General features: G+C 38.3%; 2 protein-coding genes across 4 annotated transcripts; both read left to right on the forward strand.

Moving 5' to 3' along the window:
* The first annotated feature begins 266 nt into the window (after window positions 1-266).
* Window positions 267-7,282, forward strand: LOC148861791 (uncharacterized). Of its 2 annotated transcripts, none has more exons than XM_088986159.1 (6): window positions 267-660; window positions 747-956; window positions 2,537-2,836; window positions 3,379-3,540; window positions 6,418-6,501; window positions 6,597-7,282. In XM_088986159.1, exons 1-6 carry the CDS (start codon window positions 631-633, stop codon window positions 6,702-6,704), a joined length of 894 nt encoding a protein of 297 aa, XP_088842285.1. In that variant the 5' UTR covers window positions 267-630; the 3' UTR covers window positions 6,705-7,282. The 2 variants fall into 2 exon arrangements, with proteins under 2 accessions (XP_088842285.1, XP_088842286.1); XM_088986160.1 differs by having other exon boundaries at window positions 267-655.
* A 9,985-nt stretch (window positions 7,283-17,267) lies between these two features.
* Window positions 17,268-48,376, forward strand: LOC148861792 (putative E3 ubiquitin-protein ligase LUL4). Of its 2 annotated transcripts, XM_088941701.1 has the most exons (4): window positions 17,268-17,680; window positions 17,780-18,137; window positions 46,638-47,139; window positions 47,961-48,376. In XM_088941701.1, the coding sequence occupies exons 1-4, from the start codon at window positions 17,518-17,520 to the stop codon at window positions 48,072-48,074; spliced, it is 1,137 nt and encodes a 378-aa protein (XP_088797827.1). In that variant the 5' UTR covers window positions 17,268-17,517; the 3' UTR covers window positions 48,075-48,376. The 2 variants fall into 2 exon arrangements, with proteins under 2 accessions (XP_088797827.1, XP_088797828.1); XM_088941702.1 differs by having other exon boundaries at window positions 17,323-18,137.
* The last annotated feature ends 11,444 nt before the right edge of the window (window positions 48,377-59,820 follow it).

The raw sequence follows: 59,820 nt of genomic DNA on the forward strand, positions 1-59,820 counted from the left end.
TCCGTCATCCAAAGCATCATCTGCCACAGAAGCAATGTAGTATTTAGTAGTGGAGCACTCTTTTTGAGATCTTCGAATGATAAATATAGGAAAATTTTCATAGGGTTATTATGGTCCCTAAATTTTAAAATACGATAATTCATCATCCAAACTTTTAAAACATGTTAATTCAGTATCTGTCGTAAATTGATACGTAAAGGACATTAATGCCCTTTGTGTATCATCTATTTTTTCTTATTTACCACCCACATAAATCTCATTAGATCATTGAAAAGGTTTCTGTTCGTTGGGGCACCCGGCCAGGCTCTACGCTTGAAAGGTTCAAGCAGGAGCAGCTCCCATTTTTTGACTAGTACTAGTTTGACTAGTAAGCTCTGAAATTCCAGTAAAAAACACTAAACCCGGCCAGGTCCTACGCTGGAAAGGTTCATTAGGCGCTTAGATGGGATTTGGTAGGTCTTGCAGCTTGAACTTCTGAGCTCTGACTGAGCCCCCATCATCTTCTACAAGCAACTCGGTGTATATTTGAGGAATTTCTTGGGAAGCTAGGAGTTCCGTCTATCCCCGACCAAAAAGAGAGAGTGAGACAAAGAAACAATCGCAGTGCATCTCTTCAGCCCGTCTTCAGAAATGGTGAAAAAGCCAGTAAGATACTGTATGGTAATCTCTCTCTCTCTCTCTCTCTCTCTCTGTGTGTGTAGTGCATGGTTTGACTTCATTTCTAAATCCATGGAGTTTTCAACTAGGTTGACGCGTTTACCGACTCAGCGTTCAAAGGAAACCCCGCCGCGGTTTGTCTGTTGGAAGAAGAGAGAGACGAGGAGTGGATGCAAGCTGTTGCAAGGGAATTTAACATCTCGCAGACATGTTTCTTGACTCGGATTACTGATACCAGGTCGGAAGGTAATGAGTTGAACTCGAGATTCCGTCTCAGATGGTTCACTCCTGTTGCAGAGGTTAGTTCGCTTCACGTTCTCCTCTCACTTTCATCTTTAACTTCTGTATATGTATTATTTTCGTTTGCATTAATTTAGCTTCAAGAAATTTTCGCTTTTGGGTGTTTTAGATCTTTTCTTGTTTGAGTTGTTTCAGAAAATTTAGGTAGTTCACAACGTTATTGACCATGTAAATTAGCTGTTGTGTGCAAAAATTGGGAACAAATGACTGAACTTCTCTACCGGATATTACATATACGAGTATATGACTGCAACTCGGCCGGGCTCAACCTGAGCTTTTTTGCACGGGTTGAGCTTGGATTTTCTGGTTCTAGTCTAGGCCTGGCGTGGAAACTTGGGCTGCAGACCAACATGTATTGGGATTGGGTTCAGACTTCGAGCAACCCAAGCTTGGACTAACCCAACCCAGTAGTCAGCTTCTCACACACTCTGAACCTGCATTCTCATGCTTGTCAGCCTGAGCAGTAACCCCTATATGAACCCCATGAATATGTATTTATTTATATATTTATGATGAGTAACCCCATGTATATGTAATGATGTTACTTTTGTTTGAAATTTTAGAATTAGGGGGTGGATTGGGTATGTGTGTGTGTGTCCAAATTGAACCATATTGTACCAACCAGACCAGACTGCCATGAGAACCAAGGTACTATGATCTCGGGAAAGACTACATCTTGATGCAACACTTAGTGGACTTCATCTATGAAGCCATTCCCTTGTCTTGACTGAACACCTGCTGCGTGGAAGTGGCTGCCAACAATTTCCTGGCTAAAGATGGATTGGCATAAACTGGATCATATATATGTATTATCTAATGGTATTTACATGGAAGATTCGTCTATTCTATTTCTAAATTTGACTTTATGGCCCAAAGTAAAGTTAAAAATGCAAAACATGAATAAGAAGACCTTGTAACTCGCCCAAAACCACCCAGGCCTGAGCCTCGTCTGAGTTGCAATAGGATTTAGCTCAGACTTCAACCCAGATTGGCCCTAAGTCTGTCCCGGCCTGCCCAAGCTGCACCCCTACCAGATATATTATTTATGTTGTGTTGACAGTTGTTTATGTATTCAGGTTTAGTACCATAAGGGTACTGTTGTAACTTCTCTCCTCTGTTTATATTGTTCGACTGTACTAGTATAAATAATAAAATCATTCTTTCACCCCCAAGGTTCTGGAGGGCTTTCAAAAAAAATGATTTTATTATTTATACTAGTACAGTCGAACAATATAAACAGAGGAGAAATTACAACAGTACCCTTATGGTACTAAACCTGAATACATAATAAACAACTGTCAACATGTTGCCTTTAGATCCTCACTTTCTTTCCACTGCTAGAAAGTGGAATAAATCTATTGATTAGGATCATCTGTTATTTGGTGCTAATCTGTCTGTTGTTTGTATTGATCCTTCCTCTTCATGGAAGTGTCCCACAGTTTAAGGTTAATTGGCTTATCTACAGGCACCTTTAACTTCCTCTTCTAGCCAGGTCCTCTGATGTACATTCTTTATCTGTTCATTTGTATTTTTCATATCCATAGAAATGCTGAATCTCATGATTGATTTCTGTTTATAGGTCAACCTCTGTGGTCATGCAACTTTAGCAGCTGCATATGTTATCTTTACATCCGGTTTGGTAAAAACCAATTTAGTTGAGTTCCTCACACTGTCTGGAATTCTGACTGCCAAAAAGGTTTATAAAGTTGGATTGGAATTCTCAAATGGTGAAGAACAAGAGCATTTCTCTATTGAATTGGATTTCCCTGCAGTTCCAATCATTGAATGTGATTCCAAAGAGATCCCATCAATTTCTCAAACTCTGAAAGGTGCTTCCATGATCAACATAATGAAGACAGCTACCGCTGGTGACCTCATTGTACACTTTCCATCCGATATATCCCTTAATAGTTCATTGTACAGATATAGCATGTATACTTGCATGAGGGTTGGAGTACTGCCTTGCTTTGCAACATGCATTAAGTGGTGCAGTACAGGGGGTTAGAAGCTCTGAATCGCATGGATCCCAGCTAGGAGGCATTCCATGTCAAAATTGACCAAACTTGTTTTTTTGTTAGTAACTATGAACTTTAGATAGTATAAAAGAATGGATTATATACAAAAACAGGCCAAGCACCTCTTTATTTGGGCTGACATCTGCTACCTAATTCACCCCTGAAATTGACGAAACTTCACAACTTTATTAGTGTCTTGCTCCATTTTTCTTACCAAATGAATGCAAGAAAACAGATTTGTTGCTTGATCAATATCATCTGTTCTGACTTTTTAGGTCTGCAAGGTGTAACCTATTGAATAAATGTCAGATTTATACCCTGCATGAGTGCTCATATAGTCAGGAAAATATGTCCTTAGCATTTATGCCCTCTATACTCAGAAAGGCAATCTTTTTGGTTTTGATAGGTTGAGCTTCCGTCAGGAAAGACTGTTGCAGATTTACAACCACAGTTTGATGAGATACAAAAATGTGCTGGAAGAGGGGTCATTGTAACAGGACTAGCTCCACATGGATCTGGCTTTGATTTCTTCACTCGCTTCTTTTGTCCAAAATTGGGTATAAATGAGGTAAAGTGTTGCCATTGAGGATAAAATCGTGTTATTTTATTTGTACAGGTGATTCTTTTTTTCCAAAGTTCCTATCATTGGTTGTGCATGAAGAAAATGTCAGAAAATATCACTGGTTTAGCCACAACTGATATTTGATCAAACTTACTAATGTTGACTTTTTAGAATGCCCCATTTTTGTTCTCAATTCAACAAAGCCTTACCCTGTTTATTTGGGCTCAACTACATAAATCCTGTTGCACAATTGCACTCCCTCAAGAGTCATGTCCTCAGTCAAATTGATTGCATTTTTCCTTTCTTCTAAGTTCTAATCTTTTTAGTTTATGAAAGCCCCTAGTGCCAACTTATTTTGACTTTAATTGTACTACTTTAGGTTGGTATTTTATGCTTTGACTTGTTAGATTACTTTTATTGCATCATAAAAGACTATTGGGGTTCTGGTCCTGAAGATATTTCTACATAGTCTGTTCTATATTACCTGGACACTGATGGATGCAGCCTTCTTGTCTGACACCTCAGGTTTTTAACGTAAATTCCATCCTGTTGTTGGTTGTCCATGTGTTTCCCTTGCAGTGTTTCTATGGTTTATATATTGTTCAGATGTAACCTATTGCCATATTTCTTTTTTATCACCTTGAGTCAAATCCTGTTCAATCATTTCCACTCTATTTAGAACTGAAATATAAACTATAAAGAGTTCAGAGAAAATTGGAAAGGGTTGCAATGGAGTTCTTTTTGGAGAGAAAGCAGGTTATCATTGGAAGGGTCAAAGTGCTAGATTAGAACCTTTCAATAGGATTCATAGCATACATCAGATTTCACAGTTAATTTTTTCACTTTTGCAAGAAAACGTTGGATGGGGGTCTCTATTATCAATTCATGGGGGCTACAATGGTTTGGCTGTACAGCTCATTGACTCCTAACAATCCTCAAGAATTGAAGTTAGATGTGACACTTTTTCCCTGGGAGAACAGGCCATATTGTGTCCTAAGAGGACATATCCATGGTTGACTCAGAAAATATTAGCTTGATAGAAGTATAGAACCAAAATTACTATTGCCATATCAATATGTCAAGTTGCATGCTTGTATTCTACTTATATTTTCTTTCCTTATTGGTTTCCAAAATAGAAAGTTGAGTCCTATGTCTAATTGCTGTGGACATTGTCTATCCTAAGTGGTTGATAACATCTCAATTTGACTTTATCTCACGCTCTGTTATTTATACATTAGTATATCATCCATGTATGTTGTATGTGGCATATAATCTTCCTCCAAGTTGCATGCTTGTTTTCTACTTCTTTCTTTCCTTCTTGGATTCCAAAATATAAAGTTGAATCTTATGTCTAATTGCTGTCAACATTGTTCATCCTAAGTGGTTGACAAAATAGAAAGTTGAGTCCTATGTCTAATTGCTGTGGACATTGTCTATCCTAAGTGGTTGATAACATCTCAATTTGACATTATCTCACACTCTGTTATTTATACATTAGTATATCATCCATGTATGTTGTATGTGGCATATAATCTTCCTCCAAGTTGCATGCTTGTTTTCTACTTCTTTCTTTCCTTCTTGGATTCCAAAATATAAAGTTGAATCTTATGTCTAATTGCTGTCAACATTGTTCATCCTAAGTGGTTGACAAAATATCGGCTTGACATTAGCTCGCACTCTGTTATTTATACATTATTATATCATCCATGCATACAATCTTCCTCCTTTCTCTCTTTATATGGATGAGTTTTAATTTCCCTATAGTGTTTAAATATCGTATCCTCTATTGATTCTTTCTCTGGAGGTTAGGAGAGATAAGGATTGATTTAGGAATGAAGTTGACTCTTCTTGATGAACAACTGGCCAAAATGGGATGTGTTGTGAAGAAATGGTAAGAAAATTTAAGGCTCTAACTTATATTTAGCCTGCATATCTTTAGGCTATTGTGACAGTGAAAGTAAACACTTGCATTAGAAGCTGGAACTGAGATTGCGTAGAACATTAGATAATTGATAAAAACAAATCCCTATTGCTGTACATTAAATAATCTTTTCCTACATGAGGTAATTATCCTAGACACAAGTGTCTTTCTTCTTAAGCAGGGTATAAATTTTTTTTATTTATTTTTATCAATAAGCAGGGTATAAATTTATTTATTTATTTTTATCAATAAGCAGGGTATAGTTATCAATACTGGTTCTTGCTGAATAAAAAGGTCATTACCCAATGTTGGTCTATCTGGAGTCTTGGGAGAGTAGACTAAATTCCATCCTAATCTTTTGGCATTTTTTTATGTAGTGGTCGCCCTCAGACTCAATCTGCATTCTCATGTTTGCCCACCCAAGATTTTACCTTTACACCAAGCAATGGCCCCTGGTTCTTGTTAAGTGTGGTACCGTGGTAATCATATTGAGGCTTGGAAGGTAGAATTGGGTAGCAGAGCCTGATCCACATTTTGGTATGCTTAGAGACCTCAACTCACCTGTTCTCACATATTGTATCATCAACACAACCAAGACCAGTAAAATTACCAAGAACAGCTTCTAAACAAAGGCACAAGAGGGTGGTCTGTTGAGACCTATCCCATTAAGGGTCAAATAGATTGTGATTCATAGAGGTAGTGGGATGGTAACATAGTTCCAGTTGTGTTGTGATCATAGTTTTTCTACTCTCAGTTAATTGGCAAATGGCAAAGGTTATTACTTGGTTTCTCATTTAGTCCAATATAAGTTTCTTTTGTGCTCGGGGAAAAATGGTACAACCCATATTGAAGCATGAAATATGCCAAGATTAAAAAATTCTCTTTCTAGGTGCAATCTTAAATACGCAATACTCTTGATGAATCTCTCTTTTATTCATTTGGAATGCCATGTGTTTTTTCAGGATCCTGTTTGTGGAAGTGCACACTGTGCCTTGGCAATTTACTGGAGCCAAAAGTTGGGAAAATGTGACCTACTTGCATACCAGGTCTCTCTCTCTCTCTCTCTCACACACACACACACAATTATAATCTTGTGTGTAGTTTGTGGCTTTCTCTGAGTTGCATTATTTATTTGAACCAGGCATCTCCAAGGGGTGGAGCACTAGACTTGCATTTAGATGAACAAACCCAGAGGGTACTGATACGAGGCAAAGCTGTTACTGTTATGGAAGGTTCTCTTTTAGCATAGTGTGGGAGAAGATATCATCTTGCTTGTAGTTATCCTAGAGCGTACTCATACAAGGCAAAGTTACTGTTGTGGAAAGCAAGGTTCAAAATATCGATACGGTGAATCGATACTCCTTTTGGTGGTTTTTTTTTTTCGCCAACTGGTTCAAGGGAGTCGGTTTAGGTCTTCGCCACACCCTGAACCAGCCAGACGACCAATACACCCACTATAGGGGCGTATTGGTGGGGTGCCGGAACGATACGTATCGGCCTATACGTGTTGATACTTTGAACCTTGGTGGAAAGTTCTACTTACAGAGATTGGAAGAAGATTCCATAGAGGTCGTTACTTGGTGAAATGATAAAATCTCAGCCTGACCAATGTGAGAACATGGGTTTGAGTAATAGCCTTTTAGGGAGAATTTCCTGTTGCTAGTAGGTTACCAACTAAAGCATAATGGATGTAGTCCCGTAGAATATTTCTGTTTACATATATTTGACTTCTAAATGTGGTTTTCATACTTGTATTGTTAGCGATCTTCATTTTAAACATTGAATCACAGATTCCAAATTTAAGGGTTACACTCTTTCGTTCGTACATATGGGGCTGGTCAAATGAATACTATTCCTCTGTTCATTGCCATATTGTCGTGAGCCCTTAAATCATTTCTCACTATTTCAACCCCATTTCCTCTTTGGTCCGCCTCTATCTCTTTTCGAACTTTCTACTTATAACATATCACATCCTTTCACTTGTGTCACAGATGGTTTTATTAGCATGGGACCAAACAATCTTAGCTTACTTTTCCCCTCATTTCTCCAATTTTTACCCCCCCCCCCGCAAAAAAAAGAAAAAAAGAAAAAAAAAAAGAAAACTGGTGCCTTTCATTTTCTCCATAGGTTCAATTATGACACTATCAACTGGTATCATAAAAGTGATAATTAATCAGGTGGTTTTTATCAAATTCATGAAAGTTTGGATTGGTCAAAGTCCTTCCGGTACCATGTCTTTTTGGCAACGTAGATTATTCTTTTCTAAAATAAAATGTTGAAATTAGGACTGCAAATTGGGTTGCCCGATTTAAAGAATTTCAAATACATTGGGTTCAAATTAGAGTTTGGGTCCATTGAAAAAATAACAAATTCCCAACCCAATTTGTACCCTATTTGGTGGTGCAAATCTCCCATGGAAAGTCTTAAAGTTAATGTAGATATTGTCAAAGTCTACTAGTTCTTTGGTGGAAATTGTAGCCCAAGACCATAATGATTTTGTTTTTTATTGCTCGTGCCTAGGGGTGATGGTATTTGAAATTTTGATTTTGAATTTGAGATTCAGCATAGTTAAATTCAGATAATTCAAATATCATAATCGGTCAAATTCGGATATCTTATTTGTATCGTTCAAGTAATTGAATCGAATTTATATATAACTTGATATTCAATAAATATTTGAATTCGAGCGATTATTTAATTGTTATATATAATATATAAAATGTTTAAATAATTTATATATTTATATACTTTATTTAAATAAAATATTAATTTTATGTATTTGTTAATTACCTAAAATAGTTCATCAATCAAATTCTTATTGATTTGAATATTCAAATATTTAATCGAATTCAGACATTGACTTTTAATATCCATCGAATATTAGATCGAATTCGAATATCAAGCTTTTTAATCAAATTTGAATTTGCCTTCCTTGAAGGTATTCGACTGGCTTGTAATATGAAGTTTATCGATGTTCTCATTGAAGGTAATGCTCAACAGATTACTAACCTTCTGTTGTAGGATGGTCTTAACCCACTGTGGTGGCTTAGATCTCTTATTGCCAAATATTCACTCACCTTCCTTCCTACTACATGAGTCATGTTAATAGATTAGCTAGTTGGGTTGTATATATAGTAGCATGTAAGGTTCAGTTTGGAAAGAGTACAAATATAAATATGTAATTATGTACTATGCAAATATAGGTTTCTTTTCCAAGAAAAGAGCTTCAACACATTCAGTAAACTTTACATGTACTTTTTTTTTTCAAATTCGGTTTAGGGGGGCCGATTTAAGGTTCCTTCACCCCCTGAACCGGTCAAACCCCGATAAACCCTCTGTAGGGGCATATCAGGTTGCTCCCGATATGATATATATTGGCCGTATGTAACGATTTTTTGAACCTTACAATATAAGCAAAAACATGAACATCCAGATTGAAGTTTCTATTCACAAAGAAAAAAAAATATTTGATGAAAATTCCGTAACAGTTCATGGATCTTCATTTGGTGCAAGCGCTCTATCCACATAGCCTTAACTTGATTTTGCATGAACGATATTAACTTCTGACAGCCACTATATACAATGATTTTGCCCATGTTTTGTGTTGAAGCTTCTTGGAGACCAGGCATTAAAGCCCTTAGTTCTGCATCATATGAATTGATGACTCTACTGGGTTTTCCTTCACAAATGGTTTGGCTGCCTTGCGTTCGTTGGAGGATGAATGTGCATCCTGAGTTTCCTGTAGAAGGGTCATAAGATCCGTCAATTTGCAATGAAATAAAATCATTTGATGCACTTCTCATTGTTTCCAGCACTACAGGAACATTCCATTACTGAGGTGCATCGCTAGGTGAGTAGGCTCTCCATTTAGCAATGACATCCATGGGAGTAATATCCTTTTGTTCATGAAACTCCAGGCTTCTAGCTTCCCATATGAAATATGAAATATGAAATAAAATAACATAATTCCTTTCCCAAATGTGTTAAGTGCTTCCTGTATGAGAAGATGTAACCAAGGTTCAAAATATTGATACTGGGTGATATGTTGGTAGGACATATTGTCTGTATCAGTTCTATTTTTTGTGTTTTTTTTTCGAAATTGGTTCAGAGAAGTTGGTTTAAAGTTGGTCTATCCTCTGAACCACTCACCGAGCCAAGACACCCCTTGTAGGGGCATATTGGGAAGGCTCTGATATGATACATTTCGGATGATACGTGACAAAATTTTTATCCTTGGCTGTAACTTTAGTCGCTGAACCCAGTTGATAAGAATCTGATGAAGAGGTTGGAGGTTGATTTTCCCTGGGTTGAGTCCTATTTGCCCTCGAACCATATTGCTCTTGAAAAGGAGCATGTGAAGAACAGATGATGCATAATCTCTTCTTCATTATTGCAAAAAATGCATGACAGTTCTGTGTGTGGTAGCCACTTCCTACACTATTTTTCGTGAGAAGCCCATCCCACATTAATTTCCAGATAAAAACAAATGAAACCTGTAGGGGTCCATAATAACTTCCAGTTAAAGAATGGCTCTAAAGTTGCGGGTAACCTATTAGAGAAAAGATGATAGGCTGAACTGACTGTGTTTATCCAAAGTTGTTTCTTTCAAGATTGGGATATCAGCATTTAGGCCCGTCCGTCAGTAAGTTATTTATCTAGGTAAATGCAATTACCTAGGTAAGTTTTTCTTGGGAAACACTTACGCATGTAAGTGCATTTACCAATGTTATTTTATTTTTCAAGTAAATAAGGCAATGACCATTTTAACCATAGAAATCCATTATTAAAATGGGTATTTTTGTTCCATTCAAGTGTTGGCAACTTTCCCCTTATGTGAGAAGGTTATTTACCCACCTAGATGATGGGTATTACTTTCTTGAATAAATGATACCCAAAAAAATAAACTTTCCCGGGTTCTCACAATAAGCTGAAAAAAAAAAACATGGGATTCTTGGTCAATGGAAACTAAAATCCCATTGACCAACTTCCCCCTCTCCAAATCCAAAAAAAGAACACTCCCTTAATTCCCTATTTAGAGTGAGCTCAAGAACATGAGGTATTACACTTGGGTCCAGGAATTGTTGCAACTTGTCCATAGGACCATAGCCCATGAGCCATTTGGTCCCAATAGTTCACTGACTTTGATATCAGCTGACTGAACCCGATTGTTGGCTTGTTGCTTGGAGCTGGAATTCCTCCACTTAGCGTTGGAATCCATGGGTTTCTAAAGACTGAGATGTTGGTACCCTCTTTTAATAGCCATAAGATACTTGGTTCCATTTCACGTAAAAGTTTTTTTGACTTGTCTCCACCAAGGAGATATGTTCCCATTCCCAGCTTTCTTAGCAGCAAACATGCTAGTCCTTGGGAAGTATTTTAACTTCATTTGTGTGCTTCATAGACTGCTGGGGAAGGCCAGTAACCTCCAGATTTGCTTACTAAAAAGAACTTTTGTTCATAAGCTCATTATTACGGAGACCTAAGCCTCTACACGCTTTACGCAAGCAAAATCTTTCCCATGAGATGGTGTGCCTCGAACTTTTTTTGAAGGATTGCCACCACAAGTCCCTCACATTTTTGTCCATGAAGAGGAGTGTACTTTTTGGTAAAACTTTTGACATTTGATACCATGGTTTTTAAAACTAGACCGGACTGAACATTTGGACTGGAAAAATTGGGAACCGGTCAGGTGATCGATTCCGTTTTACCCTAGAACCGTTATTTTGCCAAAAACTGTTGATTTGGTTAGCAAATCATTAACCTGGGTGGTCAAACCATTCGAACTGTCCAACAGTTTTGATTGTTTTTTATTTTTGTTAGAACAGACCACCCATTCGGTTCAAATGGTTGGATCATTCGAACCAAGAACCAAACCCCAGCTGACTGGTTTGTTGTCTAGTTTGGTTTTAAAAACCTTAGTTGATACACCAGGATGAACTGAGCTATTTGCCGTCAGCTTGTGAGAGAGGAGACTAGAACTCCATACCTTGAGCCTGCTAATTATTTTATCTTTCAGTTCTTTTTGGGATTCCACACTTTTTCCTTCAAGCCAATTATGATTCCCAACTCCCAAGTATCTTGTGCCCCCACAAGGCTGCTTCACTTTTACTAGTTGGGTAATAAACTTCCTATGATGCTGGGGAACATTGGCACTAAAGCGAATATAGGATTTGTGCCTGGAGAAAATGGTTTGTTAAGGCTTGCAAATCAGAGAGCTTAACAACCAGTTACTCCAGCTTGGAGCAAATGGGTAATAAACTCCTACTTCACTTTCTTGTGAGCTTTATACCCTGGAGCAAATGGTTGGCTGAGGCTTGCAAGAGTAACTGGGAGAATACCTCCATCCCAATTATGAAGATATGTGGGGAGAGAGGATCCCCTTGTCTTAACCCTTTTTTAAGTTGGAAGTATCCATGCACTTCTCCTCCAATCTTCACTGAGAAAGCTGCAATAGTGATACATTGTAGTATTAAATTGCACCACTTGGCTGGAAAGTTCATGTTTTTCAATACCTCATAAAGAAAACTCCACCCCATACGGTCAGAAGTTTTAGACATGTCCAGTTTCAAAACTATGTACCCTTTCCCTCTTTTTTGTGTTTTCATCTGCTGTAGGATTTCTTTCACTAATAGGATGTTATCTGTGATCTGCCTATCTTTAAGAAAACCTGGCTGAAAAGGGGATATTATTTATTGCACTATTGGTTGCATTCTTGTAACTAGCCATTTTGCAATAATTTTATATCTTACATTTCATAAGCTGATGGGCTTGAAACTGGAGACAACTACCGGAGTGTGGGTTATATTGGATAAGCTTACATCACATTTCTCGCACTATTGGATAAGCTTACAATCCAAGGTCTTTTGATTGGTGTTAGCATTGATTTCAGAAGTTCCCAAACCTCTTTTCTTTTTTGTTTGTGTGGATGATGAGCATATTAGAAAATGATATCCCAAGATGTGTGCAGGGGTAAGTTGGCTATTGTTAAATGTTCTTATTCATGAAAACAAAGTATTCGTTCTGTGGGTGGAAGGAAAATGTCAATATTCAAATCCAAAACACCCATAAGCACTTCATAAATGGTACTTTGTTTTCGTGAATAAAAATACAAAAATCTTAAGGTTTTTTGGTAATTCAATCTTAGGGGTAATTAGCAATTGTTTTGGTTTTAAAAACAAAACCAACCATGTTGTCGAATACTCCCTTAATTTTCCTAATTTAATGAATGCAAAATAAATAGCATATATAAAATTATATTTAAAACTGAATTTGAAAAACAAAACTAAAAAAAAGAATAAAGGGTAAAATACAAAAACCTCCCCTGAAGTTCCTAACAATCATGAAAATCTTTCCTATAGTTTCACTTGACAAAAACCTCCCTTCTACCACTGACCCACATGAAAAATCAATAAAATTATGAAATTACCCTAATTAATCTTAGAGCATCATTAAAATATTTAAAAATACTAGAATTACCCTTGCTTGTCCAATAATGGAACTCAAAATATAAGTTTGTTTTCCCTCTTCACGTTTGCCTAATTTCTCCTATAGCAAGCACGATTAGGCTCCAGATCTCCTACCCACAAGAACTCTGCCTATACCTACCCATAATACACTACCCCCCGTGAATTGGGAACATCTCCCCCTGCATAATACTATGTAGAGGATGAGATATTCTCCATGTGTGACTACGACAAAACATGGGCAGAGTTCTCGTGGATAGGAAATCCATACTCGCACGATTAATGTGTAGCTGCGAGATTTCCATAACAAGTGCTGCCTCCACACATATATCAGAGTTTCCTAGTCACAACTTCCTCTCTGGATTGGAGCCTGAAGACCACACCTGTATTTCCACTCTTGTGCTTCGCAATTGCATCCTCTTTCATCTGGTCGCCGTCGCCCTGAAATAGATAACTAACAGAAGCCCAACTGAACAAAGTTCTTTCACATTTTGCACAGAGTTTTTTAGCAGGTAAAGCAAGGTCTTCAAATAGGCAACCATTCCTTGCTTTCGAAATGCACTATCAGATCTCCAAAGGGGTTAAGTTTCACAGCAACTTGCCCCTTTTACTAAAAGCCTTCAAACGCCAAGAGAAAGTGGTGTCATATACAGTAAGGTTTTTAAAACTGAACTGGACATTGAACCATTCAGGGGTCTGGTTCTTGGGTCAAATGGTTTGACTCTTTGAACCGAATGGATTGACTGTTTTAACAAAAAAGTAAAGATCAGCCAAAAATCGTTATCCAAGTTGACAATTCGAACAAATCGACCACCCGGGTCAACAATTCGCTGATCAAATTAATAGTTTTTGGCCAAAAGACAGTTCTAGGGTAAAACGGAACTGGTCAAATGACCGGTTCTCGGTTTTTCAGTTCAACCATCTGGTCTGGTCTGGTTTTAAAAACATTGGTATACAGATACTTAAACAGAGAGGATCCTATAGGACAAACAGGGGCAATTCCTGTATTTTGAAATATTTTAATGACCCTCACATATCAGGGGCAATTTTGTAACTTTGTCAATTTTCCGTCTGGGTTAATGACGGAAGAGAAGCTTTTGTTGAATTCTTTAAAAAATTAGGGGAGATTTTTGTTAAAGTAAAATTAAAGAAAAGTTTTATGATTGTCAGAAACTTCAGGGGAGATTTTATATTTTACCAAAAAATAAAAGATGTAATTTAAATACCGATCCATATTGAAACTTTGAACCGTGGTTAAGTGATTAATTAATCTCATTCTTCTAAAATGTGAAAAGTGAGTGAAATTAATTAAGCATTACGTATAAAAAATATCATTAACGAAAATAGAAAAAAAACTCATTCAGAAATGTGAACGCTAAGAAAATTAGAAAAGTTTGCCGTACAAGGTACGAATCATAAACTTTTCATTCAACTATATTTACTTCATCTTCTTCTCAGGCTTACAATATTCCAAAGATATGACTTGGTAAGATAGACCGTGGGGGTATAGGCGTCAATCGAATTCCAATCTGACGTGATAAGAATTATGTTGACATTATCATCATGACCGGAAGAAGGGTAAGGAACCATTTATTGTGGAAGAGTCATGTTAGTACTAGATATTGCATTTTAATAAAAGTCTAAATTATCTAATTAAGTGTTGCATGTTAAATCAAGATTAATGATTTGCTCCAATTTTTGTTTTATTTACTAAAACATTCATCTATGATTCATTACAATGTTTTAGAACCACCGTTGATTTAGATGGTCAGATTGTTCGGCCTAGTAATCATTCATACAACTGGTTCTGTTTTATTCTAAATTCAATTATCGGTTAAAAACTATTGAATTTGTCAATAACTTGTTGATCCATATGGCTGAATCGTCCACCGTTTGATCTGTTTAATGGTTTTTAGCCATTTTTATTTGATTATTTTTTAATTTTTTTGTCATAACGTGTCGTTCATTTGAACCAGACGATCGAACCATTGACCCAGAAACCAATGGCCATAATGGCTTTGGGTCTATTTTTAAAACATTGATTCACTATCCCCTTGAATTTTGATAGAATTTCTATTTGTCAATTGTCATTGTACCAAATGCACAAATCAATAAAATTTTTTAAGGGAGAAGAATATGTAAAAATCCCTATTCAATTAGGTTAAATATCATCACATGATCTAGATGGTGTTTGGTTCCATTGTCATGGTATTAGAATAAGGGTGCCAGCTCATTGTCAGTTTCTCACATAATTTTTTATTCTAAAATGTTATTTAGTAAATTGCTTATTAAATAAACATTTGTCTTAATTTGAATGAGTCATCCATTGGGGGAAGCTTCATTCTTTGTATTGCCATACTGGCATGCTGTTTTCTTAACAAATGTTTTATTTTTCTTTTTCTATTTGGTACCATTGTTGTTGCTGCCACATAAGTTTTTTTTTTAATGTCATGTTGGCATATTATTGCTAACAATAAAAATGAAAAAAAAAAACACCAAAAAGGGCATTTCTCCAATCACATATTTTTTTTCGGATTTCCAAAATATAATTTAAGAAAACATTTTTCAATAAAACACATAATCAAACATGAGGTATTGCAATGTTTTCTGAACACCAAAGCATTTTATTATTGTTTAACTTATGTGATGCCTAATAGTGTCAAACTCACCATGAGTTTTCAACATTTCTCTTAAATTTACCACAACTTTTCAAAATGTCTAAAATTCACCATGTCAGTAAGTTTTTATTTTCTAAAACTCACATTTCGTTAGTGCACCATTAATGCTTCTTAACAGAGGTGTCCATGCCAACATAAATAATAATTTTCATGACCAAATTACCCTTGAATTATGAGTTAAAGGAATTTTTTTTTTGTTTTCAGTTTTCTTGTTTTTTTTTTTTGCATTTCTAGTGTTTTTTATAATTTTTGATTTTTTTACATTTTCTATTTTCTACAATATATAAATTTTCCTATATTTTTTGTTATTTTTTTGCAAGTTATGTGCTTTTCTATAATTTTTGGTGTTTTCTCTACAATTTGTATTTTCTGATTTTATTTTTCAATTTTTATAAATTGAAAATAATTTTGTTTGCAATTTCTATAATTTTTTGTAATTTTCATATTTTTATGTATTTTATATTTGAAAATATATATTTTTTGAACTTTTTCCTTTTTTCATGTCTAAATATTAAAATGGTAATATATTAACACCTATTAATTTATTTTGTATATATTTTATATTTTTTATGAAAGTTAAAATGGTAATATATTAACACCCACTAGTCTGTTTAACGTCAAGTTAGTGACATGGTGAGTTTTAAACATTTTGAAAAGTGTGATGAATTTAAGAGAAATGCTGAAAACTCATGGTGAGTTTTAGACAAATTCCCTAAGACTATGTTTGGTTTGAAAGAAGAAAAAGAAAAAAAAAGGAAAAGGTAGGAAAACTTACACAAAATTTGTAAAGATTTTTCTATCTTTACTTTTTCCTTCAAACCAAATACAGCCTAAACGTTTTATAAAACTTTTATTAAATAAATAGTCACAGTAACAAATAATCTTTTAATTATTTTTCATAAATTTTATATTTCACAAGATACACTTTAACATGACAACGTTTAAATACATGTCGTTTTATCACATGAAATGTCAAATTTCAAAAAACACTTCTACGACCCCTATTATTTATTTATTTAAAAAAAACTATGATGACATGATACCGAAAACATTTTCACCGGTAAAGAGCCACCCTAAATTTTGAGTGGGGACAGGGCACTACAGCAGTGGGCATATCAGCATATGGGCCCATTAACTTTAGCCACCCTCCAGCCTTCCACAAGATTGCCTCCCACAACGTTCCACATCTCATAATAATTTCTGATATCATTAAAAAATATTCTCAATATACGACGAAAATGTGCTGTGAGACGTGAGACGTTGTGGGGTTCAATCTTCTGGGGGCTGATTTCAACTCATCGTCCACCGACTGCCCGACCCCAATAACGAACTATCTGCTAAGGTGTGGGCTCCAGAAAATAAGTATATATGATCGTCAGATAGTGGACCACGATCCCAATCGTACGTTCCGAGAACAATTCTATCCTTTAGGTGTGGGCTCCAGAAAAAAGAAAATGCGGCCCACATTTGGGTTTGTCTGACTCTTTGGTGTTCGGATCTTCTACCGGAACTGGAGGATACAGGGCCAATTACGATATGTTACGTCAGCCTGATGTGGTATCTACCACACGATTATGTGGTGTATTGTGATTGGTCGGTCAACTGTTACGAGTATAACTGTAGACGTGACAGCCAAGAATTCAAATCAACCTCCACGATGATCACGACCGTGGGATGTTGTGGGGGGTGATTTGGTCGAACCCGGATCTCATATTCACGAGAACTTTGTCCACGTTTTCGTGGGCAGGAGATCCGGAGTCGATTTGGTCTCGACAGCCAACCTTCTTCAACTGCACGAAGATTGCGATTTCCTTCAACTCTCAAGAGTCGTCGAGACTCTCTCCTCAGTCCTCTCCCATTTCTTCTTCTTCTTCTTCTCCCTCTTCTCTCTATACAGTATACACCCTACAAACCCCAAACCATGGGACTGTCATGGAGCAGTAGAAGAACGAACAATACCCAATATCCTTCACAGCTCGTTTCTTCTTCTTCTTCGTCTTCTGCTGCTACCACTTCTGCTGCTGCTGCTGCTGCTGCTGCCGCCTCTGCCTCAGATACTAATAATCCTTTTTCTTCAAATCCATGTACGCTTTCTTCTTCTTCTTCTTCTTCTTCTTCTTCTTCTTCTTCTTCTTCTTCTCCTCCTCCTCCTCCTTCACAACCACCTAACTATGTTTTTGCAGCGAACGCGCCATATCCTGCACCCTCGTACCCACCTCAGAATCCTTATCATACACTGCCACCACCCCTACCCCCTCCTCATCATGTTTCATACTATCAGTATGCGGGATATAATTCCAGCGGATACAGTGGATCGTCTAATTTCTCTCCGTATTACGGTAATCGTGTCAATGGGTGGCATGGAATTCGGCCCCCAGGAGTTCCTCTCCAGCCTCCGCCTCCTTATGTTGACCATCAGAACGCCAAGAAGATTAAGAACGATGTGAATGTGCATAAAGATACGATAAAGCTTGAGGTCGATGAGACCAACCCAGATTGCCATTTGGTTTCTTTTACTTTCGATTCTTTGATTGATGGAAGGTATGCCTCCTTTTGGATGTCTCAGTCGAGGAGTTATTTGTATCTTAATTGGCTTTTCCCCTTTCTTCTTATAGGGATTATGGGCATCCATTACGTAGTTGCTTTATTTAATGTTTGGTTTTGGTTTTGATTGTAAGAGGAAATTCCTTCTGGATTGTAAGTTACATGAAAATTTGGTTCAGAATTAAGCAATTCTTCTCGTAATTAGGGTTTTGCACACACTCTCTTCCGAGAAACCGTATACAATTTGACTGTAAAAAACCTGACAAACGCAATTAAATCGAAATTATCAGTACAAAATATTCTCTTTTGCTTATGAAAGGAAATTGAGAAGGATTGATCAACAAATCAACCATTTAACCAATCACCTGTTATATTGCATGTGTCTGGATCCATCATGTCTAAAGTGGCCTTACAGATGATTAAATCATTCTTCCATTTTCATTATTTGAGAAAGTAGTTTGGTATCACTTTATTTATATTCTGAGAATTGAAGCTTCTAGAATACTGGTAAGTTTTTCATTTTGGAGATACATGTAACTAGCCAGCCCCATATTGTTAAGATAAGGCTTAGAATGATGTAAAATAGCAAAGAATCGTTGCTTTTAACCATTTTGTTGGGGCCCTGGGAAAGAGTGGTATTGAACAATTGGTAAGACAATTATCTTATGATGCTTGTAGTGTAGGCATGGTTACTAATTCTGCTATTTCTAAGTAATGAACCTGAACAAACAGAAAAAAGTAATGAACTTAAGCATCACAGGGGGAAAATAATGAAGCAGCCAGCTAATGGATGATGACCGGATTAAATTGAATGTTTAACAGAAGCTTCTTCAGGAATCCTTTATCCCAGGGATATAGGTCTTCTGAATGTTGAGGAATTGGTTACCCATCTCCATCTTTATTGTAGTTATGCTGGCGAGTTATGAATTCATTTTGTTAAGCTCTTTAGTAGGCATTGAGTAAATTCCTTAGGAATAAGGATTTTTTTTCCCTCATTGAGCTTTGGCCAGTTGAGGGCCAACTAGCTTCCTGCTAAAGTCCTTATCTGGTGTTGTAGCGGAGACCTGGGATCAAATTTTGCCTTCACAAGGGATAAGGGGGCTTTGGGGGAAGGCTGCCCCTATTGTGTTGTGTATCCCATACGGCTAACAAAAAAAAGCTAAGGGACTTTTTGATCAGCTGGCCGGTTAAGAGATTTGGCAACAGGATTGATATTTTATGGAATCTATCAAACCAAAATAGTCTAAATATCAAACCAAACCACAAACAAGATTAGATTGGACTCGATCATAACAATGGAGAATCATTGTAGAAATTTTGCACCATCAAGACATTTTCTTGAACACCTAATAGTCACCTTGAGATCTAGTATGACATGCTGATATTGATAGTCATAAGTAGACCATAGACCAGAGAAGTTGCAGAGCTTGTATAATACTTTGAAAAGTTAAAACTTCGAAAGAAAACACCAAAGTTGGCTAAATGACCAACAACCAACCTTTTAGACGATAAATCAAAATATCAAATAGCTGATATGCAACATAGAAACCAGAATTTGCTTGAAGATATGAACTAGTTCAGATGCTAGGGAGCATAACCCACAAGATGAGGAGGGAAAATATAAACCCTTCCATAGAGGGAGTCATTCCACAGAGCCAACAAAAGAGAAAATCCCAAAAAAGCTTTAATAGTGTTAAAAAAAAGGATTGGAAGATGCCCTAATATACCAACCAGATCAGATTTCCTTGCTGAAATGACCCATTTGATCTTCTTTCTCATATAAAAACGTCCTGAACTCTAAAACCTCAAGTCTATATTCCACTAGGTGTGAGAGAGAACTGAAAGAAAATCCAAATCTGATGTTACTTTTTTTCTGGTTTCCGAAATAAGCAACGAGAAGCAATATCACCCCTTTTGGGGTCTAGTAAAATTCCACGAAAATGATGAAAAAAACTCACAAATATTCTCATTGAATGGTAAAAGTCCCTAACAGATTGCTTTACAGATTCAAGCACCACAGACCTTGCGTGAATAGTAACTCGATTGCTAGTCTTCCTTGCTTCACCAAACTAATTCCCACACTAAACCTGCTCTGATACGATGCCAACCAGTAGGAAAGAGAATAATAAATCAAAAAGAAAATAAGAAGAAGAAATAGAGAAAACACCAATTCATAAAAAAAAAAAAGAGAAAACACCAAGATTTAATGTGGTTTGGCTCGGTAGCCTACATCCACAAGAAGAGAGGGTAATCATCCACTATGAGAACAAGAGATACATGACTGACCTTTCATTTACAACAAAGTATCCACTCTCACACAACCCTAATCCCACACAACCAATTGGATTAAATAAGCAAAAGACCCAATTATATCAGAACTTCACATAGGCCCCTCTTCCTCCAATAAGTACATACAAGTCCCAAAAATTTATCAACATTATAAATATACCCTTGTAACCTCTAACACATTAGATATTGTATAAAAGAAGCAAAGCCATTGACATATAGTTTGAACTGCTCATTGAGGTGGACTCTTAAATCTCAACCAATAGCCTGGCTGGCTCTTTATTAAGAGAAAGGGTAGGGAGGTTTGAGCTAGGCTGGGGGGCTGCCATGCTTATATACAAACTTTTAATTCTATTTGACATCATGGTTTAAGTTTTGTCAGCCCCGGCTGTTGCACATACTACTCCCAAGCTTTAAAAGCACAAGGCGCAAAAAAAGTGCAAGGGGCATTTTGCGCCTGAAATTGAAAAAATTAAAAATATATATGCCCAAAAATTCAAAAAATTTTATCCATAAAAAAAATCAAAAAATTCAAAATATTTTACATAATATTAATTAAAAATATAAACTTAAAATTTAAAATAAATGTTTTAATAACACCTATTATCTCAAATTAAAACACATAAGCTGGCTCTTTATTAAGAGAAAGGGTAGGGAGGTTTGAGCTAGGCTTGGGGGGCTGCCATGTTTGTATACAAACTTTTAATTCTATTTGACATCATGGTTTAAGTTTTGTCAGCCCCGCTGTCGCACATACCACTCCCAAGCTTTAAAAGCACAAGGTGCAAAAAAAGTGCAAGGGGCATTTTGCGTCTGAAATTGAAAAATAAAAAATATATATGCCCAAAATTTCAAAAAGTTCAAAATATTTTACATAATATTAATTAAAAATATAAACCTAAATTTTAAAATAAATGTTTTAATAAAACCTATTATCTCAAATTAAAATACATAAGCATAACTTATAAAACATATTCAAGCATATAACTCTCGATCTCTTTATTCTTTTTCCAATTGCATTACTTCAAAATTCAAATAGCTAATGTGATTTTTTTTTATCAATAACAGAATTTCATTAGATTAATATATAAACAACAGTACAACAATCAGAGCGAGAGTTAAAAAGGCTTCACACCAAGAAAGCAACAACAAGCTCACAATACAGCCCAATACAATCTTCCCATACCCTGCTTTGCCAAAGCGTCTGCAAAGGCATTTGCTGTTCTTTTTTTTTTGAAGGTAAAGTAAAAATTTTATTGATAAGAGAAGCTACAGTACAACAGCAACCTGGTGGAAAAACACTAGGAGAACAACCACGTTACAAAGTTCAAATGGAGTGGGATTCAAGGAGCTGAAAGGCATTCTGATTTTTAAATTCTGAAATTACAGATAACCAGGAACCAAGTCTATTGACAGCAATTTTAAGCAGATCTTCAAGAGCTCTAGCCTTGTTGCAGAAAACACGACTGTTCCTTTCAGTCCAGACAGTGACCAGGACAACTCCAGGGATTGTTTTCCAGACAAGCTTCCCTTTCTTGCTCAGCCTAGGAACCTTCCAACTACACAGCACCTCCTTTATAGCTCGAGGCATAACCCAACTGATGCCGGCAGAATTGATGAAATGCTCCCACAACTTAGCAAACAGAGGACAATGAATGCATAGGTGACCACCAGTTTCAGGAACCAAAGCACATAGACCACAATTCAGATCAGGAATCTGAATTCCTCGTCTACTCAGATTAGCTCTAGACAGGCATTTGTCTAGATCCAGAACCCAAACTAGAAAGCTTGCCTTAGAAGGACTAGTAGAGACCCAAATCTGTTTGCTAGGAAAACCCACAATAGCACCTTGGCTTAGCTTTTCTGCCATAGATTTAACTGAGAAAACCCTGATAAAGTTCAGACCTGCACTAGAATTCTGTTAGAGTTAGAGGAAGATTAGAGGAGATAGAAGAGATAAGAAGAGAAGAAGAGAAGAAAAGAAGAAAAGAGAGGAGGAGAAAACTGGTTCGAACAAGAGAGAAAATCACTCTCTCTAATCGGCCAAGTTATATTTATATGTTTCTATTGAATTAAAGCAAAAGACTATTATGTCCCTACTTAAGTATGAGACACATCACTTGACATAAACATTACACATAAGCTTAAACATAAATAGAAGGACTAGACTACCCCTATACAGTCGACACTAACACTCCCCCTTAAACTGGTGAGTATATATCATATAGTCCCAGTTTGTTACATATGTAGTCCACTCTTCCCCGACTCAACCCTTTGGTGAACAAGTCTGCCCATTGGCTTCTTGTGTTAACATATGCAGTATCTATCACTTCACTAAACACCTTCTCTCTCACAAAGTGACAGTCAACTTCTATGTGCTTTGCTCTCTCATGAAACACTGGATTAGAAGAGATGTGGACTGCAGTTTGGTTGTCACAATAAAGCTTCATTGGAGTGTCAATGGAATATCCCATCTCCTGTAGAAGATTTTTCAACCACATTAGTTCACAAGTGGTATATGCCATGGCTATGTATTTAGCTTCTGCACTGCTTCCTGCCACAACTGTCTGTTTCTTACTTTTATATGTCACCAAATTACCCCCAAGGAAAGTACAATAACCTATAGTGGACCTTTTGTCAGAGACAAAACCAGCCCAATCAACATCAGTGTATCCCTTTATTTCAAGATTTCCTCCACTCTTGTATATCAAGCCACAACTAGGAGTTCCCTTTAAATACCTTATAATCCTTAGAACTGCGTCCCAATGTGGAACCCAAGGTTTTTGCATAAACTGACTCACCACACTAACTGCAAATGAAATATCTAGCCGAGTAATGGTTAGGTAGTTTAGCTTACCCACCAACTGTCTGTACCTTCTAGGATCTTCAAACTCCTCACCCATATCACTGTTCAACTTGGTATTTGGTTCTATAGATGTTTCAATCGGTTTGACACCTAACAATCATGTTTCTTCCAACAAATCAAGAACATACTTCCTCTGGCACAAATTAATGCCATCCTTAGACCATGCTACTTCTATCCCCAAGAAATATTTTAATTTACCAAGGTCCTTTGTTTGAAAGTGCTCATGCAGAAAGGTCTTCAACCTATCAATCCCCAATCTATCACTACAGGTAATGACAATATCATCTACATATACCACTAGTAAGATCTTCCCAGCATGCGAATCATGGTTGAATATTGAATGATCAACCTGACACTATTTCATACCAAACTTCTTTATCACTTCATTGAATCTACCAAACCACGTACAGGGAGACTGTTTAAGTCCATAAACAACCTTCTTTAGTCAGCACACCTTACCATCCTCCCCCTGAGCAACAAGCCCTGACAGTTACTCCATATAAACCTCTTCAAGGAGATCACCATGTAAAAAGGCATTCTCGATGTCAAGCTGAAATAGAGGCCAATCATACATAACAACTAAAGATATTATAACACGAATTGAACCAATTTTAGCAACATGAGAGAAGGTCTTCGTGTAGTCAATACCATATGTTTGGGAACAACCTTTGGCAACCAATCTAGCTTTCAACCACTCTACGTTACCATCAGGTAAATACTTGCACAGTGTATACCCACTTACAACCTACAACATGCTTACTAGGAGGGAGCATGGTGAGATCCCGTGTATGATTATGAGCTAAAGCATAGAGTTCTTCCATTGCATGGTGCTACCCTGGAGAGGCAAGGGCTTCCTGGACATCCGTAGGATCAGAAATAGAAGACAATAGAGAAACAAATTGACGATGGGAAGCAAAAAGGTGAGTGACATATACATAATTAGAAATGGGATGAAGTGTGGTTGGTGTGGGAACAACTGTTGGATTTGTCGACGGTGATGAAGTTGGAGGAGGAGCTGGTACATGTTGTTGATGCGTATACACTTGACGGATGGGTGGCTGTTCAATAGGAAACTGCACCGGAGGCAAAGACTTAGTCACAACTGGAACAAGTGAAATGGGGTCCTTAGCGGGAACTAGAAGAGGAGGAGGAGGTGAGGAAGAAGAAGAAGGGACATCACTTGACCCAGAGAAGAACGAAGTAGACAAAGAAAGTAACATTAGGACACACAAAGGAATGTCGAGAACTAGGGTTATAGCACTTATACCCTTTTTGGGTTCGGGAATATCCAAGGAAGATACACTTAGTGGATCGTGCATCTAATTTGTCCATTCTAGGTCCAAGATTATGAACAAAACATACACACCCGAAAACCCTAGGAGTAAGAGGAAACATGGACAAGGTAGGAAACAAAGTAGTGAAAGAAGAATGACCTTCAAGGATGGGCGTGGGCGTGGCATCACTCCAAAAATGTTTGGGTACATTCATATGGTGCATAAGGGACTGAGTAGTTTCCAAAAGATGGCGGTTCTTTCTCTCAGTTACCCTATTTTGTTATGGGGTGTAGGTACATGGAGTTTGATGGATAATGCCATGTTATTCGAATTACTCCTTAAACGATGTATAAAAGTATTCTCGGCCATTATCAGAATGAAGAATCTTAATGTGTACAACAAATTGGTTGCGAATATCAGTATAAAATTTTTGGAAAATGGAAAACAATTCACTCATTTCTTTCATTAGGTAAAAGCTACGTCATCTTTGAATAATCATCAACAAAAATAACAAAGTATTTGTAACCATTGTATGACACTATTTTATTTGGACCCCAAATACTTGAATGAACTAAAGAAAAAGGACTTGACATATGACTCTCAACCCTAGGACTAAATGGAATACAATGATGTTTCCCTAACTGACACTATTCACAATCCAAAATAGAAAGACGACTCAATGACGAAATAAGTGACTTCAGTGCTTTAAGCGATGGATGACTAAGTCTACAATGCCACTGAAGAGGAGAGAGAGATGTCTGAAGAGTTGTTGACGAACCACCACCACCACCATCAAGATAATACAGTTCACTTGCTTCATGTCCTCCACCAATCTTCATCCCTGTCTTGACATCCTGAAAAGCACAAGAAGAGGGATAAAATGTGATAGAGTAATTAAGAGACTTGGCTAGCTTACTAACAAACATAAGATTAAAAGGGAATTTGGGAACATACAAAATTGAGGACAGGGATAAAGGGTCTATGTCAACATTACCAACACCACAAATGGATGGTGTGGAACCATTAGCATGGGTAACGGAATGTGATGTAGAGCACTATGAAAGGGAGGAAAACACACCTAGAGTCCCAATCATATGATCGGAAGCTCTAGAGTTGATAATCTAGGAGTTGGGTTTGGATGCTAGACAAGTCATACCTGAATGTGCGAGAGTAGCTGTATTCTGTTGAGAGGTGGCTTGGATAAACCACACATACTCATCACGTGGGGCACTCATCATCTCCTTCCTGGAGACATCTATAGATCTAGAGGGCATTTGATCAGCTTGTTGGATATCCTGTCTTGAACTGCCATCACTAGCCATTGCATGATTTGCCCAAGTTGAAGGTGGGCCATGCAAATCATAACAAAAGTTAATGGTGTGCCCTTCCATACCACAATGTGTACACCTCCTCAGACCATTACTACGTCCTTTTCCATGAGCTCCCCCTAAATCTCGACCTATAACACGTCCGCCACCACAACTATACATAGGTCCACCACCACCACTATGACCATACATGGATCCACTGCTACCACTACGACTAGGCTGAACTCCCCGAGCTCCACCTCTAACATCACAACCTCCCCCTCTCGTCATTGCAAAGGCAGACCTATCAGAGGAACGTTTTAAAATGCGGAGGCGAGACGCGAGGCGTTCCACTACCTAGAGGCGTGAGGCGTAGTTCAGAACGCAAGAGGCGTAAGCCTCCTTAAGATGAGGGGGGTTAGGAGGAGGATGAAGAGTAAGGGGGGATCTCATTTTTTTTTTTATTTTTAATAAAAATCTTTTATATTAAGAGGAATAAAGATGCATAAAATTAGTTGAAAGGGGGGAAAACAACTTTCTTTCCCCTTATCTTTTCTTCACTTCCCTTTCCTTTCCGCTTTTTTTTTTTCTTTCTTTTTTTTTTGATAGAAAACGATAACTTTCATTGGATAAAACCATAGGAAACAACTGTCACCTTCCAAAGTAAAAGGTGACCCTTGAATAACAAAAATATTACAACACTGCACAAAACAAAAACTCCCGATCCACCCCTTGTTTTGCTAGGTTGTTAGCTAAAGCATTTGTTGACCTCCTAGACCAATACACTTTTGCATCCAGCTCCCTTTTGAGGCTCAATAATTCCCTTACCTGTTGTCTAAGGGACCACATTCCCAAACTATTTGATTGCAGCCAATACTTAATAATTCTCTTTTTTTTTTCTTCTCTTTCTTTTTCTTTCCCTTCCCTTTCTTTTCCTTTCCTTTTTTTTTTCTTTTTTTTTGTCTTTTTATATAAGATGTGCACATGAGGCATACGCCTCTAGCACCCCTCATGAAAAAAGCGCAAGAGGCGTACGCCTCTTGCACTTGAGGCATACGCCTCAGAGGTGTTAGCGCCTCCGGCATATGCCTCAGGGCGTTTTGGGAGCGCCTCTGCGCACGCCTCCCACGCCTTTTAAAACAGTGTCAGAGATATTAGAATTCTCAGTGGGTCCAATAGAAATCCTCCGAAGACGGGATGGTACATATTTATATTTCAGATTTCAACCCTTTGCCACAAGCTGACCCTCCTAGTATATGTGTTCTCACTGGTTCATAATCAGATTTCAGCCCTACTCAAATCTGGTCACATTTAGTTGTTCTCTCTGTTGTTGCTGAATCTTAACATTAGAAGTGAGGGGATGGTACACATTCAACTCATTACGAAGGTTCCTCATGCTAACATAGTACTCCTCACGACTCTAATTACCCTATTGTAGATTAAAGTACTGTTGATAAAGCTGATACACTTTAGTAGCATCGTCTTGTCCCGAGTACAATTTCTTGGCATGGTCCCAAATCTCCTTGGTTGTATCTAGGAACATAAAATTAACACTGATCTCGGGTTCCATACTATTCTATAACCAAGTCATACTCTATGCATCTTCTTGTTCATAATCACTATACTCCAGAGAGTTGGTGGGAGGTTTTTCTTCTCTTACATGTTTTACTTTCTTCTTAGCTCTAAGAAAAACTTCTATAGATTTTGCCCAAGGCACATAATTCTCCCCATTCAACTTGATAGAAGTCATCTAAACATTCAAGTGTTGGTGGAACCATAACACTAGATTTGTGTTCACTACTGTCTCCCACTCTGAATTCCCCTTTTTTTTTCGTATATCAAACTTCTAATCACTTTTCACCACACTGCACACTAGTGAAACCACCTACATTCACAAATTTCAGCAATACCAATCGCTGATTTCTTCACTTTCAGCACCACCAAACCACCATACAACTACCTCAATACACACCATAGCACTAGCAACTCACCAACCACTTGATTCACACTGAAACACACATATGTCCCACCTATTTGATCACCAAAAATCAACCTAACACTCAATTGTCCACTACACCACCTGAACCAGCCCCTTCTTACCATCGATTAGAGGGCTTCTTACAAACCACCACAAACACCCATTAAACCACTGGCAGGAGGCATGAAAATCTGCAAAGGAAAAGGGTGTTCACTTTTGATGTAGGGTGATTTGGCCCGACCTCGTAATACGGGGACACGTGTATATGACTTGGCATAAGTGACAACTCAGCGCGACAGCCTGGCCACAACTTGGCGTAGCGAGTTCGCCGAGGCCCGGCCAAACGACTTGGCGAGTGTGACAGCTCGCTAAGAAGCAAGGCCCAGCTTCCCGAACCTGAGGGTGGAGCACCTCGAGCTCCCCCGTGCAAAGGAACCCGAGTCCCCCTTGAGACCTGAGCTCCTCCTAAGGGACTCCGAGCTCTCCCTTCCTAAGAAGGGAGCATCCCAGCTTTGGCTAAGTGTCCTAAGGGGACAGCATCGTCGAGATTCTTGTTCGTACTTGCTTAAGGCTCTCGCCTCCACTGCGGGCACCTCGGTGTACCTCGACACCTCGGTGCAAGGCAAACCTGCCCTAGGTGGTTCGGTGTATAGTAGCTCAGCAGACTGCAGGGAGATCTGCCTGACATCCGTACCTACCGGATCCGGTGGCAGTGCTCGCATCCCTTGCCAGGCGGCGTTCTGCCTGTCGTCTCTGAAAAGCATGGCACGCTTGACGAGTCCGTACTTTGCAGTAGCAGCCTGTAGCAGCAGCCTGCACCTGCCACCCCAGCCCTGGCAGTAACGGCTAGGGTAGTGGCAGTTACGCCTGATGTGACCGAGCTCCGGTATAAAAGGACCCCGACCCTCACGAAGCAAAGGTATTGAAGCTAGCACTTTCAGCACTCTTAACTCTCAGCGTCTTCTTTGAGTTTCCTCAGAGTTTTAACTTAGCCATCGGAGTGTTCCCACCGGGAGAGCTCCCCAGGAAACCTTCACCTTCCTCTTCCTCTCAGGTGTCGTCCGTCACAGCTAGGAGCCAAGTCTCAGCCAGTTAGGAGTGCCCAGATTGTGCTGCATCAACTCCTTTTCAGCCCTTTTCCCTATCTCCAACGGATGATGAAGAAAGCTGTAAAACCCTAAGCTGAATGGCGATAGGACAGAATTCTGGACAGATCTGATTTTGTCACATTGGCTCTGATACCATGATAAAGTTCAGACCTGCACTAGAATTCTGTTAGAATTAGAGGAAGATTAGAGGAGATAGAAGAGAGAAGAAGAGAAGAAAAGAAAGGGGAAGGAGAAAACTGGTTCAAACAAGAGAGAAAAATCACTCTCTCTAGTCGGCCAGGTTATATTAATATGTTTCTATTGAGTTAAAACAAAAGACTATTATGTCCCTACTTAAGTATGGGACGTATCACTTGACATAAACATTACACATCAGCTTAAACATAAATAGGACTGAACTACCCCTATACAGTCGACACTAACAAACCCCATCTCCACTTCCATTTGTCATCCACATCAATAGAAACCTGCTGATTCTGCAATAACTGTAATAGCTCTAGCAGCTGCTCCAGCTCCCAGTCTTGGAGGTTCCTTCTAAAGACAGGACACCAAACAACACAACCATTCTCCCACTCAAAAGAGCCAATGGGAAAAATCACTCTTACCAAGGTTAACTTTGAGCCCAGTCACAACCTCAAACCAGCAAAAAATGCCCAACATAGAATCAAACTACTCAGCTGGGGAATCAATAAAACATAAAGTGTCGTCTATAAAATTTTTGCAAAAGTTCTGGCAGAGAGGTTGAAAAAGGCCTTACCTTCTGTTATTTTTGAGAATCAAGGTGCCTTTGTTCCTGGGAGGCAAATGTTGGACAGTGTCTTGATCGAAAATGAGCTAATTGACTCTAGAAAGAGGGATGGTAGGCCGGGTTTGGTTTGTAAGTTGGATATTGAGAAAGCTTAATACATTCCTTAATCATATTTTTTAGGGAGCCGACGTTTAATACATTCCCCTCACTTTTAAAATTCAAAAATTGAAACTCCCTCCCTTCCCTCTTCCCCTTACCCACTCATCCTAACCGTTCAACAATGCAACAATCGGACGGCCCTTGTCTAACCTTCCTCCCTCACCTCCCAACCCTGTTCCACCACCCACGACCTGAGATTCCACCCCCTGCCGAGATTGAGAAGGTGGGGAGGTCGTCGACCCCTTCTCTTGACCGCCTCTGCAAGAGAAACTTTCCTCCTCCTCACAAAGGACTGTTTTAGAAAATTTTGGCAGCTGTTTTGGCCTCTGATGGATGATCTCCTCACCCTTAGAACATGGCTTCCACCTACGTGCCACTGGAAGGGTCTCCAGCCAAACACAAATTAGTGAAGATCACCCCGCCAACCACAATGTCCACTTTTTCAAGGATGTTGCTACCATCTCTAATATTCACCTGAACCCATTCACAGGTCGCTAACTCATTGAGAGAATTGTCCATTTGAATGAACCCTCCATAGGCATCCCCCATAGCTCTTATCATATTTGGACACCAAAGTAGTAGAGGGAGGGCATAAATCCTAATCCAGTTTTGCTCCATTGGTGGTTCCTGCTGGTCCTCCACCTCCGTATAGAAGCATCCTGCACTCACCCCCCATCAATCAAGTAACACATTGGATCCCCCCAACCGCCAGGGACCATTCTGGATCACCCACTCAGCCTCAGGTCTGGACAAGAAAATGAAGAGGAACAAGCCATCTGTGAGTTTTTTCACTCTCACACCCCCCACTTCTCTCCAAACTCTATTAGCCCAGACGTCCACTCACCTCACATCTGCCCCCTCAAGAAAGTGACCCACCAAGCAGTTGTATAGGAACTGTCTTCGGCCTCCACCCTGTCCACCTCTGTAAAAATCACCTTCCTGCCACCCACCCGCTTCAAATCTGCTTGCCCTAACTCTGGCCAAGCCCCCACTGTCAAAACTTTATTGAAAGGTACATTAATCCTTACCCTACCTTCGGAATCCTTCCTTCAGTACTAGTTCTCTGAATCCCACCTCCTGGAAGCAGGCCTGCCTCCACTAGCAACACCACCCCAAAACCCCATCTTCAACGTTCAAGGTCTTAACTAGCTTAACTCACTTGCCGCCATTATACTCAATCACCAGGTTTTCCAAACTAGCATTTGCTGTTCTTTTCACCCACTGAAATTGAATGTCCATCCCCTTAGTCAGCCATTTAATTTCCTTTTTTTCATTAGCAAACTTCCAAAGATCACTTCCCCTCTTCAGCCAGCTCAACACCAACTTTGAGTCCCCTTCAATAATTAATTTTTGTACATTTAGTTCCTTATTCTTTCGAATACCTTCCAATACAACATAGATCTCAGGCTCTCAGCTCTCAGAGAATCCCCAATCCCAATGGAGCCTAAATACATTGCCATTACTTTCCCCTCATCATCTCTAAAGACACCTCCTACACCTGAAGGGCCTGGGTTACCTTCACTACTCCCATCAAAATTTAGCTTTATAAAACCATTTCCAGGTGGTGATCACACAGGAGAAGTAGTAGGTCGAGCCCTAGCAGAATTGGCCACTTCCATGCTAACTGTAGACATCATCAAATAGTTGCACAGATTTTAGTCAATGCACCACCCTAACTGTTATGGCTTCAATAATACATTCTTTATTTCTTTCCTTTTCGGAGAAAATTCTGGAATTCCTTTTCTCCCATAAAGTCCAGCATGTAGTAGCCCTCACACATCTCCACATAATCTTTCCCCTTCTTTTAGGCCATCTAAAGAACAAGGAGCTAAAAAGACTTCGGATGTTTGACGGGGGGGGGGATCCATTCCCAAATAGCAGAAACAAAAGGGCAAGAAATTAATAAGTGATAGGGTCCTTTGAGTACTTTGCATAAATGGATGTGTCCTTTGAGTTTGACCCTTTCTTTCCAGCCTCTCCTCGGGGGGGAGAATAGGGTGCAAGAGGGGCAAGTTCCTTAAGTTCCACTGCCTTTCATTCCTGACTCCACTCCATTTCATGTTTTTTTGAGGTGCCGTAAGGGACAACTGAGTTCAAAGTTTGTGGAGTAGCGAGAAATTGTGCATCCAACATCATCTGACTCCTTGGAGGCGGATCCAAGTACCCTTGTTCCCCTTGATATTACTATTGATAATCCTACTAATGACCTTAATGTTCCCATTGCTTATAGAAAGGGTGTTAGATCATGTACTACTAAACATCATTTTGCCCATTTCTTGTCTTGTGAAAACATATCACCTTCATTCCATGCTTTTTTGATTGCCATTGATTGTGTCTCCATTCCCAAAAGTGTTGTGGAAGCCTTGTCTATCCCTGAATGGACAAATGCAATGAAAGAGAAAATGTGTGTTCTACACAAAAACAATACTTGGGAGTTGGTGGATCTTCCTGAAGGGAAAGAGCTAGTGGGGCGTAAGTGGGTATTCATAGTGAAATGCAAGGCTGATGGAACAATTGAGAGGTATAAGGCCAGGTTGGTTGCAAAAGGGTACACACACATATATGGAGTTAACTATACAAAAACCTTTGCCCCTTTTGCTAAAATGAACTCTATTCGGATCATATTATCCTTGACTGTTAACTTTGACTAGGAGTTTCATCAACTGGACATTAAAAATGCCTTCCTGAATGGGGATCTGGAAGAAGTGTATATGATTTAGCCTCCCGGGTTTATAGCACAAGGGTGTGAAGGAAAAGTTTGCAAACTAAAGAAATCCCTATATGGACCCTTAGGGCTTGGTTTAGCATATTTCACTTGGCTCTTCAGCAAATTGAGTTCAAGCAATGTTAGTCTAACCATACTCTATTTGTAAAGAGGGACCAAGAGAAGATTGTGGTCCTAATCATGTATGTAGATGGCATAATAATTATAGGGAATTAGACTCTAAGGTTCAAAAGGTTAAAAATCCCTTGTTGTACAATTTGAAGTTAAGGACCTAGGATAGTGACACTATTTCCTTGGAATTGAGGTTGCCCGTTCTCAAAAGGGAATTTTCATTTCTCAAAGGAAATATATCTTAGATCTCGTACAAGATACAGGGAAGTTGGGAGCAAAGCTTGCAGATTCCCCTATTGATGAAAATCACAGACTTGGTGATTGTGTTGGAGAACCTGTGACAGATGTAAAGAAATTTCAAAGGTTATTAGGAAGACTCCTCTACTTGTCAATGACTCGACCAGTTGGAGTTCGTAGTTAGTTTATGCATGCTCCAAAAACTTCCCATTTGGAAGTAGCAGAGATAGTCCTAAGATATCTAAAAAAGTATCCAGGGACTGATATTTTGTTCAAAAAACATGGCCATATGAAGGTGGAAGTTTACACAGATACAGGTTGGGCTAGTGCAGTTGATGACAGGAAGTCAACTAGTGGGTATTGCACCTTTGTTGGTGGAAATTTAGTCACTTGGAGAAGCAAAAAACAAAGTGTAGTGGCCAGATCTAGTGCTGGGGCTGAATATAGAGCTATGACTAATGGAGTTGCAGAAATGCTTTGGGTAAAAAATTTGATTAGTGAATTGGGCTTCTCTATTGATAGTTCAATGTCCGTTTACTGTGACAACAAGGCAGCCATTAATATTGCTGCCAATCTAGTTCTTCATGACAAGACCAAGCATATTGAAGTTGACAAGCACTTTATAAGAGAAAAACTTGATAAGGGTGAAGTGTGTACTCCTTACATCAGTTCGTAGATGTACTTACAGAAGGTCTACACTACTTGCAGCATAATGAGTTATGTGACAAGTTGGGCATGATTGACATATATGCTCCAACTTGAGGGGGAGTGTTGAAATGTGTTATGTATTGCTGTAGGGGTATTTTTGTCATTTTCTTTATCTTTTTATTGTATTATGTTGCCCCAAGTATAAATACTAACTTAGGTGCCACCAGTCATGTAACTTTCTGGAATATAACTCTTTTCCTTCCTTTTCTCCTTCTCCTCTCCTCTCTTCTTTTTTCTACTTTTTTTCTTCTTTCTTCTTGCTGGACTACACTCTTCTTACTAGTTTGTCTTCTATTGGGCATTACACCACTCTCCATGTCATAAAATCAATCTTCAATTGAATTGGAGAATCCCATACTTATTTTTCCAGAAGGGAAAGGCTACTTGACAATGTTAGCTGTTTTTGAAGGATTCCAGCATGAAAGTTGTCTGCTCCCAAAGTCAGACCTGAGAATCAGTAGTTTTAACTTGGATGGCACATTACTGGTATGAGCAAAAAAGGCAAGTGCCTTTGGTGGGCTGTGCCACTCGCAATTCTGTGGGCCATTTGGCTAGACAGAAACTCAGAGTTTTTTTTTTTTTTAAATCAGAAAAGTAATCCGGAGGAGGTTGTGTTCAATCATACTGTTGAAGAACTCTGAAACTGGATGCCAATTCTTAGGTTTTTTAAAAGAGAATGTCTGTCCTCTTCTTTTTTGGCTGTTGATTTTTTTTATTCCTTAGATGGGTTGTTAGTTTGTACAGAATCTCTTTATAAAGAGGACCTTGTCTACTTTTCAGACTTCAATACAAATATACCTTACCTTTTTCCAGAAAAAAAGGAGGGAATCAATAATTCTAATGACTAGCTGGTGATCTTAAAGCATTTGTGATAGAGCAGTGGCCTCCTCTATATCCCAATCCTATAGAGCAGCGGTCTCCTTGTCTTCAGCCATACTGCCATAGCATATAGAATAGGAAAAGTTCTGTTAGAATAATGTTAAAATAACTTAGTTGCAGATGTTAGGGCCTGTTTGGCTAATTAAAGTGTTTTTTTATTTCGTTTTTTATTTCTGTTATGTCGGTGATTGTACTCAGGGGTACAAGGGTCTTTTTCCTTGTTATTTCTGCCGCCCTATATATAGTAAAATAAAGACTGGCGCTGCCAGTACTGTTACATTGCAAAACCTTCTTTCTTCTCTCCTCTCTTCTCTTCTCTTCTCTTCCTCTTATTTCTGGCTGGCCAACACTGTCAAGATGGTATCGGAGCGGGAGTACTGATTAAAGAGAGCAGATCGATCAACCCTACTGTCAAGAGCAGATCGATCAACCCAGAGAACAGATTGAACAGGCTAGCAGAACCTGGGCGGAACAGAAATCTGATTTTGGACTACAAAATAGCTACAACTAGTACAGTTCTCCCTGTTTTTCTCTTATTTACCCTCCTTGGTCATGTGCCGAGTAAAAACCCTATGAGTTTGGGGTGGCTGAATGCTGTCGAACCTGTGTAACCCCAATTTTCTTGGATCGTGTGGTCCTGTTCATGTGTTAAGACAACTGTAGGTCAAGGATGACTTGTCTTCTCAATGGTTTGAGTTGACTATAAGTAAGAAGGATCTCCCCTGCTGATTAGTGGCTGTTAGACATTCTGGAATTCTGGTAGGTGGGGACTGTTAAAACTATACAGGTCTGAAATCTGCCGAATATTACCTCTGTTTTGTCCGGAATTTGGTACAGTTTGTGCTTAACTTGGTTGTTAAACCCAAGTGTGTGGGTGTGAACTGAGTGGAGCATTGTTTTGTTGAGTAAGGAGGGGTCCTAAGTCTGGTGTTTGGGACTGATTAACTGCTTGACCATGTCGACTGAGAATTCTGCTACTTCAGAGATCTCAGGGAGTCACAATGGAGTGAGTGGGGGAGTGGATATGAGCTTTTCTATGGCTGTTATTCCCTTTGATGGTCTGAATTACCTTGAGTGGTCTAGGGGAATAAAACTCTACATCACTGCTAGGGGGAGAATAGGATACATCAATGGGAGAGTAAAGGAACCGAAGTATGGAAGTGCTGAGCATGATAGCTGGAACCAAGAGAACAATATGGTGATGTCTTGGCTCTCGGTTTCAATGCTGCCACAAGTAAGGAAGACTTTTATGTGGGCTGAAACTGCTTGTGAGATATGGGAACAAACGAAGTCCACCTATTTAGAGCAGATGCACTATGCCAAGATATATCAACTACAAGCTGAATCTTCTACTTGCAAGCAGGGGGAGAGGAGTCTCTCGATGTACTATTCTGATTTGACATCAATTTGGAAAGAACTTGATCACTATCAGAATGTGAATTGGAAGTGTGATGAAGATGCAAAGGCCTATAAGTCACTTGTATCACAGCAACGAGTGTTAGCCTTCCTCCTAGGGCTGAATCCGTCATATGAGTCCATCAGGGTACATATCTTGGGTAGTAAAGACTTGCCATCAGTCCAGAATGTGTATGCCTTGGTGCAGTCAGAAGAAAGCAGAAGAAGTGTGATGAATGGTGTAGAAGGGGAGTTAGTTGCTCTAGCTATCCGGAGAAATTCATATACAAATGTCGGAGGTGGCTTTAAAAGGGGTGACACTCAGAAAAAATCAGATGATAAAAGCAAGCTTTGGTGCACTCACTGCCAGAAGACTCGACACACGAAAGATACGTGCTGGGATCTCCATGGAAAACCTAAATGGGCATAGGATTTGGGTAAGAAATCAACACCTGATCAAGGCAAGAAACTAGGCCAACAGAATAAAAAAAAGGTATAACTCAGCTAATATGGCATCGACAGAGACTAGTTCTTCAGTAACTCAGGAGAGACATCCCAGTTCTGACCCTAAGGAAGATATTATCAACTCCTTCCGTGAACATTTGGAATTGTATGGTAGGACTCTCCGCCAGATGGATTCTGGGCCTACTCCTTCTACCTCATTTACGTCTACATCAAGTAATGCCATAACCTTCCATGTGTCATCTCATACTATTGATTCTCTTTGGACTATTGACTCCGGAGCCTAAAATCACATGACCGGTAAGTCAAATTTGTTTAAGACATATAATCTTCTCTCTAGGAGAGATAAGGTAAGACTGGCTAATGGTTCTTTTTCTACCATAGTTGGCCGAGGCACCATACCTCTCCCACTTGGCCTTACTCTTCCTAATGTACTGCACATTCCAAAATTACCTATTAATTTGCTGTCCATTAGTAGTCTTACTCACTCTTTGAACTGCTCAATCACTTTTTTTTTCCATCTTCATGTGTGTTTCAGGATTTGACCTCGGGAAAGACGATTGGTAGAGGAAGCATGGTGGATGGTCTCTATGTGTTGGAGAATAATGCTAGTCTAGTGGCGACTGAGTCCACGAGTTCGTCAAGTGAGAGTCGGGCCTATTTATGGCATAGTCGTTTAGGTCACGTTTCTTTTGAGTCGTTAAAAGTTATGTTCCCAAAGTTGTTTGAGTCCTTGTCAGTGAGTCAGTTACAATGTCTAACTTGTCATTTGAGTAAGCATTGTAAAAGTTCTTTACCTTTACGATGTTTGGGGCCCTGTTACTCTACCTACTGCGGTTGGCTATAAGTTACTTTGATTGATGATTATTCTCGATACACTTGGGTTTACCCTATGCGATCTCGAGATGAAGTGCCACAAATTGTGAAAGATTTTCAACGTATGGTGTTCACTTAGTTCCAAACGGAAATCCATATCTTCTAGTCGGACAATGCAAATGAATATTTCCATAGTGATCTCACAAAGTTCTTTGCTTCGAGTGGGTCACTTCAGCGAAGCTCTTGTGCCAAGACACCCCAACAAAATGGTGTGGCTGAACGGAAAAACCGTCACCTTCTCGAAGTTGCTCGTGGCTTGCTGATTCATATGAATGTGCCAAAACTGTTCTGGATGGATGCAGTATTGTATGCGACATATATCATCAATCGCATGCCCTCTCGACTACTAGAGTATAATGCCCCACATCAGCTCTTGTTCCCTACAGCCCCGCTATCCACCATTCCGATGCGTGTTTTTGGGTGTCGTTGTTTTGTCCACAACCTGTCACCTACTTGTGGTAAACTTGACCCTTGGGCTATTCCTTGTGTTTTTCTTGGTTACCCTTCATCTCAAAAGGGGTATCGTTGCTATGATCCTGTTGCCCGCAAGTACTATGTTTCCATTGATGTCTCATTCTTTGAGAGTCAACCGCTTTTCTCGGTTTCTCCTCAAGGGGAGAGTAGAGTTGAGGAGAAATAGGCGATGACTCAAATTCAACTACCTCCTTTACCCGATCCTCCTCCGTTCCGGGTTTTTCATCGTCGCCATAAGAGCCAGCAGAGTTCAAGAGTCGTGGAGTCGGACACTATGCAACCAACATCATCGGATTCACCCGAGGCAGATCCGTCTCATCAGCCAGGTACACTTGCTCCCATTGCTCCTTTAAATGTTGATTCCCCTGTCACCAATGATCTTAATATTCCTATTGCTAAGAGAAAGGGTGTTAGATCTTGTACTACTAATCATCCTATCTCTAATTTTGTGTCCTATGAGCATGTTTCACCTTCGTACCGTGCCTTTCTCTCTTCTGTGGATAGTGTCCCCGTTCCTAAGACCGTGGCAGAAGCTTTGTCAAAACCTGAATGGACAGATGCAATGCGGGAAGAAATTGATGCCTTATAAAAAAAATGGTACTTGGGAGTTGGTAGATCTTCCTGAAGGGAAGGAACCAGTGGGGTGCAAGTGGGTGTTCACAGTAAAATACAACTGATGGAACTGTTGAAAGTAGACTGGTAGCAAGAGGCTTCACACAGGTAGGTATATGGAGTGGACTATGCAGAGACTTTTGCTCCAGTAGCCAAGATGAACTCTATCCGGATTCTCCTTTCCTTGGCAACAAATCTTGACTGGGATCTTCACCAATTGGACATCAAGAATGCCTTCTTGAATGGTGACTTGGAAGAGGAAGTGTACATGACCCAACCCCTAGGGTTCTGTGCCAAAGGCAGTGAACAAAAGGTGTACAGGTTAAAAAAATCCCTATATGGGTTGAAACAATCACCTCGGGCTTGGTTTAGTAAGTTCCATTTAGCAGTCCAGCAGATGGGATTCAAATAATGCCAGTCAGATCATACCCTGTTTGTGAAAAAAGGTGAAGGTAAAATTGCAGCTCTTATTGTGTATGTGGATGACATAGTGATCACAGGAGATTGGGAGGCTGAAATCCAAAGACTAAAGAAATTCTTAGCCACTAAATTTGAGGTGAAGGATCTAGACCCCTTATGATACTTTATTGGAATTGAAGTTGCCCGCTCTCACAAGGGCATCTTTATTTCCCAACGGAAGTATGTACTAGATCTACTAGAAGATACAGGCAAGTTGGGGGTAAAACCATTTGATTCACCTATTGAACCTAATCACCATCTAGGAACAGTCAGGGAGAGTTTTTGAAAGATGTAAAGATGTTCTAGAGACTCGTGGGAGACTTTTGTATTTGTCTATGACCAGGTCTGATATTGCCTATGCAGTGGGTGTCCTTAGTCAATTCATGCACAACCCTAGGACAACTCACTTTGAGGCTGCAGAAAGGATCTTGAGATACCTCAAGAAGTTTCCTAGAGCTAGTTTGTTGTTCCAGAAACACAGTCGCTTAAAAGTGGAAGTATATACTGATGCAGATTGGGCAGGAGCAGTCAATGACCGAAAGTCTACCAGTGGGTATTGTGCCTTTGTAAGAGGAAACCTTGTCACATAGAGAAGCAAAAAACAAAGTGTGGTGGCTAGATCCAGTGCTGAAGCAAAGTATAGAGCGATAGCTCATGGGGTTGCGGAAATCATGTGGATAAGAAATCTGTTAGGTGAACTGGGTTTCGCAGTAAGCAATCCTATGTCACTCTACTGTGACAATAAAGCTGCCATCAATATTGCTGCTAATCCAGTTCTGCATGACAGGACGAAACACATTGAAGTGGACAAGCATTTTATCAGAGAGAAACTTGAAAGTGGAGGTGTGTACACCATATGTCAGCTCAGAAGAACAACTTGCAGATATCTTCACTAAAGGTCTCCATCATGTGCGGCACAAAGATTTGTGTGACAAGTTGGGCATGATTGACATCTATGCTCCAACTTGAGGGGGAGTGTTAGAATAATGTTAAAATAACTTAGTTGTAGATGTTAGGGCCTGTTTGGCTAATTAAAGTGTTTTTTTATTTCGTTTTTTATTTCTGTTATTTCGGTTATTGTACTTAGGGGCACAAGGGTCTTTTCCCTTGTTATTTCTGCCGCCCTATATATAGTAAAATAAAGATTGGCGCTGCCAGTACTGTTACATTGCAAAACCTTTTTTGTTCTCTCCTCTCTTCTCTTCTCTTCTTCTTCTCTTCTTCTTCTCTTCTCTTCCTCTTATTTCTGGCCGACCAACACTGTCAAGAAGTTCCTTGGGGGTTTTCTATCATGCCAAACATCAACCCAAGAAAGTATTTGTTGAACCATCCCTGACCTTATATTTTCCCACTTTGATTAAATTGTTGTAGTTTTTATCTATACCTTTCCACAAAAATGGCCAAAAGAAGAAACTGCTTCACATAGGTCCCAACTGAGATTTAATGAACCACATTTTGCTTCACCTAAGTTCAACTATATGGCACTGAATAGAATGCAATGGTTCATGCATCCTACTGGATATGGTTGTGACAAGGTCTAGAAGATGATGCATTGTACCACCAATGCTGTTTCCCAAGAAGACTAGCATTAATGACCTTAATCTTTTGACTTCCCAAAGACCAGCTTCCTCTGAGGTACGAATTTTCTTCTATTCTACAAGGTAAAATTTATGAATCTCTCCATTCCCTCCGGATAAAGTTTCTTTGAATTTTCTCTAATTTGTTTTCGCCTTTGTCAAGATAGGGAAAAGAGACAAATAGTCAGAGTGGAGGTTCAATAAGTTCTTTGATAACTTGTTTTTTTATCAGCCTTCCTTTGATAAGTATTTTTCTTTTCACAATGATGATCACTTCTCAATATGCTCCACACAGATTTCCAAAGTCCAAATGATGTTTGAAGTGCATTTTGGTCCTAATGGCAATCCTAAATATTTTATGAGTAGCCTACTCACCTCACAACTGAAGACTGCTGCAACATTCTCAATCCCTTCTATGTCTTATTTGGATGATGGCACTTTTCTGTAGATTGATTCTCATCCCTCATACCACCTCAACCACTGTATGATGCCAATAAGATTGACACCAGCAGGTCTTGAGCTGCCTTGAGGAGGAAGAGGGTGTCATCCACAAACTGGAACATGCCCAATGATATGAGGCCTCTTCTGAATACATAAATAAAGAAATTTCAGAAACAATGGTCTTGAGCTGTCTTGAGCTGCCTTAAAGTTTTTCCTAGGCGACCAACTAGGCATGTGGTATAGATAAAATATCTTTGTAGGGGCAAATAACTAATTGTGCTCCATTTTGTATATTGATACAAGTATATAACCTGTTTTCAGATTATAGGAATTTGTTTAGAGTAAAAAAGTAGGCCTCTTAATCCTTCTACATATGTGTATTTTCCTTTGAACTAGGGAGGTTATTCAAAAATCTCGTCATTGTTTCTGAAAATTGTGTAAGTTGTCCTTGAGTTGTCTTGCCAGGCCAAAACCCCTAGGTGTCACCTAGTTATTAACTACACTGCTCAGACAAAATTCAAATGGGAAGGTAGGATGAAGGGTTAAGGAGTAGAGAACATGGTGTCCATGATAAGAAAGAGTAATTGCATCGTCCAACTCATCATCATCATCTAAGCCTTGTCCCAGCTATATGGAGTTGGTCATTGCAAAGTAGAGGTAAAATGAAAATTTGGTCTTCTATTTCTGGGGATGGGGGTTATGCTCATTGGCGTTTTAGTTGTTTATGCCTGTAGATATTTCAAAAGGCTAGAAAAAAGAAAGCTTGGTGGGAAGATCAGTAAAATGGATTGCTTACAAGCTTGAGGTAATAAATCAAGAGAATTGTTGAATAGGTGTCCAAGAATTGGGTGGTAAAACCTAAACAAAGAAAAGCTAGTTTAATTTAGAACAGGTTGATGATAGAGGGAAAATGGAATTTAGATGAAAAGACTAATGATATATGACTTGAAATGACCATCTGCATAAAGAAAGTAGCAAAGGATGTCTTGGGAGAATCTAAAGGGAAATGGAAAAGTGCTAAAGAAACATGGTAGTGGAATGAAAAGGTTCAAAATATAATTAGATAAAAACGAGTATATTCCAAAGAACGGTAAAAGACTAGAAATGTGGAAAGGTGGGAAAAATATAAAACCATAAAAAAAGAAGTTAAAAAAAGAAGTAAGTGAAGTTAAACTTAGGGCATATGATAAGCCTTATCATAAATTGAGCACTAAAGGAATCTATAAACTAGCAAAGATGAGATAAGGAAAGGCAAGGATTTAAACCATGTTGGGTGCATTAAAGAGGAAGATCAAAGAGTATTGGCAAAAGATGAGGAAATGAAACAAGGTTGGGAAAACTATTTTTAAAAGTTATTAAATGAACATTAGAGGACACTAATGGAAGAGAGACTAGAAATACAAATAATGATAAAAATAACATATGCCTTCATAAAATTAGAACTACTAAAATGAAAGAGGTGCTGAATGAGATGAAGGGAAAAGCATTAGGACCTGATGGAATTCCAATAAAAGTATGGAAATGTATGGGAGAGGTAGGCTTATTGTGGCTTACTAAGTTTTTCAATAAGATAATGAAAGAAAAGGAGATGCCTAATGATTAGAGAAAGAATAGTATGGTGCCTATATTTAAGAACATAGGCAATATACAATTTGTAATGATTATTGAGGGATTAAGCTTATGGACCACACCATGAAACTGTGGGAGAGAATAATTGAGCAAAGAGTACGACATGAAGCAAGTATATTAGAGAACCAATTTGGGTTTATCGTAGGGAAATCAACCATGAAAGCTATATTTCTTTTGAGAAGATTGATAGAAAAGTTTACAGAGAAAAAGAGAGATCTCAGTATGGTGTTCATTAATCTAGATAAAGCATATAATAGAGTTCCTAGAGAGATAATATGATGGGTCTTGGAAAAGAAAGGGGTTCATAATAGGTTAATAGACCTAATTAAAGGTATCTATGATGATGCAACAACCAATGTTAGAACACCTATGTGTGAAACATCAGATTTTATAGTTATAATGGGCCTTCACCAAGGTTTAGCAATTAGCCCTTATTTATTTGCACTGATCATGGATGAATTGACTAAACATATTTAGGAGGAGGTCCCACGGTGCATGTTGTTTGGTGATGACATCGCTCTAATTGATTACACTAATGAAGGATTAAATGCAAAGTTAATCTTATGGACAAATGGCTTAGAAACAAGAGGTTTTAAAGTAAGTAGGACGAGAACAAAATATATGGCATGTAAATTTAATAATAATGGGACTTCAAATCATGGTACACGTAGGATTGACAAGGCTGTCTCTCATAGAAATATATCAGGATGGGAAAAATGAAGGGGGTGCATCTGTAGTCTTGTGTGATAGGCGAATACCACTTGGATTAAAAGGAAAATTCTATAAAATAGTTGTAAGGCCAATTATGTTGTTTCGAGTAGAGTGTTGAGCAATCAAGAAACAATGTGTCCAGAAAATGAGTGTGGCAGAAATGCATATTCTGAGATGATTGGGTAAAAAATAAAGTTATTTGTAGGAACTTAGGAATAGCTCCAATAGGTGATAAAATGAGAGAAAGTAGACTAAGATGGTTTCGTCATGTGCATGGAAGGTCATGAATAACATTCATAAGAAGTGATTTGTTACAAGTTAAAGGGACTAGAAGAGGCAAGGGGTAGATCAAAAAAGGACATGGATAGTAGTAAGAAATGATCTCAGCGCCAATGATTTAACAGTGGACATGACATTAAATAGAACAGATTGGCGAAACAGGATTCATGTAGCTGATTCCATATAATTGGGATAAGGCTTGGATGATGATGATGATGCATTGTTGAATTTACTTTGGTGAAGAATGAAAGAAATAGCCAATTATCATAATTATAAGGAGGTTAAAGCCTTAAAGGAGAGAAATTGAGGATGTTGCATGGTCAGTTTCTTGTTAGATCATTTTCTTGAACTTCTTGTTGTTTGGGGCTCGTTGCTGTTGAGATAAGCATGCATTATGGAGAGACTACTGAGTAGATATTGTGTTATTCTAGAATCCAAAATATTCAAGTTGGACATTTTAGGGGTGGCTTCTTATGTATTCTACTTGTGGTACATGGCGCTGTTAAGGAGGCTTGTACCATGATTCTTGGAGAGAACCAAGAGAGATTTGCTATGGAATTTGTTTTTTTCTTTTCTCTCTTTTTCTTTGGTGGGGGAATGGGTACATGGCACTGTTAAGGAGGCTTGTACCAAGATTCTAGGAGAGAACCGGGAGAGGTTTGCTATGGAACTTGTTTTTTTTCTTTTCTCTCCTTTTCTTTGGGGTGGGGGAATGGATACATGGCGCTGTTAAGGAGGCTTGTACCAAGATTCTTGGAGAGAACCGGGAGAGGTTTGCTATGGAACTTGCTTTTTTTTTTTTTTCTTCTCTCCTTTTCTTTGGGGTGGGGGAATGGGTACATGGTGCTGTTGATGAGGCTTGTACCAAGATTCTTGGAGAGAACCAGGAGAGGTTTGCTATGAATTTAGTTTTTTTTTTTTCTTTTCCTTCCTTTACTTTGGGGTGGGGGAATAGGGGATGATATCAACTAAACTTAAAGATAGGAAGAACAGGAAAAATAACAGAATGAGGTGTATCTGGAATGAAAGGGGCAAGAAGTTCTGAAATTGGGGCTGTCAAATGCATGGGTAGGATCAGGTTATCTGAGACTATTTTGAGGAGAAATAGAGGGAGACTTGGGGGATTGGGGAATAGAAGTTGTGTCTAGAGGATGAGCCTGGAGGTTTTAGGTAATTTATTTTCTAGTGTTGTGCATTTTTGTCTTTATGGGTGCTGAAGTGGTTTTACATTTGATTTAGATGTCTGCAGTAAATGAAACTGCTATTTTTTGCATGTCTGATATCTGTGATGACTGAGGATCAAATGGAGTTATCTTTCTCTTGTATGTATTTTACATGTTTTTTCCCCTTCTTTCCCTCTCCTCCTTCCCTTCTCTCAGTGATTTAAAAGGCGCGCCTAGGCGCTCAGGTGAGGGGCTTGGTTGGGGGCTCCCCTATTTGCTACTGTTGTTCATTCATTAGGACATGTTTTCTCCTTTCTCTCTCCTCCTTCCCTTCCCTCAGTTGTTTAAAAGGTGTGCTTAGGCGCTCAGGCGAGGGGCTTGGTTGGGGGCTCCCCTATTTGCTACTGTTGTTCATTCATTCATCCTAGTAAAATATCTTCTTAAAAGACAATTAACATTATAAAATCATTTTTTTTTTGTGTAAGGATTAAGAATTTAAGACCCTAACATGGATTTCTTTGGGCTTGCCTTGAGGGGCTTGGTACAAAGGCGGCTCGTAGAATCAGGAATTTGATATGTTTTACATCACATTAGCTATTTGAAGTAATGCAATCGAGGAAAAAAAGAGATTGTGGGTTTTACATGCTTGAAAATGTTTTATATGTTTGATTTTATTTTTAAATTTTCATTTGAATGTGCTTTGCTTGTTATGTTTATGTATTTTAATTTTAGATAATAGGTTTAAAACATTTTTGGGTTTAATTTTTATTAATCAAAATTTAATATGTTTGATTTTATTTTTAAATTAAAATACTTATTTTTATTTTTTATTAATATTTTGCTGGCATTTTTTTTAATTTTCTGACATTTTTTGGCAATTTTGTATTTTTGCACCTTGCTTCAAAAAGGCATGTTCCTCGCCTTGCGCCTTGTGCCATGGGTGCAAATTGCCCCTTGCTCTTTTTAAAACACTGCCTTCCCTCCTCTTCTGGGGCATTTGCAAGGATGGAACTCAGGTGGCCCCAGTGGTACAGTGGAGGCATTTTATCAGTATGCAGTATGTGCTTTATTAGCAATCATAGAAGAAGAATTATTTTTCTGAACTTTTAAGTATAAATTTGGTGAAATACCTTTATGGTAATCTTCATATTACTGCCAAAGGATGGTATTGTTCTTTTTTAATGCTGTTGGGTTTGAATGGTATTATTCTTTTGAATGGTATTATACCTTGCTTTGATCACTTTTTTTTCTTCCAGTTCAAAGCATGCCTGTTGGGTTTGGATCTTGATTCTCAACTTTCTTTTATTTTTTTCTTAATAATGTTCCAGTTCAAAGCATGGCTTGTTGTATAACAAGTTCCTATTTGCTCCACTTGTGATTGGTTACTAACAAGTGGAGACCCTAACAGGGGCAGGGAATTATTGTTGAGACATCATTTAGGTAAGGATATTCCAAGTTAAAGAGATGCACACAATTGGCGCTCATCTTTAAGAGGGGTTGAGAGAGGCTTTTGGTTTTCACTCGGTAAAATTGAAATTAACAACAATTAGTTTGTATGTTTAATTTCAGAATGGGGAACTGCATGAGTTTATAGTGAATGGCCAGAATCTGGGTGAAACTTTTCATTGGGTTTTGAAATACCAAACTATACACCTATGACAAATGCAGTCAAAGAGTGTTGATTGATTTAGATAAATCCTCAAGATTTTGAAGTATTAACTTATGTTCTGCTTTAAGTATTTTCATTTTTTATGAGCACCTGAAGAAACAATGGTTGTAAGAGTATGATGTGTTTTCTGGTCAGTGAGAGACACATTTTATTTGTTTGAAATTTCATTGAGTTTGGTGTTCAGCAAGGTACATTGAGAGACACAATAAATGCTAGGACTGTCATCTGTGAATTCAAATCCAGTTGTTGCCTTTTAATTTGAGTTGTTATAGTGCCTACTTTTTTTAATAATTAGTTTTTCAAACTTGATGCAAATGGACATTGTCATATATCATAACTTTTTTATTCTTTTTTTGATGGCAGTATCACCATTTTTTACTTTGCCAAAGAAGGGGCAAACTGCAGTTTCAGTCCATTATATCCTGAAGCCAATATGCATATAAGAGTCCCGTTTCAGAAAGGACTGCGACAGAAGTTCCACCAGCCTCCAGGAACTGGCATTGATCTAGGCTTCTTTGAGTTGGATGATCTTGCAAAACCGTCACCTAAAGAAGATGTTTTCCCACTTGTTATCTCTGTGGAGGCATGCTTGCCACATCAGGCTACAGATGGACAGCCTTTGCCATTGACTACATCTCCTAATGCACAGATTACTGAAGCTGTCCTAGAGAAGAATGGGGGCCATTTCAAAGTGAGAGTGATTAGGCAGATATTGTGGGTTGATGGGGTTCGCTATGAGTTGCGTGAGCTTTATGGAGTTGGAAACTCAGAAGAAGCTGGGTTTGATGGCAATGATCCAGGGAAAGAGTGTGTTATTTGCATGGCAGAGCCAAAAGATACAGCAGTTTTACCTTGTCGACATATGGTGAGAGCCCATCCTTCTTATTTAGAGGAATCTTATGTTATTTTGTTATTATAGGACCTGCATATTTGTGTTTTGTCACATTTGGGGAGGGATCCACTCTCATGGTAACTAGGAAATTTTCTTGGAATAAAATTGACCTAATTGGGTTAATTTTTGGAGAAAGGTTGATAGATTGGTTGGGTGGTGATTTGATGAGAACCCCACTTAACCAAACATTCTTTGGTTAAAAAGATAACTTTGTTTTTCCCCTTTTTTTGGTCTGGATCTTGGAGCTTTTGAATGATAAGCACCGGAAGCTTTTCATGTTTACTTAATATTAATAGAGCGTTTTTATATGATCATGACCCAATGGCTGGTTCGATAATTTAAATGGTCCCATTATCTGCTCCTGTTTTTTCGTTCTCCTTTACTTCTTGTTTTAAAATGATGAAGGAGTTGATAGTTTTAAGTTTTAAACTTATATTTGGAGATGTTCTTTCACCGTTGGAGGTGCATTCCATGACGATTGCTGGCATGACCCCCATCCCCCAATCATTAAAGGAAAAGCCAGCTTGCTTTATTGCCGTGTCATAATTTCTTTTAAAGAAATTGTCAGACATCATGATGCTAGAACGCTATTTTAGGTTTGATTTTATCATTTTCTGAAGATTTGGAAAATTGCCAACTTTGGAGTGTGAGAGATATTTATGAGATGGAGCATATGGCAGCCACTTGCACAGCTCATAACTGTCCTCTCTATCACCACTTCCACTTTATTCTTTCTCCTTTACTATTTAGCATGCTTCTGTTCTCATGTTGGACGATGGCGTTTGCATTTTCAGTGTATGTGCAGTGATTGTGCAAAAGAACTGAGGCTTCAATCTAACAAGTGTCCAATATGCCGCCAGCCTATTGAAGAACTCTTAGAGATAAAAGTTAATAAAGGTGATCAATGATAAATCCTTCTCATTAAAATTCTTTGTTTTGATGGCATTTCTTTGCTATTCACATATGTATTTTTTTATTTTTAATTTGTCTTCCTCTATATTACCAGATCAGTCACCATATTTCAATTTCTTTCTTGCTTCTTTATCATGGGAGGTGGGGGCACCTTGCCTACAGAAAGAATGATTACTATATCCCACTTTCCAATTTTCATGGACTGTAACTTTAGTTGTATATATTATATTCCAAAAGTGGGGGAATTTACTACAAATTTTATCATATGCATTTTCATTTTTGCCCATTTTCCAGAAAATGTTGGATTCCGTCCCTTTTATTTATTTCACTTTCTTCTACACCCTAACCAGTCTACTTCAGTCCTGTTTGGGCCAAATGAAATTTTTAACTTTGGAACTAACCCTTTCTGATTAGAAAAGGGAATTAGGGAAAGAACCCTTGGCCAAAAAAGTTACATCTGGAGCTAAAGGAGGTAAGTTAGAATCTTTAAATTTGATATATATGTGGGACTTGTGTGGTGTGAAGATATCCCCGGAGGGCAAGTTTGGAATCATGGCGAAGTTTGTGTGGGTCCAAGAAACCAGACCTGATGGATGAAAGGATCTGACATTTATGAAATGGCTAGACACTATAGAGTTTAAAACCTTTTGTTTTAATGGAAACACCCAGGGGGAAGCTTGGAAGCATGGTGAATCCTTCTGGTCTCAGTAGAATAGAGGCACCTTTTGGAATAATGAGTCGTTGAACATGTTCAGGATAATCTGTTTGATGATGGTAATGTTTTTATTAAAGATAGCAATAGAGAGTTGCATCCATTGGTGTTGTACACGATTTTTGTCAGGGTTGTGCAATTGAATCAGAGTTAAAGGGATGCGAGAGAGAAGAAGAAGCGAGTCATGCGGCTATTGCTGGGGTGAGTCATCACTCATCAATGGTCCTCCACCTCCATTAGCAGCAAAGCGAGCACCCAGTGGCAGACTGGCAGTGCCTCCTCAGTACTCACTCACTGCTTCCTTTCCATTCCACAAGGGGTTTTCTGGGCACAGCTGAACTGGTGTTTGGTGTCAGAGAGGGTTACATCACATACATACCGGTCCTCCTTTCCTCAACTCAAGTCACTGAAAAGTGAAAAGAGACATATATAGAAGGCAGGCACTGATGAATGATGGATGACTGGAGTAAGAAGTGATAAATGCTTCTGATTTCGAAGGATTCTAATTTCTGGGGCGTCCCAATTGCAATGCACAACTGCAGTCTGCAGGCATCAGAAAAAGGAAAAGGCCCCCCCATGGCCCATGGCCCCATCGCCATTCAATTTAAAACCAAAACTTCACCTGACGTCTGGCGTGCAACTCAAAAAACACCAATTCTAGTGCTTATATCAACCAAACATAGTAGGTCCCAACCTATGTACCTAACCTATATTTTTGAGTTTGACCCATTTCAATAAACTCAAAACTCATAGGGATAGGGCCACATCCCACATGGTTTAAGCTAAATATTTTGCATAGATACGTTTTTTCATCCAAAATTTGAGAATATTTGGTGTATGACGAAAGCATATTTTGACACAAAATTTGGAATTTCTCAATAATTGAAATTGAATATTTGAATTTGCAAAAAAGAGAAGAATTGTTTTAACAGTATTTATTTTTGGACATTGAATTGAATTGTTGTGCCTTTTTTATGACGAAATTTGGAAATCCCAGTTTCCTTAAAATACCCTAGGTCCTGAACTGAATTTTTTTTTGGACCCCATTCATGGGCCACAATGGGCATTTGGGCAGGGCAAAATGGATGCAGTCACAGCTCAGTACACGTGCATCAGAAGGGTGATTATATGAGTTCAGATCTGCTGACCACAACACATTGCTGTCCACGTTCGTCCAGTTGCATATCTAGAACATCAGTTGCATACTTTATATCATTGATATGTGGCTGGATGAACATGACTAACAATGTGTTATGGTCAACAGATATGGACTCCCATCAGATCACCCAAATCTCAAGCTCTATAACTTAATTTTTTCTTTGAGAAAAAAAGGGTACTTGTAGGTTATATGGACTAAGGAGCACATGAGAATTGTAAACAGGCTTCATTAGCTGATTGCCTGCCTGCAGGCTGCAACAAACCTTAGTGCATAGCGCGCATGATGATGATGACGGAGAGCCCAGAACTGAAATCAACTTTTTTGCTTAGCTATTTGCTAGGGATTCGATTGAATTCAACATTCAACTTCAAACTGAGCCCTCCATTATATATTATTACCATCCAGCATGTGCTGGCTTGTCCTTTAAAGCCCTATTTTAGTATATACTGCTGCTTTCTTTTTCTGTTTCATTTTTTTAAACTTCGGAACTAGAACTCTTGCTTTACCTTCTCACAATGATGAAGGAAGATATGATACTGTTTAGAATTTAGTTCATTAGCAACCTGTACCCCACGTGCTTTCCCTTTTCTCGTTAAAGCCTTAGAGGGTACCAAACAAGAAAATATAGTGTTTCTTTTCATTTCTTTTCTTTTCTTTTTACATAGAAAGAGTTGCCCCAGTGTTTTTTGTTGGTGTAAAAAGCAAAAGGGAGCTTGGAGGTATACAACTCTTCTTCCTCTCAGAATTCAGAAAGAAGATCAGTGAATTCCATGGAATAAACCTTCTGCTTCTGCTTGGAGTTGGATGTAAAGATTAGCAGAGAGAGAGAGATGCTGAATGTCTGCCTTTGTCTACCTTCTATAAAGCTTATTAGGGTGTTTCCTTTTCCTTTAGGGCAGACACTCAAAGACAGGCAGGCAGTCTGGGCACCATTGAAATGCCCGAAAGGTTACAAACACAGTGCTCATTGTCATTGGTGACCCCTCTCTGCCTTGGAAGTCCGGCACATCCTTGGGTCCATTAAATTGTCGGCCTGTATTATACATCACCTTGTGTACATTTTGTACTGTTTGCTTCATTTTCTCTTCCAACGAGGAAGCTAGCCAGGTTTGTGGTCTCTGTCATTCTGTTTCAACTTTCCACCAATCTCTCTCTCTCTCTCTTGTCAATTTACTTTCTGGATCTGCTGCCAACATTGGCTATTAAGTGCCTGTTTGGGAGGGTTTTCATGCAGCGGCTTCTGGCATTGCAAGAACCAAGAAACCCATAAAACCGGTAAGCCTTGTTTGGTAAAAATTCAGAAAAGTGAATAAAAAAATGCTTTTCATGAGCCTTAAAATCAACTTATACGTGATTTTGTTTCTAATTCTAAAACAAAAAACTACTGCCATATCAGTAAAATCATACTAATTGGTTTTGCTGATGTGGCAGTTGTTTTTGTTTTGGAAAACAAGGAATATCCTATTTTGTGTCAAAATAATCTTAAAACAAGTGTCTGTTTAGGAGTGGCTTTCATGCTCTGTCATCTTTTGGTATATATGGCCCTTATTATAGATGCTAAGCCTGGTCAAAGGCGGCTCTATACCTTGAAGTTTGAAAGATGCATCTGAGTGGTTATCCAAACAAGTCTCTTTCCTTAGGGGTGCTCACGGTTTGGTTAGCCGAACTGTGGGTCTTTTTATGTAACTGAACCAGTATTATCGATTTTTGAAAAACCAGTAACTGAAATCGAACCAAAGTCAATTGGTTAACCAGTTGGCCGGTTCGATTAACTGTCAATTTGGTTCGTCTGTTTTTTAATTTTTATAATATATTATATATATAATAAAAATTTATAAATATATAGTTATATATAATGCATATTTATTAATTTATAATATATAAAAATATAAAATATATATAATATACATAAATATATATAAAATATATAGAAATATATGTATATCGGTCAGTTCGGTTAACCATCGATTTTCTATATTGGTTAACCGAAACCAAACTGGTACCTTCGGTTTTTTTAAAACACCGAATCAAAACCGAACTAACTGGTTCGGTTAATCGATTTTTTGATTTGGTTTTGGTCGTTTGTTTTTTTTTTTTTTTTTTTTTTCTCAACCCTATCTTTCATTAGCTTCTTTAAAACAACTAAACCAAAGCAACCATGCATGAAGCTAAAAGCCCTTCAAAATGCATTTTGGATCTGCTGTCTACCTATAGCATGATTTATTGTTAAATCCCCAATAGGAATTCACCTTAAACCATACAAGTACAGGATTTATTGCCACATAAATACATTATATGGTCTGTATTTACATGCTTGAAAGTGCATTTTATATTAGGATAGTGTTTGGTTTCATTTCCATTTATCTAAAAAATGGATACTAGCTCAGTACCACATAGACATTTCCTCCAATGAAGTTTGAAACATTGTTTAATTAAACTGTTTATCAAATAAGCGTTTTTCTCAAATTGTGTGAAAGCTATCTGTTGGGAGAAATGTCATTTTGACGTTATCCCAACACTTTGGCTTTTTTCACTATTCATCTTATGTGGTGTCTATTGGTGTATAACTAACTGTCATAAAAATCTAAAAAAACATTTTTCAACCACGTTTTTTCGTTTTTCCAATAAAGGTGCCATACAAAAATGTTTATTTAATAAGCAACAATGGAACTAAACAGCCCTTATATCTCATTCATAAGTAATTAGCAGATCCTAGAGACCAATCTGCTGTGACTGTGGTCCTAGTACTCTCTTTTCCATTATTGGCTTGTTTGTAGTTCATTGGGGGTAGCAATTGCTATGATCAAGGTTTTTAAAATGGACAGGGAACCGTTCTAGGGGCTGATCCTCAGGTTGAAAGGTCCGACTGTCCAGTTTGAATGGATGGCCCGTTTTAATTTAAAATAAATAAATAAATAAATGGCCAAAAACCATTATTCGGGTCAATTATTTGATGGTTCAATTGCCCAAATCAGCGGGTCACTGACCAAGCGGGTGTTCTATAGTATGGATGAGAAATTAGTAGGTGTGGGCTGGTCCACGCCACACCCTATGGCAGGGACCAATTCACACTATATCACAGTCCACAACTATTCTTAACTGTGAACAAAACCCACAGTGGCATTCTGTAGGTGGTGTGGACTGGACCAATCCACACCACACTTTTTGATTCAATGTATCTCATATACATTTATGAATGTACACCAACATTTTAAAAAATGACTCAGAAATAGAACCATTTTGGCCATTGGTTTTCGGGTCGACGGTCCAACAAAACTGTTGAAACGGGTCAACAGTTTGACCACTTGGGTCAACGGGTTGTTGACTTTGTCAATAGTTTTTGGCCAAAAACCAGGTTTGGGGTAAAACGGAACCACTTGCTTAGACGGTTCCCAGGCTGAACGGTCCGACCGTCTGGGTCAATGGCGGTTCAAAAACCTTGATCATAAATATCTAATTTTTGCATTTTAAATAATAAATATATTGAAAAATGCATTAATGAATTAATATTAACCAATAAATATTATTTTTTTATAAAAACAATAGTAAAACAAACAATAGGGTAGCCTTTGAGGGAAAGTATGAAGTAGGAGATCAAAATCAAGTGTGAATGGTCCCCAACCACGAGATTTTACCGTGGATGAGAAATTGGGATGTGGACAGAACCTGTCCATGCTATATTGGGGTGTGGACAAGACTGGTCCCGTCCACACCCAGCCGAATGTGACCAAATCCCGTGGACAAGGCCGAAACGGTCCCATCCACGAGATTTATGCAATTCTGAAGACTGCCCAAATCAACAGTTTTTGGCCAAAAGCAATTTTAGGATGACCGGTTCTTGGTTTTTCCAGTCCAACCGTCCGGCCAGTCCAGTTTTCAAAACCATGACTGTAACAATGTGCAACCACAGTTGCAGCAGATGTGCTATCGGATCCTGGGTCTCCCAAGCGAGCCCTAGATTAGTATGATCGAGCATTCATCTGTATGAGCGAAGAAGAAGAAGAAGTCGTCAACAATATGGAAAAAATGGGTTATTTTAATTTTAAAAGACAGATATTGTGAGTTGTGACTGGGTGAGGATCCAAATGGCTGGACCGATCTGTCCGATCCAAGCCAGAGTGGCTGACAATACACAGACATAGACTATTCACTGGAAGAATCACGCGGACAACCAGCAATAGCCTCTCTGCAGCAGAACACGGATTTCCCAGACTAAAAGAAATTTCTGAGAAACAATCTTCTAAAGGAGTTCACTGGGTTGGTTGCTGTTGCTCTCCTTCATCTCATCTTATCTCATACTCATTCATTCTACATGTCACCCTCCATACTCTTCCAATTATTGCTCGCTCTCTCTCTCTCCCTCTGATATTTATTTATTTTTTTGAAATGGGCCAACTGAATATATACACTACAAACAGTTAAGAGATAAGACACCAGAAGATGAGATGATGACGTGGCTAAACACATGGCCCCACTCTGATGAATTTGCTTACCACCTCAATGATGGTAGCTTTTATTCTGAGCTAGCTTCTTCGTCTGCCTGGAGTGTTGTTATTCTGTTACCTGACTGCCGACACAGGTTCATTAAGATATCGTCTGTCCCCAATACAAAAATTACAATTTACAACCCAGCTGAAGGTTGAAGATGCAAAGAAGCAACAGCAGAATAAATGAACTTGAATGTGCGTTTGTACCGCTGAGAGATGAGTTGTATTTTGTTCTGTTAGCAAAATACTTGGGCCTGGGCTGCCTACGACATGACCCCCAGAGATGCGGGTCTGGGGCCATTATTTGTCCTACGTCCTGTATTCAGATTATCTGGGCCCACCGTAATGGGCGCCCAATCCAATCATGGAGATTCATTTGGGCAGAAAATCCTCTATAGGGAACCGAGTTACTATTAAAATTCCTCCTATGAGATCAAAAGAGGTAAATCTTCTTCTTCTTCTTCATTAGACATCGAGCCTCTGCACCTTAAAAAAAAAAAGGTATGGTACCGGAAGAATTTTGACCAATCAAAACCCATTTTAAGATTTGGTGATACCTCCTGATTGGTTAAAAGTTTTCTGGATATCATGTCTTTTCGATATCTTAGTTACACCCTATCAGAAGAAAACATATAAATTGAATGACCGAGTCCATCTCTGTTTAATGTCATCTTGGTAGGCATCAAACCTGAATGCCTTCCTATTTAGGCTCCGTTTGGGAAGATTGCAAAATACAAATATATTCAGTGCAAATTATATAAACAAGCACTTATATCATTAATTAGGTTATATATATTCTTTAAAAAATAATTAAAATTAGATACTTAGACATGTATGTGTGGACAGTAGGGTTGTTAATGGACCAGATATTGGACCAATCTGATCTGGTTCAATATAAATCATTATAAATGGACCAGGTCCAGTCCAATCTGCTGAATACTTTGGAACATTCTAGACTGGTCCAATTCAAAGTTTGGACCATCCAAACTGTTCAAAATGGTTTTAACTTAGATTGGGTCCAAACCAAACCTGATCCATTCACACTTGTACTCTTATCTTATGTCAATGGACTGGATATTGATTCAATTCAATAAAAATCCATTAGAAAAGGACCAGGTTCAATTCAATGTCTTATTGGCCCATCCAATTCATTCAAATTGATTTCGATTCGGACGAGATCGAATCCAAACCCGACCCATTGATACTCCTAATGAACAGCATATATTTCTTACTTCTAATATAATCTCCTTATACCTTTAATTTGACTAGATTGAATTAAACCCGGACCCCTCAATTGCTTGATTCAAGCAGCAAATGCATGTGACACATATCATATCAGATCGGAAAGCATGGAAGTGCAGAAGAAAAATATGAGTTTTGGGTTTGTTTTAGAGTTGTTTTGATCATTATTTTCATATGCTAGCCAGTTGATGTCATCAGTTTAACATGTGGTACACCCAGCAATCAACATAATTGAATGAGTACAACCCTTCTTTCATGCAAAATACGACACCAATTAGCTTCGTTTTGGTTGAGTGGTTCATCTATGTATTATCCGCACTACCAAAAAAAAATGCTTATGTTTATCAAGATAAAAAGAAAATTAGGAATAAGAAAGAAATTATTGGATTTATTTCTTGCGAGTAAAATCTTGGGGCTGGATGCAAGGTTCAAAATATCATATAGGGCGATATGCCAATAGGGTGTATTGGCCTGTATTGGTACTCTTTTTTTTATTGTTTTTTTTTTTTTTTAATTTGGTTTAGAGGGGCCGGTCTACCCCCTGAACCACTTTTCAACCTGAAACACCCCTTATAGGGGAATATCGGAAAAACTCCAATACAATATGTATATGAGCCGATACGTGACGATGTTTTGAACATTGGCCGGATGTGGTGTTGCTTTTGAAATGAAAAAAAAATAGGAAAAGATAGACTAAAAATTTAAATTAAAAAAGTCCATACTTAGAATTGTGAGACTATTTTTGAAATTAAAAAAAAAATGATTTGATGTTTAGGGTATAGGGTCAATCAAAATAAAAAGAATAAAAATCTACTTCCACTAAGCCTTACAGGTTGGGACTCTATAAAATCAGGAAAATAAAGTGATGTACATTGATTTATTGATTTTAACTTTTTAATGGGTCATTTTACATGTTCTTTTTTTGTCGGTTTCAAAAACAAATCAAAACCATCTGATTTGAAAATAGATAATTCTCAAAAAAAAATGGTCTTTATTGTGCATGTATATTTTGTTTTCAAGAGTGAAACCAAAAATATGTTCTTGAGTTTCTGGTTTCAAAAACATACTTGTTATTTCATATCATATTCCCTACATCGTATAATTTCTATACTAAAAAATTTGTTTTTTTTTTTGTTTTAAAAACCATTATTTCGATAGTTGCTAAAACATGTATTATTTTTTAAAACAAAGTCAACTTGTTTTTCCTTTTGAAAACAAAAACGGAACTCAATAACATGTTTTTGCTTTTTGCTAACATAACTATTCCAAAAACAAATGAAAACAAAAAAAAATCATGTTGAAGAATGCCTCCTCCACCCCTAAAGTTGTGTATAATGTAGAATGCAACCAATTTTGAAAATTGAATAGATCACTCTCAATTAATTGTGAGACATTATACATCATCATATGCCTTACCTTATATGATGAAACAAAATAGAGTATGAGAACTTGTTCGTGGGTCAGGCCGGGTCGGGCTTTCACTCCTCATTAATAAATTTTTTTCAGGCCTGAGCCTAAGTCCGGCCCGACCAATGGGTTTACAACTTGGGTCCGAGCCCGACCCTCTTAAAAATCCTAAAGCCTAACCTAACAATGATTTTTTTCACTTTTGTTGAAAATTGCATCCTGAGTTCGCCGGTGAGAATGAGTTCGCCGAAGTTCACTGGTAGCGCTGGTGTTCACCGGTGAGAATGAGAACATTGAGAAGATGGAGCACACACACACACAGAGAGAAAGAGAGAGAGAGAGAGAGAGAGAGAGAGAGTGAACTCACCGCCGCAGTTCACTGGTGGCACCGGTTCCTGAGAAAATGAGAATATGCGGTAGTGACTCAGTGAATGAGAACTGCAAGAGAGACAAGAGAGAGAGAGAGAGAGAGAGAGAGAGAGAGAGAGAGAGAGAGAGAAGACTACAGTTGGAGAGAGAGACAACCGGTGCCTAAGATGGCCGATACTGAGCTCGTGTGTTGCCTCTGAGATTGACAATGGTGGCTGCTTGTCTGGGTTTGTGCTGATTCTTGAGAGTGAAAGTGAGGAGAGAAGAAGATGAAGGCTAAAGAGAGGGAATAAGAAAGGGTACTTATTCGGCTAGGGTTTAGAAATTAGAATAGGTTACACTTGGTCGGGTCGGGCCAGGCTTTTGTGGCAAATCCCGAGCCCGACCTGTAAAACAGTCGGGCTTGGGCTTTTAAGCCCGAGGTCAAGCTTGTGGGCTAAAAACTATGCGCAAGCCCATCCGGGGGTCAGGCCAAGCCAGGCCGGCCCATGAACAGGTCTAATCCTATGGCTTAGTTTGGAAAGAGCACAAATAGTCAAATGCAAATATAAACATTGCAAATACATACAAAATAATACAAAATATAAGGTTTTGCACTATACATATTTGTATTTGTACTCCTTCCAAACTGAGCCTAAGGTTGCATTTGGAAACTTTGTAAATGGAGTGTAAATCCCAAGGTAAATTTGCACTCTGATTCACTTTTGTCTGTGTTTGGCAATATTACATTTATGAATTGACAAATGACAGACCAATGCATATTTACATTGATAATAAGATGTTAAAGTACATCAATAAAAAAGAAGTAAATTTGTATTCAAGTGGGCTTTTGATAAAAAAAAACATATACTTTATTGGAATTCATATTTGCATCCATTACAGTTAAAAACCTGTTTGGTAAGAAGATAAATTTGTCAATGCAAAACTAACCCAACTTTACTATTTATATGAACCATTTTACACTCTACAAATTTGCATTCATACTAATTGGCATCGTTTTCAAAAGCAGCTTAAGAAAAGCCAATCATGCGGCTGACTGGTTAGCAAATAAGGGTCACTCTTGTTGTGTAGCTTCATCAGATTTTAAGCGTAGTAGCTTAGCCTACATTTGCTTTTGTGATGTGTAAGGAAGATTCTTGCCACATGGTGTGTAGCATGTAAGTCTCCCTCACTTTAAAAAAAAAATAGAAAAATAGAAAAATAGATCCATTCTTCACTATGAGAAATCGCCAAAACTAGAACATGATTACTCGTGATCTACAACCTAAACCAATTTTAAACCCTTGTAGACTTGTTCTTCCTGTTCTATCTTAAATTTGAAGTATCCTTAGTGAGAGAAAATTATTCTTTTACCAAGAATATATTTCTTTTTTCTCAAATTCTCTTTTTCTTTCTCCATAAAAGACCCATCTTTCTCTTTCAAAAGAGATTACAATAACAAAAAAAATAAACCTTTTATATACAAATCATCCAGTCTCCTTGTTATATAAGAAATATATCTCCTTATAAAGAGATAACACTCACATTCTTTCAAATAAAAAAAAAAAAAGGAAGAACTCACTATCACATTGCAATCTAATCCCACTGCGATGTGAAAACAAGACAACCCTAAAATCACATATTAGAAATATTTTAGAGAATTGGACATTCATTTTTTTTTTCTTTTCACACTTTTGTATGACATTTTAGAAGGGTTTTCCAAAGTAGGAGCTGAGTTCACAATTGATATGAGCACAAAGAGAACAGGCTAGGTTTGGAATGGGTCTCTTTCTCTCTAAATAGAGATTATGTAGCTTTGGCATGCGCCCCATTTATCAAGAATTGGGCGCCCAAAGCTCACTTCCTTGGATTATTTACTGCAAAATACAGCAAAAATCAATTGCTATATATTTCCTACAAAGTACAGCAAAAAAAGGTGCATAATATCATAGCCATTAATTCATAATAGCCGGATCAGGCCATTAGCGGAATGAAAGTAGAAAATTTGGTCTGGAGCAGCTGAGACTAGTCAGTACTCTGTTTTTAAAATTTTCTAGCCAGGCCGTTAGGTGAGCGTTAGGTTTTAGTCCAACTGTAATAGGTCAAACATGTTTAAATTTAGGCCCTCTTTGTTTGGTGTAAGTTGTTTATTTGGATAAATGCATTTATTCAGGTAATTATTTGAAAAATATCACGCATGTAAATACATTTATTCATGTTCTTCTGCCATATGGGTAAGTAAGTAAATTTTCTAAATGATTTCTATTTTTTTTTTTTTTGTTATGGCAATGACATTTTAGTCCTAGATACTTTGACCAATCTCCCCCTCCATGGGTGATTTACCCACTTCTCAGGTGGGTAAAATTTTTCTAAGTAAATTGCCAAAA

The sequence above is a fragment of the Nelumbo lutea genome, chromosome 4 (genome assembly GCF_056320005.1).
Source record: "Nelumbo lutea isolate HS-2025 chromosome 4, American lotus-T2T, whole genome shotgun sequence".
Taxonomy (NCBI): Eukaryota; Viridiplantae; Streptophyta; class Magnoliopsida; order Proteales; family Nelumbonaceae; genus Nelumbo; species Nelumbo lutea.

Excerpts from the sequence above, each read along its gene's own strand:
- LOC148861792 (XM_088941702.1), top strand. The coding sequence starts at position 17,518 with ATGGGACTGTCATGGAGCAGTAGAAGAACGAACAATACCCAATATCCT. Across the intron at positions 18,138-46,637 it reads GATTCTTTGATTGATGGAAG|TATCACCATTTTTTACTTTG; the intron begins GTATGCCTCCTT and ends TTTTGATGGCAG. Across the intron at positions 47,140-47,960 it reads TTTTACCTTGTCGACATATG|TGTATGTGCAGTGATTGTGC; the intron begins GTGAGAGCCCAT and ends TTGCATTTTCAG.
- LOC148861791 (XM_088986159.1), top strand. The coding sequence starts at position 631 with ATGGTGAAAAAGCCAGTAAGATACTGTATG. Across the intron at positions 661-746 it reads AGCCAGTAAGATACTGTATG|GTTGACGCGTTTACCGACTC; the intron begins GTAATCTCTCTC and ends GTTTTCAACTAG. Across the intron at positions 6,502-6,596 it reads GTGACCTACTTGCATACCAG|GCATCTCCAAGGGGTGGAGC; the intron begins GTCTCTCTCTCT and ends TATTTGAACCAG.